Source organism: Bos indicus x Bos taurus, chromosome 10 (assembly GCF_003369695.1).
Source record: "Bos indicus x Bos taurus breed Angus x Brahman F1 hybrid chromosome 10, Bos_hybrid_MaternalHap_v2.0, whole genome shotgun sequence".
Taxonomy (NCBI): domain Eukaryota; kingdom Metazoa; phylum Chordata; class Mammalia; order Artiodactyla; family Bovidae; genus Bos; species Bos indicus x Bos taurus.
This window is the reverse complement of record NC_040085.1, coordinates 26,884,006-26,956,094: the sequence shown is the minus strand read 5'-3', so window position 1 is coordinate 26,956,094 and position 72,089 is coordinate 26,884,006.

The following is a 72,089-nucleotide window of genomic DNA, read 5'->3' as shown; positions in this document are numbered from 1 at the left end:
GGCGTGAGTCTGAGTAAACTCCGGGAGTTGGTGATGGACAGGGAGGCCTGGTGTGCTGCGGTTCATGGGGTCGCAAAGAGTTGGACATGACTGAGTGACTGAACTGAACTGAACTTTTAGTGTGGCTTACATTCATAGATTTTCATGGAAGGCTGCCATTGTGGGGTAATAAGAATAGAAACCTTCAGGCCATAGTTCTGACATTAAGTAGCTATTTTAATTTTTCAACTAAATTTGATGGGTGCTTATTAAACATCAAACACTGAAACAAGTTCTGGAGATATAATGGTGAGAAAAAAATGTTCCTGACTTTGTGTAGCATATAGTCTAATCAGAGCAATAAACATTACACATAGAGTTGAAAAATGAGTATTGTGAAGGATAAGAACACAATGTTTGAAAGAAAAATTAACAAGGGAATCATTCGGGAAAACCAAATTTAGACCAAAGCTTTGGTGAATGCTGCCTGAAAGAAGTAGATGTTAAGCTGAATCCTAAGGGACTAGTAGGAATGGGACAAGTGAGGAGTGGCAGGAAGATTCTTCTGGAAGACACACACAAAGACCCCAAGGATTCAGGAATGGAAAATAGATAGGCATGTATTAGAACAGATATAAGGCCATTGTGACCAGAGTCAAAATGAATGAGTTTGAAAGTTGCGGGGGAGGCAAGTGACACGGCAGAGCTAGACAAAAGCAAATCATGAAGGCTTTGTTGACAGCCTTGGCCGTTGGAAGGCAGTGACATAGAGCAAGTTTTGTGAAGCCTTTCAGTTTCTATCATCAGTAAAGTGAGGAGTGAGGTTGGATGGTATATGAAATACCTTCCAGCCACTACATTCCATAAGGCTATATTATCCAACTAAATTCAACTCTATGGGATCAACCATGATATATCAAGTCCTATGTTGGGGACACAAAGATGCATATTGCAGAGTGATAACCAATGCAGTTTATTTCCAAGGTGCTTGAAATCTAATAAGGAAAAAAAGAGATGAGAACAGGTAGTTATAATGCAGAGTAAAAAAAATGTGGTATTCCAGAGAAATGCATATTTCATGAGAGCTTAGTGAAGGGACTACTCATTATTTAGATCATTTACCTGAAAAAACTTGTGGAAAAGAATTGCATTTTCAGATTTCTTATGATTAGCATAGCTTGACCAAGAAGCACTCTATGAAGTTCTCTTTCAAGAACATCAGTTTTTTCTTTTTTTTTTTTTCCTATGCTGGGTCTTGATTGCCACGAGTGGGCTTTCTCTAATTTCCACAAGCAGGTGAAAATGAGAGTCTCTCAGTCGTGTCTGACTCTTTGCGACCCCATGGACTATACAGTCCATGGAATTCTCCAGGCCAGAATACTGGAGTGGGTAGCCTTTCCCTTCTCCAGGGGATCTTCCCAACCCAAGGATCAAATCCAGCTCTCCTACACTGAAGGCAGACTCTTTACCAGTTGAGCCACCAGGGAAGCCCACAAGCAGGGGCCACTCTCAGTTTGCGGAGTGCGGGCTTCTCCTTCAGCGGCTTCTCGTTGCAGAGCATGGGTTCTAGGGTGTGTGGGCTTTCGTAGTTGTAGCACGCAGGCTCAGTAGTTGTGGCACATGGGTTTAGTCGCCCTGTGGTATATGGAATCTTCCTGCAGCAGGGATTGAACCCATGTCCCCTGCATTGGCAGACAGATTCTTAACCACTGGACAACCAAGGAAGTCCCATCAGTTTGTCTTTATGCTTAGCCTGCTACTACAATCATTTGAGTTTAATCATTGCCATCAGAAGCCCCTTGTTAAAGTGTAAATATAATGCATGGGTTCAATAAACATTAACGTAAAAAAATTGGTTTCAATTTGTGGGTCAAAGCATTTGGAATTATTTTTGAATACTGTTTTAAAAAGGCAACTGAGACCTTATGCAAACTGGACAGAAAGAACGGTAAGAACAATTCTCATGTTTCAATACCTAGGGATGAAGAGCACCATGTATCTGCCGTCTGTGCTTTTACTCACTATTGAGTTTGGCAAGTGGCATTGTAATCCTTGGATACATGAACCTGTAGACTCATGGTTAAATTCTGCAGTTTTTTTTTCTTTTTTTTTTTACTTGCACAGTTAAATTCTGCAAAAGAGTTCTTGAAAGAATAAAATGCTGGGTGGATTTGCACTCTTAGGGTGCCAGTGGAAAACCCAGATCTCCACTAGATGTCATGGTGTCTCAGGCAGCCAGAGTCCTGTGAACTTGGGCTGTGTGAAGTTGAGAAGGATGAGGAAATGGTGTGTAGAAAACTTCAAAATCATGCTTTGCCTTCTGTATCGCCATCTGCCAAAGCTGTACACATAGAATAACAGTCTGTGATGCTTACAATGAAGCTAAAGTAAGGATTCCTGGTAGGACCACCTTTATAGACCGTTTCATTCTGATTCCGTTTCTGCATCCCATGTACAAAGATCCTAAAGCAACCAGTGGGGTAAGCAAGCCTGAGGAAAAAGGGCCAAAGTGAGTGATGCCAGGAAGCCTAGAGCAATGTTTCCGGGATTTCATCACTTCAATGAAAGATGAGCTGTCCTAGGAATAACTGATGTCTTCTGACACTTTTCCCCTGTTGTACATGTTAATTTTGTGTGTGATATTGTTTTGCACAAAATAATTACATTTGATTGATAACTTCCATGCCACATTTTAATTTAATTGGAAACAGCCCAATATTCTGTTTTAAAAAAGGAAAAGCATGCAGAATATGTACAAGAGGAAAATTTTCTCTTTTTCTCTTTGTAGTTTTCAGCTGAATTAGCATGATTATAAAAGAACCTGGTTCTTCTTATAAAAATACTATATCCTTAAATAAATAAATATTTTTTAATCAAATAATAACTTACTACAGACTTTAGGAAGAATGACTTTCTATACAGCTCATATTTAAGATACAATTATATTTTCTAACAAATATTAAACATAATTATGAATTTTTATAAACAAAAGATTCACGGTGAAATAAATCTTCATAATAGGAAATATTAGTAAAGATAGAAAAAAGATTGAAAAAATAAAGTTGCTTGTGCTTTTAGAGCAATTTGAAAGTCTTTTATTTTGAAAAATAATATGTCTTCACTCACACCTAATTACCCTAAACTGCTCAAATAATTTTGGTGAAAAATAATAATACAAGAGCATAAACAGCCTCATGATAATATTCATAAGGTCATATTAAAATAAATTATTTCCTATTTTATTGCAAATACAATTAATAATATTACACATATTATGACAATTTCCCTGAAACATACAGAAGCTTCACTTCCTGAAAAATTGTTATGCAAATAGTTAAAATATTGAAATGAACCTAAGAATTGATACTCTAACAGATAAGTCCTGTTGTAATTCATCGACAATGAGTAATCTATATGAGACAAAGTAAAAGCAGCTGTAGAAGAAAACTTAATACAAAAATTATGCCTACAGAGGATTTAAATGTAGAGGCTGAATAAATTATCTTTACATTTAAAGGTTCATATATTTCAAAGCAATGATGAAAAGTTTGAAAAATCTGAGAAAATTTAACAAAAAGCAATAGTATTCTAAATGTGATCAAAGCTACAGGAGAACTCTACTAAATGTATAACCTTGTTGCACACAAATTACTCTTTTCAGAACCTGTTCTTTTATTGCATCGCTCTGCCATTTTACGGAATACATTTTAATGTTGTACAAAGAAAATGAATTTCACGGATTTGACTTAACAGTTCAGCTTCTCCATGTTACTATCTTGTGCTACGATGGAAGTCGCTCTTTTATTCAGTGATCTATACCACTATGGGTTTGACAAAGTTTCTGTGTGTGTGAGTGTGTGTGTGTGTGTGTGTGTGTGTGTGTGTGGTACAACTTAGGGTACGAACCATGTATTATTCAAAGAGAGTCTATCATTTTATCAGGAATGTTCAGCACAGGCTCCCTAAAACAGCATCTGATCAATAAAACTTAGATTCAGCAAATCATTTCACCTATACCACTCTGACAAATGACTAGATTAGGGAGCATTCCAGGGCTTGTGGAATATTGCAAACTGGACCAGAGAGCTGATTTGTGGAAACCATCTTCTACTTTTTAAATTATCTTCATTGATTTTGATTCTTTTGAAATTTGGTTTATCTTGAAACAAACTTAATTGTGGGGTATAGACTATTTCTGGGAAGGAGCCTCTTAAATAGTAAAAACAAAATGGTGACATAAATACATTGACAGGAACAGACATTATGCCTATATTTTAGAAATTCAATGCTTTATGATTATAGTGGCTATTATTGTTATTGTTTTAGAGGAAGGCATGATAATGTAAGGCCACTGAATTCAGAAGAGAGTACATGATTTGCTGTATCCCTGCAATCTTGGGGCAGGTTTGCATTAGCAGAATATAGTCTACATAAAGTAGATTTCGGTACTGAATAGTCTGTTTTTCTGTAGTCCTCTTTTTCTCTTGGGATTCTGTTGGAAAGAAGACCAAAATCAAGAATTAATTGGAAAAAATAGGGCAAAGGTAACATAAAATTTGTCTATGTCTATTTGCAATTCGACCTCCTCTCTGGAATTCACCTTTTTAAATTATACTGTTTTTCTATCTCAACCATATCCATAATCATGTCTATATTCAGCTGTGTCATCCTCCAGGAACAATTAAATGTACCAAATAAATAGACAAATAAAAGTATCTTACTGAATGCTGAATTTAGTGAACCAGAAGAGATTCTACAGACCATCAAATCTAAAACCTTCATTTCACCCACGAGAAAACCAAGACTAAGAAATTATTAGTGAACTCACACAAAGTCACTGAACTAGCTAATAACAAAATCAAGATCAAATCTAAGCTCCCCAAATTTCCAAAACTTCCACCGTGTTACCTTCCATTTTGGAAAGTTAACAGGAAGACGTATCTGCATGACAATGAAACTAGAGGATTGCTTCAAAGACATAATTTGATTTACAATATAGATCCAACTAGAGTTTGCAAAATGATGTATTGGAGAAGAAAAAAGTTTTTATGAAGTTTTGCATTTTTTTTGGTTTATCCTCACACCATTCTTTCACAAAGATGGGCAAATGATGAGGCTAATTTTCTTTCCGTCATTGAAAATGATTTATAAATTGTCTGACAGAGTATCAATAATAATCTAACAATTTCCCTATATATTTTAAAAATCAGTTTAATTAGTTAATGCAAGAAATATTTTTTAAAAGAAATGCTTTTGTTAGTAGAAAAACTTTGGATAGCAACTACCTTCTGTGTCAACCAGGGATACTTTTGACCATATCAACTTCATCAATGCAGACTAGGCAATTGACAGGGAAAAAAAAAAGATTTTCCTAATTCTACAGAAAATATAAAGCGAAACTGAAACCAAATCACCATAGACTGGTAGAGGGCAAATATGAAAAAATGGTTACCCTAGTTAATTAAACCTGGCTAGAAGTAGAAACTTAATAAAAAGCAATGATTTAAGAAAATCCTACCTGTAGAGTCATGAGTAGCAACCATTTAAAGTATATCAGGAGAAAGGGAGTCCGACTTCCTTTAAGTATAATTATTAGTGATGATAGTAAAGCAGTCTTTAATCATAAGTGGATATCTTTAAACAAAATATATTTGACATGTAAGAAGTTTTCAAAAAGTAGGAAAAATGGAATTTTTTTAAATTAATGTATTCACTCAAGACATCTTTAAGGGTAATCATCTAATTATTTGATGTTCAAATTAATTACACTTGGCTTCTGGGAGAAGTAAGGGTGATTAAAATTCTGGATGTTAGCAGGTTAACAAGTAAGTAGGAGATTAGTTTAAATGTGGTCGTACTTATGTCTGTAGTTACACTAAGTAACATTGATGTTGGTAAACAGAGATTGAGTCAAGTCTTTATCTGACAACAGTCCATACCATAGAATTTTAGTTTGATTATTTTTACTCATGCAACTGTAATGAAACCTGTAATAGGAAAAAATATGGAGGTTATTTCCAATATGAAGGAGGCATTTTTTGAAGATTTTTGAAGATGAAAAAGAAATTGAGAATGTATCTCTAATCCATGCATTTGAAAGCTGCTACTATAGTATTCTGGATTGCCTTATAATTAATTCTCTTCTTTCTTATTATTCTGAGGCTAGTCATTTGGAGAAAATATGTAGAATTCCTTGTCTGGCCTCTCTGAATCTATTTTTCACAGTTGCAAAGTACTGGGCAAACAAATTAAATTACTATAGCAGTATGTAACTAATTTTATGTAAATTAAGGTGTTAATGTTCTGAATCACATTCCTGAAAATGGTCTGTTTTCTCTTGCAGCTTTTCTTCATTAATGATGCTATGAATAGTCAAATCGAAAAATTAATTCCTACAAGAGTAACTGTATAAATTATCACCCTATGACCCCTCATAGAATTAGATCTAAATATAGTTTTATGGTCAGCTCAGTCTATACTTGTCAGTAGCCCAACCAAATAAATCAACATTTTAAACTTAATGCAACTAGGGGTGAGATGATGTGAAATACACTCTCTCTTGTTTATATAGAGAAGGATCTCTTAGAGCTAATGGTCAAATTGTGTGATGCGGAGTAAGTGCCAAGCCTGGACGTCTATGAGCGATTTTTCAACTCCCAATAAAATCTACCACCATACTCCTGTATCCTTTTTCAAACTAAACAATCTCTATCTCAGAATGACCCATATGAAATCATGGGATATCAATTGAATAAAATACTTATAATTAGAAATACCTAAGAGAAGTTGAAGTTAGAAGAGTAAATTTATCATCTATTGAAATACTTTCCGAAGCATATAAAGAAAATCAAGGGGTTTTCTAATTACTTGGCAAGTTCATAGTATTCATTGATTGAATTAAAACTGTTTAGTAGAGGCACACATTTATATTATTTATCTGTTGAGATTTTTATCTAGGATAATAAATATTTCTCCACTTCATGAAGTACAGCACAGAGTTCCAGAAAGGTAACCAGATCATAAGTATTGATTCTGTCATAAATGGCAGTTTGAATTTTATAAGAAAAGGCTTTTCCCAATAAGTTACCGTAGTTGGGTCAAAAGTATTGCCTTCCCGGGTACCAAAAGATATTTTTTAATTTAGAAAAGATAGAATATGTTCTGTCAATTTGCAAAATGTTTCCTAACAACATTTTTGTCATTCTTTTTAGAATTTCCAACAGATAAATGATCTATTGTTAACACAAGCCAACCTAAATATGCATTCAGATAGGATGAAAAACACTGTCTCTTATTTTCCATTCTTATTTTGATCCTTAAACCCATTTCTAAACTTACAGATGTAGTAAGTGGAATAGCAAACAGCATAATACCAAGTTTAAAGAAAATCCTCAAAACAAAATACTGAGACTTCTTTAGTCAGTTATATATGATGAGTTCCAAACTGTGATCCCACTCAGGCATCAACATTGAAAGTATACTTCTTATCACTAGCAAACAGATAGCCATATTTTGTAACCAGATAGATCAAATGTAGCAGAAGAGTTAGGATGAATTGGAGGATAAATAAAGTGATGTCTACAAACCAGGCTGATCTGGTAATTAAATGTTTAATACAGTCTACAGCGTCAGATCCTGCCAGCCTCCTGAGCTCAGGATAGCCCCAACTTGAGGAAATGGGTAAAGGGAACCACCAGCCCAATTTTGCTGAGAATTCATGGAGTAATACCCTTGAGAGTAAAAAGCATGGGCAGTCAGACTTAAAATAGGAACTATGTAAAATCAAGGTTGTATTATTATTTTTCAGCTAAGTAATTCATGCCTCTTTAATAACCTATGAGTATCACTGTGTGTTATTTCAGTCACTTAATAATTTAAAATTAATTAACATCCTCCCAATGAAATAAATCATAATAAATTCTCCAACTTCTTATTGCTTTATTACCAAATTCCTAGAATTTTTTCTAAGCCAGCTGCACTGGGGCTGGAGGGACATCAGAGGAACTACGCATGGAGCTACATAGAGAGGCAGTCAGCTCCTGAACCACAAAGCAGACCTGTGTTCTAACTATAAATCTCCAAGTACTTTTCAGGCATTAAGCATAATACCCTCTGAGATAGGCTGGTTGAGGACTTTTTTTTTCCTTTAAATATATTTAGTTGTTATAAATTCAATGATGCCACTTCAGCACTCAGTATTAATAATACCTTGTATTTCCATCACACCTTTTTGTTCCTACTGTGTTCAAAATATTTTCATTCAACCTCTGACCTCTGGAAAGCGGATATGATTCTATATCTTTACAAACCCCACATCACCTCGCTAGTGCCTGGGTTAGAAACACCTTTTTCTGGTGAAAAAGACACTGAACATCAAGAAGACTGAATCAAATCTCGGCCCCAAGCCATACTGGTGTTAACTCTGGGCAAATCCTTTACCTTCCATGAACCAGTTTACTTGTTTTACTGCTCTGAGAAATTAATATTTTTAAAAAGGAAAGCACTTTGTGTATTCAAAAATTATTATGGCATAAATATGCCAGTCATGTGCTAGGTGCTAGGAATACATCAGAAACAAGTGTTGGCTCCTCCTTCCAAGGAACTCATGATCCACCTGAGCGAATAGATATTATGCAAGTAATAACATGCACAATGATGGTTATGAAAGGAAAGACCAGACCACAGAAACCCCATCTATGTGGTCAGAGAAAAGGCTCACCAAGGTGAAAATAAGCTTATGGAAACTACTCAAATACCTGAGAATAAATACATGATGATGCTGGTTTACTTTTTCTAAAACCAAGCAGAAATGTACTGCAAAACTAAGAAGAAAACACAGAAATTTTAATTATTTGCCTGGTATTTTGTCCAGTAGCTTACAGTTCCTGAACAGTTGATAAACTAGTGGGTACAAATAAAGGGAATGGTATCTGTTCCTAACATAATTTACGGATGACATCTACCTTCAAAGCAGAAGGTTGATCACATTATATCGGTGCATTCTTGTAATATTCAGGATCAGTGCCCTCGGACTGCCTTTGTAGTAAATAAGACTCTCATCTAATAAGGTCTACTTAGTACATGTAAAGTAAGCACTTTTCTTTAAGTGGAGTCCTAACTCATCCTGAAAATTTCATTTTAATACACTTTGTTGTAGCAAAGTCAAAATGTTAATTGAACAAAAAAATTACAGAAGCTTAATACAAGAGTCAAAGCTATGGCTTTTCTAGTAACCATGTATGGATGTGAAAGTTGGAACATAAAGAAGGCTGAGCATTGAAGAACTGATGCTTTTGAACTGTGATGTTGGAGAAGACTCTGAGAGTCCCTTGGACTGCAAGGAGATCCAACCAGTCCATCCTAAAAGAAATCAGTCCTGAGTATTCACTGGAAGGACGGATGCTGAAGCTGAAGCTCCAATACTTTGGCCACCTAATGTGAAGAACTGACTCATTAGAAAAGACCCTGATGCTGGGAAAGATTGAAAGCAGGAGGATAAGGGGACAACAGATGATGAGATAGTTGTATGGCATCACTGACTTGATGGACATATGTTTGAGCAAGCTCCAGGAGTTGGTAATGGACAGGGAAGCCTGTGTGCTGCAGTCCATGGAGTTGCAAAGGATCAGACACGACTACGTAACTGAACTGATCTGAATACAAGAGTTGAGATGGAAAAGAGAAAATCGATGGTCACCGAGCTCCTTCTATGTTCCAGGACTGTGTGGATGTATTTTCACATATATTCCCTGGCTTAATCCTGTTAAAAATGTAATCTTCTCATCCAGGTGATCAAGGTTAACATCAACATTGATAAGTCATGAGGCTAATAAGCACCTTTGATACGATGTGATAAAAATGGCAATTTCCCTCTGTTGCCTTCCTTCTAAAGAACCATAATTATGAGAAAAATATCAGACAAATTTCAGTAGAGGAGCATCCTACAAAAATATCTAACCAGTACACCTCAACCCTGCCAAGGTCAACAAAAACAAAATCAGAGAAACTGTCACAAAAGGAACCCAGGAGACATGATTACTACATGTAATGCGGTATACTGGATGGAATCTTGAAACAGAAAATGGACATTAGATTAAAACTAAAGTAGTCTGAATAAAGCATGGATTTTAGTTAATAATAATATATCAGTACTGGTTCATTAATTGTAACACATGTACCATACTAATGTTAAGATGTTCATAGTAGGGAAAATTAGGTTTAGAATATATGGGAACTCTCTGTACTATCTTTGTAATTTCTCTGTAAATCTGAAACTGTTCAAAAAAATAAATTTATTCTTAAAAAAAAAAACTCCATAGCTTTTATTAAAAGCGTTTTACAAATGAGGAAAATTTAAGTAATTTCTCTATTGAAATATAGCCAGTGAACCTATTAACCCAAACACGTATCTGCCTAAATCCAAATCTCATGCTCTGGGCAAAGGACCATGCTGAAATGGCACACCTCTCCAGGGAATCTCATTCTAGATGAAGGAAGTGCCATTTACAACTCTTTACATTGTGTTTTGCTATTTTCAGTTTCCTAGCACTAAGAAGTATATAGGAATATTAGAAAAATAATCTCTATAGCTGGTTAGTCAAACACCATGTATCTCTATTCAAGAGTTGACTGGCCATTTCCTTGAAATAAAGTCTGATAATAAATCTTGTGTTTTGAGCCAATATTTAAACCATACCCACCCATTGGTTCCCTGGTGGCTCAGTTGATAAATAGTCTGCCTGCGATGCAGGGGGTCTGGGTTCGATCCCTGGGTCAGGAAGATCCCCTGGAGAAGGAAATGGTAACCCGCTCCAGTATTCTTGCCTAGGAAATTCCATGTACAGAGGAGCCTGGTGGGCTACAGTCCATGGGGTAGCAAGAGTCGGACATGACTTGGTGATTAAACCCATCTACCTACCACACATCCCTGCACAGAATGCACATGTACACACTCACACAAAAGAAATACCTAGCTAAACACATAATTTTAGTGAAAGTGATAGTTACTCAGTTGTGTCTGACTCTTTGTTGACCCCATGGACTTAGCCCACCAGCCTCCTCAGTCCCTGGAGTCTCCAGGCAAGAATACTGGAGTGGATAGCCATTCCCTTCTCCAGAGGATCTTCCCCATCCAGGGAATGAACCCCGGTCATCTGCACTGCAGGCAGATTACTGTCTGAGCAACCAGGGAAGCTTAAACATGGGACGTTAAACTATTATTAATCCTAGGAAATATTTTTCCCCAGTTAACAGCAAACCAGGAGTCACTTATTCATCTAGTCCTCCTTACTTTAGAATTTCTGTATCGTCAAATAATAGGTAAATTCCTTATTTTCTCATTGTTTAGATAACAAGTGTTAAAAGTAATCAAATGTCACCATATGCATACACCATTCATTCATTCATTCGTTTCCAAAAGAACCTAAATATCAGGCAACATTTTCAAATAAATTTAGGTGATTCAGATAGTGCTACAAGCCAGGATTATGCTATAGATGATCTAACAAATCAGAAGAAACATTTCAGCAAAGAAGATAGCATGAGAAAAAGCCCAGAAACATAAAAGTGAAGAATGTGTGCCAGAATCAGCAACCGGTTGGTAGAGTATTTAAATTTTCAGATGTTTAGAACTCTTTGAAAACAAAGGTCAGTCCAGAAATTTTTATAACTTAGATATCTCTGCTTCTTTAAAGCAGAAAATATGTCATATATTTTAAACTAATATGTATTTGTTTAGTTAATAGTTCTGAATCTCAGAACAAATTTACCTTCTTCATGAAAATGCCTACTAATTTGGGAAAACCAGTTGTTGCAGAATATATTAGCACTATCTGTGAAACTGAGTTTGGTAAAAATGCGGTTAAGTGTTTATGCCCATGTTTGAGTAAGTCTAGGGAATTGGTAATTTTATCAACATTTTATTTTTTAATTGTGATGATGAATAATGAATTGTCAACTCTGGAAACTTTAATGTAGCTAAAGGGCCATCAATATTGCTGGATGCAAAGTTAAACCAACTTTTACAGATGAGAGATGCCTTTAAAATGGCTGTGATGAAATGTATTCCACAGATGAATTTCTGTGATATGATTGCAAAATGAACCTCTCTTTCTCCCTTTTTTTTTAAACAGGCAAGGGAAGGGGCAGTAAGTCTGAGATTTACACCTGATTTGTGTTATAGTAATCTTTGAAATTAAGAAGTGTATCCTTGCATTTCATTAAATTCTGGCTAATGAGATAACTGTCTTCCCAAGGAGGGAATGATAAAGTACTCAGGCCATAAAGCATAAATTAATACTGCAAGGTTAAACACTGGAACTAACTCATGTTTCAACAAAAGCCCCTACCAGCAGTTAAATTAACTGACATAAATACCATAAAATCTGTCTTTATTTTAGTTTCAGATGATGCTTCTTTTTACACCCCTGCTTTCAGTTTGTATAACTCATTTTTGCACATTATTGCATGCACCATTTGCCATTTAAAGAATCAGCTACAACTGGGAAAAGATTTAAGGAATCAAATACTCAGCGAGGAAAAAGACACTGGTGGGTCTGGGGAATATCATATTGAAGATTGTGAGTGCCATTGAAAAATACCACAATAGACAACAGTGGTTCAAAGAAACAGTTAATTATGAGACAACCAGCCCAAAGAAATCTACTTTTTAAGCTTATGATAGACATTTTGAAAAAATGCTAAAGAAAACCTGTGGTGATAATAGGTTTGATATATATTCTGGCAAAAATTATATCACATTAATGAGGTGGCTTAAAGGGCTCATGCATTTTGTAGGAGGCATTTCAATGTATTAGTATAATTAGCAGTGATGAGAAAACTGTTTGGAACTGAATTACCTCTCACAAGTTCATTTGAGCTATATGAAATTACACCATGCAAGAAGGAAAATTATGGAGCCATCCAGAGAGAGTTCATGCCTGATTTGATCATAGCCACTAATTGGATGATCATTTTCGTAAAGCTTTTCAAATGGTTGACAGTTTCTGCCTCTCATTTTTTTTTAATGGACGAGCTCTTTATTTCTTGTACTAAGCAACCAAACATAGGTTTGTTAGAGATTTGGGTATTTCTACAGGGACCTTACAGGTGTAATTGTCACAATCTGAGCAACCTTTGTCCCTTAATTAGCTGCTTTTGGGGAACCCCTAATGAGAGTTGCTGTTCTTGTTAACAATCTTAGAGAGTACCTGATGAGTGAATCTCTCCAGGCCTGATGTATGTCAGCAGCCACCATATGACAGCAATTTAATGAAGTTAAAATCTGACCCAATGGGGATGAAGAGAGGAGCATTTGTGTTATACTGCTTTTGATTTCTGTGTGTGTGTGTGTTTAGTATAAGTAGGTGCTCTGGCAAAGGACAACAACAACCTGAGGGGTAGAGGGTCAAAAAAGGAAGCTTTATTAATGAATATGCTTTATTAACTCTATTTACAAGGCAGTTGATAATATCAGAGGAAAACTGAAATCATGGGATTAGCTTTCTTTGTATAAATTGCTTTATGTGAAATAGATAATATAGCAAGGTCTTACAATTTGGGAGATAGCTAAATATCATATTTGTTTTCTGCTTAATTTTTTATTCATCTTCTCTATACTTACTACTTGAATCGTTCTTTCCATTTTAGCCATACAAGATGTTCTAATGGGATTCAATCATGTGAGTTAACTTGGTTTTTTGAATTGTACTTTTCTCAAATAACATGTAAATCAAAAAGAAAAATTATTATGAAAACATGCTACTTGATTTATTGTTGAAAAAGGAAGATAATGTTAGGTTAGTGATTTTTCAATCTCACTGGCAAGTTCTAATATTAGAAAGAGTGAGTTGAGATACAAAACATCACTGATGTTTTTTGTCTGCAGATGTGTGTGTGCACATACATGCACATTTTGAAATTCTAAAGTGCTTTTTTAATATTTTTTAAGATCTATTTATTACCTTTTGGCTGTGTCGGATCTTCATTGCTGCACGCGGACTTCATTATTGCTGCTCTGTTGTGGTGTGTGAGCTTCTCACTGTGATGAGCACAGGCCCTAGAGCATGGGCCCAGTAGTTGCGGCACACATGATCAGTTGCTCCAGGGCATGTGGGATCTTCCCGGACCAGGGACCCAACATATGTCTCCTGCATTGGCAGGTGAATTCTCAACCACTAGTCTACCAGGGAAGCCCCAGTGCTAACGTGGTATTCTTTCTCATGGCTGAATATTGCAAGCATTTCTTGCCCTATTTGGAAGTTATACCGTATCTGCAGCTAATATTAGTAGCAAGATGTCATAAACACTTGCTCATAAACACTGGGCTTTCCTCATAGCTCAGTTGGTAAAGACTCTGCCTGCAGTGCAGGAGACCCAGGTTCGATTCCTGGGTCAGGAAGATCCCGTGGAGAAGGAAATGGCACCCCACTCCAGTATTCTTGCCTGGAAAATCCCATGGACAGAGGAGCCTGATGGGTTGCAGTCCATGGGGTCGCAAGAGTCAGACACGACTTAGCGACTAAACCACCACCACCACATAAACACTGCTTTTAGCAATATTTGCTATATACATTACAACCACAGGTTGTACAGTGAAATATTCATAATCTCAAAGTTTTAATGAGTCCTTTGATCTTCCCTGGCCTTTCTGTGATTTACTTACCTTTACAGAGAAGCTTCTAAATTTAGTCACTCAAAAAATTGAAATCAGACATCTTTTTATTAGGAACAGAATATTTTATAAATGTGCTTGCTGTATTCAGGGAACATAATGTTAAGGCATCCAAAATTGAAATTGAAAAAAATCAGAACTCAGCTACATTATTGTTCTTAGATAAAGAAAAGTTAGTTAAATTGTTTCAGAAAGCAAACATGTTCCTTAATAATAAGTGAACCCCATTTTAACTTATTTTCAGTGCTAGAAGGGGCCATAGAGATTGGTGAACAAATTGAGTGATTTAAATATAAGACATATTTACAGTCCACACCCTGTTCTTCCCACTGATGTGTTGTTTCTTCAAGTCACCAAAATATAAAATAACCAACAAGTTTCTGAATGAAAAATCTAGAGAACATTTTTCTTTATTTCATCATTCTAATGGTTCTTCCTCAACCATTTTGTGGTTAGCTTTGTGAAAAGTCTCCTTTCTTTAATGTCTTCTTGTTCCAACTTCCCACGGATATCTAATCTACACTTTGTTTATTTTCATTTTAACTTATTCTTTTTCTTGAACTGGAATTTGGTTACCTCAAGGTTTCTCGTGTTAGTTACTCTCTTTCTTACATTTCTTGTCTTGTTTCTTGTATTCATGTTAATTTTCTGAGTCCTTATTCTCATACTTCATTGTTAGTTCAGCTGAGTATGAAATTCTAGGTCTATTTTCCCTCAGAACTTTGAATGCAATGTTGAATTATCTTCTACAATTCAATGTTGCTGATGAGAAGTCTGATACTAATTTTTTATTCCTTATAATGTACTGCATTTTCCACTAAGAACGTAAGAATATTTTCTTTGCTCTTGTAAATTTGAGATTGTCTTTCTGTTACCACTGTACATGAAAAGAAAGAAAACATGGCTGGGAAATATCCCTCTGATATAACATTTCTCAAACAAATTTATAGCTTTGCTTTGCAGAGTAGAAACATAATACTAGTCAGTTAAACTTGCCTATTTTTTGGAATGGAATTTATTTATTCTGCCTGTACACTCACAGAGCTTTTTTTTTTTATTTAGCATTCAAATATTTTTGAGGTGTATAATTAGATATGAATATTACTATATTAATTGTCTCCAAAATGTATAAGTTGCTTATATATGACTGTATAAGTAATGTGCTTAAATATATTTAACCACAAGAAAGTTTTCTTCAATCATAACTTTAGTGATTATTGCTGTCCTAATTGTTAGACTTCCTCTTCAGGAACACTTGAGCACTAAGTTCCCCTTTGCCCATCTCCCATGTACATTATTTTCTACCTTATTATTTTCATGTCTTTGTTCTTTTCTTTTATATTTAAAGAGATAATCTCAGGGTTTTGTTTTGTTTTTTTCCTTTACATTACTAAATTGAGCTCCTGTAGCAATAATCCTAATCTGTTCTTTATTAATTCCCAAATGGACTTGAATTTTCCATTACTTTTTTCAGTCTATTTAAGTCTTTTCATTCTTCTTTTGTTTTATTAATATCTTGTTGTCTCAGTATATCTGACTCTCCTTATTACTTTATGCTTCTGTTTTGTAGAGGCCAAGTATTCTTTTATCATATTAAGAATGTCAAAAAAAATTTTTAAGGGGGATTTCCGGTTGGTTGATATTTTCGGTCTTCCGTGATTTCATTTCTTCACTGTTCTTTCCACAGTCCTTAAGATGGATTTTTTTTTTTCATCAAATCAGTTGGAAACTACCTCAACTTCCCACTGTTAAATGTAACAACATACCTGTATCTCACTCTTTTTACATCACTATTATTAATTCTAAAGTGTCATTTCTCTTCTACAAGGTGGAACCCTCACCTGGGATCCATATCATATCTCCTCTAATCTTCTCAGAAACTTGCATAACTGATGATGCTTCCTCTCTCTCCTGTATTCAAAAAATTCCCGCTGCCTACAGCCAACATCTCTGACTGTTGATGCTTCTCTTCTTTCACCTTCATAGGCATTTCAGAAGCATTGTCTATCCTCCCAGTCTGCATTTAATCAACTACATATGTAAAATAGATAGCAAGTGAGAATTTGCTGTATAAAACAGGGAACTCAACCCAGTGTTCTGTGACAACCGAGAGGGGTGGGATGGGGTGAGAAATAAACAGCTCCTCAGGAGGGAGGGGCCAAGTATACAGCTGGGGCTGATTTGTGGCAGAGTCCAACACAATATTGTAGAGCAATTGTCCTCCAATAATGGTATTTTGTTCTATACTTCTCAATATTGTAAATTATAATCTTTGATAATTATTAGTTACTCAAGAACAGTTATATTTTATGAGTACTGTTCAGTTGTCATCACCAGTAGAATGATATTCAGATATGTTCTTTCTATAAAACTTTATAAGTAATAAATATACATATATAGAGAGATGTAATTGGGCCCTTGGTATTTATATTATTGATTTCTATAAGCTTTATCTATTAAAATTATTAGCATTTCACCTATGAAAGAAGGCATTTTAGGAAAGAGATATAGATCACATAAGTCAATTTAGTATGGTTAGTTATTTAACACACTCACAAGGAAGATACTGAAGAAAGAAATTTCAAGAAAATAACATTTTCCCATTTCAAAAGTATGTATTTCTCTGAACTTCATAGTTCTGCAAAATAAATCAAGTGATTATATACACAGACATAAATTTTTAATATTTCCTCTTGGGAAACTAAATCATTTTTTGACAGCTTATCATTTTGTCATGCCAAATTTCCTAGGTCAGTTCTTACTTAGCCATGTACCTTATTTGGGGAAAAACAAGTGGAGAAAATATTTGCCCAATGTCATCCATTGATGAGAAATGTTAATATATTTCCTTGTTGTAATGAATATTATGAGTCAGTTGAATGGACAGGAATCAATAATGGAATAAAATCAAGGTTTTTAGGAAGAATGAATAAGAGAGATTAATGTTAGGTAGACCATCAAGTGTTCTCTGCTGTAAGAGCTCTGTCTACATGAAAATTGCTCATTGAGGCTTTTAAACTCCCTCCCTACTCTGTAAAACCAACACATTTTCTGAGACAAGCAATTCTTGGTTGTTATCTACTCTAGATTAAGTCTTTTTTTTTTTTTTTTTTCATTTAATAGAGATCAAAATGTTAACACTTTCCTGGATTCTCTGAACTAAGCATGAACAACCTTAGAGATCATAGGATTATGGAATAAATTTACTGACAGTTTTCTTCCACAGTCCTCTTAGCTAATGCAAATACTTCCAAACTCACACATAAGTCAATAGCAAAATTATAACTGGTATAAAATGAACTATTTTAAGATCACCATCATATATATTATCATTTCTTTCATTATTATCTCATAAAATAAGTAATATTACAATTTTCATATTAAAGATAAGACATTCAGAAACAGTGATATGCCAAAGGTGATGTGCCTTGTAAAGGACAGGCCCAAAGCTTGAAGTAAGATTTGCTGACTCCAAAGGCTGTAATCTTTTCATTATGATACATAGTAAAGGGTCTCAATGGGCAGAAACTTGAAAAGGTAAACGTATTATGGGAGAAATTAATAGCTGCCTATTCTACATCTGTTCTCTTTTTGGGTAACAGAATCCTCATTATTTTCAGAATGTTAATGCACACAACTCAAGACTTCATTCCTCATTCTACCTTGCCACTGAGAAGCAAGTGGAAGTAATGTGTAAAAATGCCATGAGGTAGAGGATGCCAAGAAGTCTAACTCAGGTGGGAGACAGACCTCCACAGACCCGTTTCCCCTTCCTCTTTCTTACTGCCTGAAATAATCCAGTTGGCAGTTATCTTGGTCTGTGAGGTAGACTTCAGTACATAAACCGCATGCTGGGATAAGGGATGAAAACATACTGTCATCACAGCACCTCTGGCCTGTGTATCTCTTGACTTCTTTTATGTGAAGACTAAGTCCTTGGGTGTCAACCTTCATTGCTTGGAGGTTTCTGGTCTATGCAACTGAAAAAAGTCCTAAGTGATATAGATGTATGCTATGCTATGCTAAGTCACTTCAGTCATGTCTGACTCTATGTGACCCCATAGATGGCAGCCCACCAGGTTTCCCTGTCCCTGGGATTCTCCAGGCAAGAATACTGGAGTGGGTTGCCATTTCCTTCTCCAATGCATGAAAGTGAAAAAAGAAAGTGAAGTCGCTCAGTCATGTCCGACTCTTAGCGACCCCATGGACTGCAGCCTACCAGGCTCCTCCATCTGTGGGATTTTCCAGGCAAGAGTACTGGAGTGGGGTGCCATTGCCTTCTCCGGATATAGATGTATAGTACTTCATTAAATCATTAAAAAAAAATTTGTGGATTGTAGATGAGCAGCATCCAAAATAATCTTCCACAAAATATTACCTAAGGCTATGTGTTGTAGAAGCAGGAAACATTTTCAGAAGTAACAAATTAATAGAATTACAAAATTTAAAGTTTATTAGGAAAATAATCGAAAGGTCTGTGTCACTTATCCAGCATGGGGAGAGTTTATGTATGGCAGTCATACTGCTGGCAGAAAGCTGGTGGGTGGATTGACAGACTTAAAATAGTTATTTCAGAGTGAGGCTGCTGTGAATGTAAAAATAGCCTCAGACAGTTTATGCTCCTGAGGACAAATGTCGATTCATTATTATGCTTGAACTATGATGAAATCAGTGAAGGCATCATAGTAAGTAGCAAAACCATGGGGATGCTATTAAGAGTTTAGCAATTCTAGTTTATGTAGGAATATGGATTCCACTTACCAAAAATAATAGCATATAGGGAGAGAAGAAAGAAGTTACTGTCATGGTTTTGAATTGCTCTTGAGCTATTCCATTGTGTCATGAATTTCAAGTCAAATTTCATGTTATTAGTATTCATTTTATTAGTGTGATGTATGTGTAGTGCCACAATATTACTATAATGAAATAATATGGTATTATGAATTGTCTTCTACAGATCTAAAGTAGTGCTTGTAAAACGTGTAGTGGAAATACACATCCCAGTGAGAGGCAGAACAAGAATGAGAGCAAGAGAGAGAGAGACAGAGGAGGAGAGGAAAAGAGAGATGGATTCTTGCCTCTTAGCTCCAGTTCTTAGGTACCCAAGTTACCTTCTTTGATAATAGCACACTTTTATATCATTGCTCCTTTGCTTAGAAGCCATCGTCATTGTGTTCAATTTTAATCTGTAGCGTATCCAGTCAAAAGTAAATCTTTCTAATGTAACATTATACTTGTTTTACTGCTCACCTAACTGGGCACCTGAATCTTAGTTGTAATATTCAGAAAAAATCCACACAATCCAGATACTTATCTATAAAATATACCCAGAAGTGTTCTTAATCAATGGCTTTATGAAGAAAACCAAAGAAGTATCTGAAAATGACTGAATCTGAATCTATACTCTGGAATAAGAACTACATACTTATTTCTAGACAATTAACTTAGGCACAGTTATGTATAACAAATTACAAATGGCATAAAATAGAGTTCTCTTAGGAATTTCTACTTCTTCTTTATCAAGGACCTGGAAAACCATTTTGCCAAAGGAATTGTCTCTGTACTGGCTCAGTGCGGGATTCTTTTCCAAAATTCAGCTGACATTCTTTTGGTCAACTACAGTGAGCTAGGGTATTAGTGTATTTTGTCTGTGTGATACAATGAATGAAATCTAAATTCTTAAAATAGGAAGGAGATAAACTGGAAAAAAAAAAAGGAGAAGGTATTCTGAGCAACATGAGTAACTTAAATTCACACAGTTGAAAATGAAAGTGGCGTTATTGTTACACAGAGTAATAATGGGCTGGACTGGCTAGTCCAGAATACATGCTAATATTTTGTGATTGTGACAGCCAAGTTTGGACAGATAGGGCAAGAATCTTGGGAAATAGATGTTGTAGGTAAGTTGGTTATTCTGAGTACCAGAAGCCTTTGTGGGTGTTACAGAAAATGTCTCATGACAAAAAATAGTATTTTTCAAATGCTGTCTTACTTGTGCAGCGGTTGAAGTAAAATGCAAGAAGACAATTTTAAGGCAAGTTTCAGCCAAGAGGATTTAGTTATAATTCAAGTGTAATTAAGAACTCAAACTATGTAAGAAAATGCAAAAGCACAAATGTACAAAGGAAGAATCAATTCCACTCATTACATTAGATGAGAAAAGGGTATAAAGTGACAGACTCATAGAAACTAAAAGTGGCCATTTAATGAGGTTATTTGATTTGCTTATTATTTTTAATTTAGGGATAATAAAATTAATTTAAAAGGGGGGATAAATTATAGTGTACCTTAGAATTTTCATGTATTTCAAACTCATAGCATATATAAATCCTATAGGTTTGGTTTGTCGTAAAAGCTAGAATTAAAAACATCTATTCAAATAGACTCGAATTTTTCTAAGTGTTGTTTTATATATATATTGTGGGACAATAAGGATTTTTGTTATAGTATGAATAACTACAAATTTCCTATTGTGTCTACATGGAATAATCAAAGTCACGTTGAGACCGAAGCCTTTACCTTCTAAACCACTCTTGCCAAAAACAGAAATACTTTCATTTGAATGACATTATTAGTGCAGTCTAGAAGTAAGGTGGAAATTATAGTTCATACCATTATTAATGACCTCAGAGCACTAATTGCTAAATGAGGAAAAAAAAAAAAACTTGTCTTCTTTTCTATTTCTCCTGAAAGGATAAACAAGTTGGACAAGACCCTTAGCCAACCTCTGCTTCACCATGTTATCTTCCAAGTCTGTCACCGCCAGTAGCTAAAACATACCTTATCAGTAGAATCTCATGGTCATTCATTTGATCTCTCTTCCCACCAGTTGAAAAAATAAACTTTATTTACTGATGTTCTTTGATGTTATTCAAGAAGGAGTTTGTGCTTGGTAAATGGTATTACACATTCATTTCTAAACATGGTGTCTGGGGAATGCTGTCAAGTTTATCAAAATAGAAAACATATTTACATTTGAAACTGAGTCATAAGGAAATTGCTTAGTCCTGAAAATGACTGGGGTAAGAATTACTACTTCTGTTCCTTGATTCACTTTTCTCCAAAAACTCATCCTCCCCTGGTGTACTATGAATTTAATTATTGACTGACTGATGATCTCATGTGAAAGACTGAAACCTCCATGAGGGCAGGGACTTTTGTGGTACTGTGGGTATTTGTTCTGAGAATCTACTCACATCTCAGTTTGCGTATAGCTGCTAAATTGTAACAGTCTGAACAATGTGAGGCTATAATAACTGTGATTTTGAGGGTCACACCGTTCTGTGTCTGCATATTTAGATAGGTAATTTGATTATTCTATTTATAACCTAAATGTAATATTATATACAATTCTGAAAAAAAAAAGAGATCTGGGCTTTTCCATTTTAATATTGTGAGCTCATAATGCCTTTATAATCTGCTATTATAAATGTTCTTACTTAACTTTCCATGTAAATATTCTCCCATGACTTACTTTGTATAGTCTGAGAGAACTTCCTAAATAAGTTTTGCCAACTATAATAAGCAGCAATACAAATTAAAAAAAAAAACTGACTTAAAATGCAGGTGGATTCTCTAATTTTCTTCTTCCTCTCAAAAATGTTTGCAAGTTATTTCTCTAGACTAAAATATTCCAGGAAATTCAGTATTTCCCAGGGTGCAAATCCACCATTAATCTACATGGTGTAAAATACCAGAAAAGTATCATAGGCTATCATAGACTTAAGTGATAAACAGGATGTAAATTAAAGCATTCAAGAGCAAATGAAAAATATTACATTTTGTTTCTAAGAAGAATATGTACAGGAACAGAAAAATACTGATGACAAAAGTCTGGGGTTTCTAAAATGTTGTTTCTTGATTCAGGTGGCTAAATAATGACAATTATTTGAGAGCTTCTTCCATATTCTTCCTTCCCACTGGGGCAATTTAGATATATTAGCACAGTGTTATGTCCTTTTTTGTTTTCTTCCAAAACACTCCTCCCCTTTGAATTTTCTCTAGTCTTATTTTTATTTTCCCAGTGGACCATTAGCAATGCCCTTGAGAAACCCAGTTCAAAGTTATACTCTCAGTTTTTTTCTTTTCTGTTAATATTAATAAGAAACATCTATCTCAGTTTTCCTTTAATTCATAAGACTTTTATATCTTTGAAGGGTCATCATTTTTTTCCATTTAAGAAAAATACCAAAAATATGCTTTAAGTCAAGTCATTTTACAAAGCCTCAACTTAGTTAAAAAGAAATGTTAGTTCTAGTTGTGATTATTTTCCCAGAGCATGGAAGAAATGAACAAGAACTTACAAACACCATTCTATATGAGGAATGAGATTTAGAACTTGTATTTAAACATGGATGAGTCTGAACTTCTGAATAGTCAGAGCCTCATAAAGAAAGAAGTACAAAGCTAACCTGGGTCTAATTTAATAAACAGCAAAGAGGTTAGCTTTGTACTTGCTTTTCTCAATTCTTTTCTGCAACCTATGGATAGCATCACCTTTCTGACTGACATGAAGCAACAATTTAAGATAAATTGCCCTCTCTAAGTGTACTGAATTACTTGGTCCTAGCTGAAGTAAGGATAGAGAACAAAATGGTTAGAAATCTGTTTCAAGGTAGGCATTCAATTTCTTGAATACTAGACATTCCCCATTCTTCTTTATGTTTGTCAATCTGAAAGGGAAGGTAGCTGGTATTTTATAGTTTTAACTTTCACTACTTTTCCTTCATGTAATTTTGAATTAATTTAAGCAAGTTAATTAACAATTCGCTTTTTTTCTTTATTGGATCGATGTTTATGTATTTTACTTATTTTAAGTTTGGCATTTGTGTATTATAAATGATTAGTGGAAGATTGTTAATCATTATAAAACTTTATTATCTACAGTTCTGTCTTTTCCAGAATGTCACATAATGGAATCATGCAGTATTTAGCCTTCTCAGACAGTCTTCTTTCCTTAGCATTTAATATTCATAAATGTGCATGTGAGGCTTGATAGGTCATACCTTTTAATTACTGAGTTGTTCCCATAGTATGAATGTACTACAACTCATTATTAAATTCACTTATTAAAATCTTGGTACCTTCCAGATTTGGATACTTATAAATAAAGCTGGTATAAACATTCATGTGCAGGGTTTTTTGTGGATATAAGTCAGCAAATCCATTGGATAAATACCTAGGAATGTGATTTTGGGGTCATATAGGAAGACTGTGTTTAGCCTTGTAATAAACAGATGAACTGTTCTCCTAAGTGACTATACCATTTTGCGTTCCCACCAGCAATGAATGAGAGTTTCTCTTTTTCCACATCTTTACCAGCAATGGGTGTTGTCAGGTTGTTTTTTTTTTTTTTTTTTGGATTTTAATCATTTTAATAAATGTGTAGTGGTATCACATGGTTGTTTTAATTAGCTTTTCTCTAGTCACAAATTATTTTGAGCATCTCTTCATATGCTTATTTGCCATCTGTGCATATTATTTTTTCAGTTTTATTAAGGTATAATTGACAAGTAAAATTGTAAGATATTTAAAATGTGCAATGTGATGAAAGGATTCTATCAAGTTATTTTAAATTCATACATCACCTCACATATTTACCTCTTTTTATGTATGTGAGAACATTTAGGTTCTCAGCAAATTTTCCAGAAGAATGTGCCTTCAATGCAGGGGACCCAGTTTCAATCCCTGGGTCAGGAAGATCCCCTGGAGAAGAGAATGGCAGCCCACTCCAGTATTCTTGCCTGGAGAATTCCTTGGACAGAGGAACCTGGAGGGCTGTAGTCCATGGGGTCACAAAGAGTTGGACAGCCTTAGAAAATTTCAATTATGTAATATAGTCACTGTGTTATATTAGATTTTCAGAGCCTATCGATCTTGTGATTGAAAGTTTGCAACTTTTAACCAGTCCCTATCACTATTCCTGCAAACTCCAGCCCCTGGTCACCTTTTTCGATTGTTTCTATAAATTCAACTTTTTAAATATATATTCCAAATATAAGTGATACCATTGCCTTCCTCTGTCTGACTTATTTCACTTAACATAATGCCCTCCAAGTTCATACATGTTGTCACAAATGACAGACTCTCCTTCTTTTTTCATTGTGTACTTATGCCACATTCTCTATATCCATTCATCTACCAGCTGACACTACTTTATTTCCATACCTTGGCTATTATGTTATTTTCATACCAATTAACATGCGAGTACAGACAGCTCTTTAAGATAATGATTTTGTTTTCTTTGGATATGTACCCAGAAGAGGGATTGATGGAATATGGTAGTTCTATTTTTCATTTTTTGAGGAAACTTCATATTGGTTTCTGCTATTACCATACCACTTTACATTCCCACCAAGAGTGTGCAAGTGTTCCCTTTCTCTGTATTCTCATGAGCACATGTTGTCTCTTGTCTTTTTGATACGAGACACACTACAATTAGTGATGTACTTGTCATCCATTTATATGTTTTCTTTGGAGAAATGTCTATTCAGGTCCTTTTCCCATTTTTTGATTGGGTTATTTGGGGATTTTGTTGGTGAGTTATATGAGTTTCTCGTTTATCATATTAATCTTTACTGGCCATATGGTTTGCAAATACTTTCTCCCTTTCTATAGGTTGCCTTAGCACTTGTCAATCCTTTACTTCACAGTGCTAAGGCTTTATAGTTTGATGTAGGCCTGCTTGCTTATTTTTGTACTTGTTGCCTGTGTTTTGGGTGACAAGTCCAAAAAATCATTGCCAAGACCAACATCAAGGAGTTTACCCTTTATATTTTCTCTGAGGAGTTTTATTTTCAATTCTTTAATTCATTTTGAGTTGATTTTTTGGTAAGGTGTAAGATAGGGATCCAGTGTTAGTCTTTTGCATGAGGTTATTCTTTATTGAAGAGATTGTCCTATACCCGTTATACATTCATGAACCCTTTGCCATGAAATAATTAACAATATACTTATGGATTTATTCTGGACCCTCTATTCTGTTCCACTCATCTATGTGTTTGTCTTTTTGTTTTTATGCCAGTAACATGTTTGATTATGGCAGCTTTGTAGTATAGTTTTAAATCAGAGAGTATGATATCTTCAGCTTTGTTCTTCTTTCTGAAGATTTCTTTGACTAATTGTGGTCTTTTATGGTTTAATACAAATTTGGAGACTGTTTCTTCTATATCTTTGAAAATTGTTCTGGAATTTTGATAGGTATTTCACTGATTTGTAGATCACTTTGGATAGTATGGAGATTTTAACAATGTTAATTCTTTCAATCCATGAGCACAGAACATCTTTCTATTTATTTGTAGCTTCAGTTTCTTTCATCAGTGTCATCTCATCTGTACAGTTTTCAGTGTACAGATCTTTCATTTTTAAATTTATTCCTACATATTTCATTCTTTTGATGCTATTGTAAATGGTATTTTTCTAAATTTCTCTTTGTAATAGTTCACTTTTGGCATGTAGAAATGCAACTTATTTTTACATATCGAGTTTGTATCCTATAGCATTACTAAATTTATTGACTATTATGACAGTTTTTTGACAGTCATCAGGGTTTTCTCTATATAGTATCATGTTATCTGCAAAAATAGATAATTTTACTTATTTCTTTCCCATTTGGATGCCTTTTTAATCTTTTTATTGCCAATTGCTCTGGTTAGGACATCTAGTACTATATTATTTTTCACATTAAATTTAAAACTCAATTTTAAAATTCCAAAATTAATTTTAACTAATTAGGGAAACATTAAATTTATATGTTAATTTTGGAGAAATTGATATCTATAAAATTTTCAATGTCACTATGCCTTTATTCGATTCTTTTCTTATGCTCTTCAGTGAAATTTGGAAATCTTATTCATATAGTTCCTGAATATTATTATTTACTTTATTCTAGGTTGCTTAAATTTTGGGTGCTGTTGTGAACATGATTTTTTCCTATTATTTTTGAGTTGGCTGTTTATTAAATTGTTTCTATTTATTTTATAATTATGCAGTTTACTGAACTCTCATTACTTCTAATAGTTACTCAGTTCACTTGTTTTCTAGGAAGTTATAGAATTGTGTATTATATTTTGGTAATGACGGTGATTACAATGATTATGATGCAGTAAAAGCTGTTGATTTCTCACCACATCAGTGGTTAAGAACAGTGTTTATGAGCATACACTTTAGAATTAGGAAGATGTGAGCTTATGTAATAGTTACACTTTTTCCCTTCTTTCTTGCCTTTATTAATTTTCCAAAATGTGTATTTTATAAGTGATGTTCGTGGGCATTCTTGTCTCAGTCCTGTCATTAGTGGTAATGCCTCTAGTGCAGCACTTCTGAAATTGATATTCCATGGATCGTTGGTCCCACAGAGTATTCATCCAAAAAAAAAAAAATTCAATGCTTACTCCAATTGTGGGCTTTTAAAGTGAAAAATTCATATTAATAAATTTCTAAGAAGTTGAAACACTGCTTGTGTTTTGTTATTTTGTTAATCTCTATTCTAATAAAATTATTAATTAGACTTTTTCTAATGTAAAGTTTTATAAAGTCACTTAACTGAGAGATTTTGAAATTTTGATAAAGCTTTTGATAAAATTCAATGTTTATTTACAATAAAAACTCTCCAGGAAGTGGACTTAGAGGGAACATACTTCAACTTGCAAGGGCCGTATATGACAAACCCACAGCTAACATCATATATTCAATATTGAAAAGCTGGAGCATTCCTTCTAAGATCAGAAACAAGAAAAGGATGCCCACTTTCGTCACTTTTATTCAACATAATTTTAGAAGTCCTAGTCACAGCAATCAGAAAAGAAAAAGTAAAAGAAATCTAAATTGAAAGGGAAGAAGTGAAATTGTCACTGTTTGCAGATGGAATGATGCTATACATAGAAAATCCTAAAAAACACTACCAGAAGACTACGAGAGCTCATCAATGAATTTAGTCAAGTTGCAGGACACAAAATTAATTACAGAAATCTGTTTCATTTCTATATTTTAACAACAAAATATCAGAAAGAGAAATTAAGGAAACAGTCCCATTTACCATCAAATCAAAAAGAATAAAATATCAAGGTATAAATCTACGTAAGAAGGCAAAAGATCTGTTCTCCAAATCTAAAAGACAGTGATGAAAGAAATCAAAGATGGTACAAACAAATGAAAAGATATACCATGTTCTTGGAGTGAAAGAATTGTTAGAATGACCCTACTACCCGAGGCAATATACAGATTCAGTGCAATCCCTATCAAACTACCAATGATATTTTTCTCAGAACTAGAACAAGTAATTCTAACATTTATATTGAAACACAAATTACCCCTAATAGCCAAAACAATCTCTAGAATAAAGAATGGAGCTGGAGGAATCAAGGTCCCTGACTTTATACTACAAAGTTGCAGTTATCAAAACTGTATGCTAGTGGCACGAAGACAGACCCATAGATGAGTGTAATAGGATAGAGAGCCCAGAAATAAACCCACACGCTTGCGGTCAATTACTGTGTAACAAAGGATGCAAAGATACTCAATGGAGAAAAGATAGTCTCGTCAATAAATGGTACTGGGAAAATTGGACAGCTACATGTAAAAGAACGAAATGAACATTCTCTAGCACCATATAAAAAAGTATACTCATATTGGATTAAAGACCTAATTAAAAGGCCAGATACTATAAAACTCCTAGAGGGAAACATAGGTAGAACACTCTTTGACATAAATTACAGCAATATTTTGTTGGATTCATTTCCTAAAGTAAAGGAAATAAAAGAAAAAGTAAACAAAGGGGACCTAATTAAGTTGAAAAGCTTTTGCGTAGCAAAGGAAACCATCAACAAAATGAACAAACAATCTACTGAATGGGAGAAATATTTGCAAATAGAATTAGCACAGTTTTTCTCAAACAAAATGTATTCATGGCCCTAGTTTTTACACATTTCTGGGAAGTTTTTCCTGTCTTGTAAATTTAATAACTTAAGCAATTGAATTATTTTCTGCTAGTTAAAATTCACTTGTTTAAGGTCCTATTTTATCTACACTTTAAACAATTACATGTAACCACCAGAAATATTTTGCCATTAAAATTAATTATCACTTGAACAGAAAGTCTCCCAAATATGTAAACTTGAAAAATAATACAATACCATATAATGAGTAAAAGGAAAATGAAGTGCAAGATGGCAACAAACTGAGCCAATAACTATCATGGGACGGCCTCCCTTGTGCCTGAGTGGTAAAGAATCTACCTGCCAATTCTGGAGACGTGAATTCAATCTCTGGATCAGGAAGATCGCGTGGAGAAGGAAATGGCAACCCAGTCCAGTATTTTTGCCTGGGAAATCCCATGGACAGAGGAGTCTCGTGTGGTACAGTCCATGGGGTCGCAAAAGAGTTGGACATGATGTAGTGACTAAATGGCAGCAATCATCATGGGAGAGGTGGTCTATAGATCTTGAGCGTGATATAGCACACAGTTCATTCAGTAGGACCAGCATTTTATATTTCTACATAAAAAGTCTGTTTTCAATATAAATCATTTTTGAATGTCAGTTCTGTTCAATCACTCAGTCGTGGGCAACTCTTTGTGACCCCATGAACTGCAGCACAGCAGGCCTCCCTGTCCATCACCAACTTCTGGAGTTTATCCAAACTCATGTCCATTGAATCGGTGATGCCATCCAACCATCTCACCCTGTGTCATCCCCTTCTCCTGCCTTCAGTCTTTCCCAGCATCAGAATCTTTTCATATGAGTCAGCTCTTCACATCAGGTGGCCAAACTATTGGAGTTTCAGCTTCAACATCAGTCCTTCCAATGAACACCCAGTAAGTTGTAAGTATCTCATTAATTGCTCTAATTAAATCTATATTCTTTTCCTCAAGAAACTTCAATCTAAAGAACAGGATAGTCCTAAAGGATAAAGATTTAGGAGCTACAACATGTGAAATAGTTCAGATACTAGATTTATTAAATCTTGATCTCACACTATCCTTTGACTAGAAGATAAATAAGAATAGCTATAAAAACCCCAGGAGCTATATACCATACTGAAATAATAAAACACAGATTAATTATCTATTTAATGAGAGTAAAGTTATAAACACAGGAAGTAAAATTGAAAATATTAGCCTCATTTGAATTTTGTACAAATCAGCTTTTATTTAAGTTTGAATAAATATGATCAAGAAAGGGAAAAAATAGTTATCGTTTAAAAGTACTTTATATTGCTAAATTTTAAGGAATTCGAAGTTTCATTTTTAATATGGTTTTTTAAGGATTGTCAAAAAATGTCCAGAGATTAAACCAGATCTAAAATAACATCGACTGGACCATAATATATTACATAAAATATTTAAATTACTTAATAAGACAGAATATAATGGCTCCAAAGTATACATTAAAGATACATGGGTACACTTTAAGTTCCCTCCTTGGATTATATTACCTTTCTGGATGAGTGGCATGACATCAGTGTGGCTTGTCTGGTACATAACAAGGAAAACCTTTGGGGAAAAAAAACCATAAGGGCAAAACCTAAGACTATTATATCCTCCTGTAAGGGCCTTGAACCATGTACTTTGAGGGTACCTTCAATAATACTGGGTGAGTTATTACTTCAATCATTACAGTATTGCTTGGTAATTCAGGAAAAGAAACACCCATGCAAAAATACCTTTGATCTAAATTTCTCTTAGCAAAATTCCCTTTACAGGAAATCTTTCTCAGTGACACACCACTGTAAAAGTTTGCTCATCTACCTTGTCCTTAAAATCTATGTGCTCTATTATTCTATCTTGACACAACTTTATAAATTTCTCCAGCTTTTGATTAGAAATTTGAAGAGCGGTCAGACCTCCCAGTGATGAAAGGATAGATTGTTTCATAACTGCCTTGCCATCTGAAGAAAATAATGTTGAAGGTATTTATATCACATATAAAGACATGTTGCAGGTAGATTAAAGATCTAAATATGTAAAGTAAAAGTATAGATCTAATATACAAAGGGGCTTCCCTTGTGGCTCAGCTGGTAAAGAATCCATCTGCAATGCAGGAGACCTGGCTTCAATCCCTGCATTGGGAAGATCCCTTACAGAAGGGAAGTTTCCCACTCCAGTATTCTGGCCTGGAGAATTCCAACGACTGTATAGTCCATGGGGTCGCAACGAGGCAGACACAACTGAGAGGTTTTCACTTTAACTTTCAATAGAAAAAATTATAGAAAAGTATTTTTTGTAACCTTGAAAATGAAAAAAAAAAAAAAAAAAACTCTTCAATAAGCCAAGAACTAAAGGGCCTCTTGAATAAAGTGAAAGAGGAGAGTGAAAAAGCTGGCTTAAAACTCGACGTTCAAAAAACAAAGATCATGGCATATGGTCCCATCACTTCATGGCAGATAGATGGGGAAACAGTGGAAATAGTGACAGACTTTATTTTCTTGGGCTCCAAAATCATTGTAGATGGTGACTGCAGTTGTAAAATTAAAAGACGCTTGCTCCTTGGAAGAAAAGCTATGAGAAAACTAGACAGTATATTATAAAGCAGAGACATTACTTTGCCAACAAAAATCCCTCTAGTCAAAGCTATGGTTCTTCCAGTAATCATGTATGGATGTGAGAGTTGGACTATAAAGAAAGCTGAGCACCAAAGAATTTATGCTTTTGAACTGTGGTGTTGGAGAAGACACTTGAGAGTCCCTTGGACTGCAAGGAGATCCAACCAGGCCATCCTAAAGGAAATCAGTCCTAAATATTCATTGGATGGACTGATGCTGAAGCTGAAACTCCAGTACTTTGGCTACTTGATGTGAATAACTGACTCTTTGGGAAAGACCCTGATGCTGGGAAAGATTGAGGGCAGGAGGAGAAGGGAAAAGAGAGGATGAGTTGGCTGGATGGCATCACTGACTGGATGGACATGAGTTCGAGCAAGCTCCAGGAGTTGGTGATGAACAAGAAAGCCTGGCGTGCTGCAGTCCACGGGATCTCAAAGAGTCGGACACAACTGAGTGACTGATCTGAACTGAACTAAGCCAATATTATAAGGTAGGACATTGACGTTTTTAATTGCATAAATAATATGTATTCTATTTAGAAATGACATCATAAAGAAAATTAACAACAAAATAGATTGGAAAAGCAATACTTAGACTGTCAAAAACTAATTAGAAACTAAGACAGTTCAATGGGGAAAGAACAGTCTTTTCAATAAATAGTGCTGGGACAACTGAATATCCACAGGCAGAAGAGTAAAGTTAGACTGCTTATGCATAATATACATAAAACTGTATTTAAAGTGGATTATAAATCTAGATGTAAGAGTTAAAACTATAAAACCTTTACAAAAAAACAATGGAGTCAATCTTCATAACTTTGAGATAGGCAACACTTTCTTAGATATGAAAACAAAAATGCAAGTGAAAAAAAGAAAAATAGACAAAATGGACTCCATACAATTAAAACTTTTTATTTTTCAAAGGATACCAGCAATAAAGTGAATACATAGCCCACAGAATGGGAGAAAATATTTGCAAATCATATAACTGATAAGGGATTTGTACCCAGAATATGTAAAGAACACTTATAACTCAACAGTAAAAAGGAAAATAATTCAATTTAAAATTGCATACAGATTTTAAGAGACATTTCTCTAAAGGGAAAAATAACCATCAAAACCACAACAAGATGCTACTTCATAGCCACTAAGATAGTTATAACTTAAAATATAGGTAATAGTGTGTTGGCAAGGATATGGCCAAATTGGAACCCTCAAACCTTGCTGGTGGAAATGTAAATTGTTCAGCTGCTTTGAAAAACTATTTGATAATACTTCAGAATGCTAGACACTGAGTTATTATATTATCCAGCAATTCTACTTCTATGTATATACCCAAAGAATGAAAACATACAAGTCACATAAAAGCTCATATATGGATACATGACTGTTCATAGTAGTGCTGCTCATAATAGGCTAAAAGCAGAAAGAATCCGAATTTGTCCAACAACTGATGATTGGATAAAGAAAATTCCATACAATGGAATATTATTTGGTACTAAAAAAAAGAATGAATAGTGATACAGATTACAACATGGGTGAACTTCAATAATAGTGTGCTAAGTGAAAGGACCTAGTGACAAAAATAATTTTATGGTTTCATTTATATGAAGCATACATAATAAGCAGATCTATAGAGATTTGTGTAGCATGTAAGTTATATCCCAATAAGGCTTTTTAAACACAAACTAGGAAATTTTTAGTTTTCATTAATGTAAGATGCTAACACTAGGGAAAATGAGGCGATATGTATATTGGAACTGTCTGTATTATATTGCAACTTTTCTGTAAATAAAAGAGTATTCCAAAATAAAAGTTAAAAATAAAAACCAGCTAGAGTTTATCTAGTACATTAAAGAAGTCTTCAAAGAAACAAGAAAAAGATTGAAAATCTGGTAGAAAAAAAAGGAAATTAATAGATAAATAAGAGAAAATGAAACATGAATGACTAAAAATTTATGAAAAATTTCTCATGAGTTGAATGAATAATGTAAAATAAAATAGAACAATGACATACCTCTTTATGTCTATGAAATGATGAATATCACATAGTCAGACATGTCAAGTTTTATTGAAGATGTGGACAAACACTGTCATGCTGGGAATGTAAACTGATGCAGCCATTCTGAAGAACGATAAGGAAATGGCTAACAAGATTAAGTACGCAAATACCTAATGATCCAGCAACCCCATTCCCAGGCATGTACCCCAAAGTCACTCACGTGTAATTCCACAAGGGGAAAGATGTTGAAATCTTCATTGCCAGGGTCTTTGTAATGGCGAGATGGTGGAACCAACCGATATCTCCATCATGGAAAGAGTAGACATGTGAAATGTGGGAGACGTATAATACGAAATATTCTGGAGAAGTTATAAGAAATTAGCAAGAGGTTTTTCTTTCCCCTATCAAGGACAGATCCTAAAATTTTGAAAAGAAAATGAGTGATGAAAATAAGATAAAGCAATATTGGCAACATGATATTATTTTTACATAAATTAAAGCTATGTATACAAAAATAAGCATCTTTTAAAACATATACATATTCAGAGACATTTTTGAAGTGTTTTGTGGGAGGGCCACTCATATACTGTTAGGGCATAATGAAAGGTGCACATGTTAAGGTCAGGAATAATGGGAACAAAATAAAATAAAATAATACTGTGAAAAAAGAGAAGTGTGTTAAGTACCATTGTTATTACTCAATTTTTTGCCCTCAAAGTTCAAAAGAAAGGAAAAGACATAAACAAATGTAATTATAGAGCACTATGCACCGACTCAATGGACCTGAGTTTGAGTGAACTCCAGGAGTTGGTGATGGACAGGGAGGCCTGGGGTACTGCGATTCATGGGGTCGCAAAGAGTCAGACACGACTGAGCGACTAAACTGAACTGATGCACAGAAAAACATTGATTAAAAAATAATATTCATTTCCTTCAAATGATCAAATGTGTTGATTGTAGAGATAAAAATTACTTTTGTTCTTTTTCCTTTACTGCTAAACTTTTGAAAGTTTTTTCCTGCTACTGTATTGATCTCTAGCAATTTGAACTCTGCTTTAAACTCAGTCTCTTTGAATACCATTCTCAGGAGATTGCAATGACATTCTATATTGTCACTTTACAAGATCTCAGCAGCTTTTTTTATATGGCTTCTTCTCTTATCTTGGATTCACAAAACATTCACCTTCAGTGGATAAAGAAAATTTTATACACATGCACACCTATACCCACACACTGGTATATTATTCTGCCTTTAAAAATAAGGAACATTTTTCACTTGTAGCAACATGGATGAACCTAGAGGACATTGTGCTAAATGCAATAAGTCAGGTAAAGAAAGACAAATATTGTGCGATCTCATTTATATGTGGAATCTAAAGCAGTCCAACTTATAGGAGGAGAGTACAGAGTGGTGACTGCCAGGACCTGGGCAGAGGGAGCCATAGGGAGATGTTGGTTAACAGGTACAAAATTTCAATTATGCGAGATAATTATATAAATTCTGGAGATCTAATGTACAGCATTGTGACTATAGTTTAAAATACTCTACTGTACACTTGAAATTTGTTGAGAATATACCTTAAATGTTCTTGACAGAGAAGAAGAAAGAGAGAGGGAAGGAAGGAGGAGGAAGGGAGGAAGAAAGGAAAAAGGGAGAAAGAAAGAAAGCAGTAATTATGAGTAATGGATATGCTAATTAGTGTGATTACAGTGATCGTTTCAAAATGTACACATATTAAAATGACAAGGTTTACAACTTTTGATTGTCAGTAATATTCCAATAAAGCTGAAGAAAGAAAGAACTCATCTTCCCATTCCCCTGGGATTCTCATTACCTGACAATCTTTCTTACATAGCCCAGGTCTGCTCCCTCTGCCTACCCATTAATGGGAGATACTTCTAAATTTTTTCTCCTTGGCTCTCTTTGCTTCCTCTTAATGTCCATGCCCAGGTAAATAACTTAAGGTATTACTTCAGTATGACTGATTTCCTAAAAATGCAGACCGAAATTTCCAAAATATCACATAGGAGATACCCCAGCACCAGGAGCACCTCAAAGTGAGCATGCCTCAAATTGAATTAACTTCCTCCACAGACTTCCTTCTCCTATTGTATTCTCAACCTCAGCAAGACTGTTCTAGTCACTTAGGCCAGTAACCAAGACAGCTTTTGTTTTCACCATCTACACTCAATAGCCAACCAGTCATTTTTATCATATATTCTCAGAAACCTATAGTATACAACCTCCCTCTTCTTTCCTACTGCTAACACTCTAACTCAGATCTGCATTGTCTTTCAAATGGTAAGGAATTCTATTTTGGTGTAATTTTGGCACAAAAGATATAAAGGATACTCCTGGAGAAAAAGTACAGTTGGTAAAAGTTGGAATCAGAATAGGGAAAAAAAAAAAAAAACCCCCTAAGGGAAAGGACAAAATTAGAGGAAAGACCTACGAATCTCTTTTTCAGTGAGAATAATTTTTAAGAGTGCTTTTCTGATCAAACACTGGCAAATTTTGCACTTCATTTTCATGGGCATGTCATTCTCTAACACACCTGTTCCTAACCCATTTTAATTCTATTTACTGGTATGACTGCTCTGCTTCGAAATAGCCTGTCTCCTCACTCTCATAATTAATTTTGTCATATTAGAATAATAGTTTCCTAAAGGAATTTTCCTGGCTTCAGCTTCTTACCTGTCATTCAAATGTTAAAAATCTCAGTTTTGAAAGAGGAGGTATCCTTTTTCACTGACTAGATTGGTAAAAATAAAAAAGACTGATTTTATGCAGGTGTAGGGGGAAGTGCTCTGTCTCCAAAGAGCTATAAACTGGGGTAACTTTTCAAAGACTAACTTGTAAATCCAGTAATGCTTTTTAAATATGGGTATCATTTGAACCAGGAGTTCCACTTTAGAACCATATCCTACAGAATTGCTTGCATAGAAAAATAAGAATGTTCTTTGTAATAGTCTTCATAGGAGAAGAAATCTGAAACCCACTTAAACTGAAAATCAATGGTGAATATTTAAATTATGGCACATTCATATCGTGTGATTCACATTTTTAACTTTCACATTTTTATTTGTATTTTTAAGTAATGAAAATGATCTATGTACACCATATTAGCAGTATACCCATGGAAAAATTTAAAGAATAATCTACCTTTTGTAAAACAAACAACAAATATATATATACAAATTTGAGTACATGAGTGTTGTATGTGAGGATGAGAGATATAAATATCATATCATTGTGTGTATATTGCTTAAATTTTTTGAACAGATGTATCCAAGCAACTCTACCTCTCACAGTGTTTCCAGCTTACTTTTGCTCTCCTTTTTCTTCTTGTTAAATAATTCTATTTCTTTATTTATTAATGTTTTTGACTGTGCTGGATCTTCATTGCTGCACTGGCTTTTCTCTAGTTGTGGTGAAAGGGGGCTGCTCTAGCTGTGGAGGGGCTTCTCACTGTGGTGTCTTCTCTTGTTGCAGGGCACGGGCTCTAGGCCACGTGAGCTTCGGAAGTTGTGGTCCCCGGTCTCTAGAGCACAGGCTTAATAGTTGTGGCCCAAAGGTTTAGTTGTACCACAGCATTTGGGATCTTCCTAGATCAGAGATCTAACCCGTGTCTCCCGCATTACCAGGCAGATTCTACACCTTTGAGCCACCAGGGAAGCCCCTTGCTCCCCCTTTTCTGAATTCCGCTGGCATGTTCCAAGTCTATCACATATATCTTGTCTACTCTAGCAATTGTAAGTTTGTTGAGTAGCTAAATCAGATCTTATATATGTCTTATATTTCCTGCATTGCCTATGTAGATATTCAAAATACTTGCTGAGTTGGGTTAAATACCTAACCTATGTGAGATTAGAAATAGATACCTTAAAAATACGTTCCACAATATATATGTTTATGCTTGACTCAGCTTAGAACTGAGTATCTAATGGGATTCTCTGAATAGATTTCATAAGCCACTAAAATACGAAAAAATTAATGGCTAAGGAAGGGAACTAATTATCAATCAGTCAAACATAGGACATGTATTGGATATTCAGCAAGTCAGCATAAATGTTTCTAATCATTGAGTCATCACTTGATTCTGTTCAAGAGCCTAATAATTAGGAACGAAAAGTGAGAAAGTGTGTCTTGTGGGCCATTGGAGGGGGTGGTGAGGAGGAGTTCAGTATCTGATAAAGTATTCAGTTCAGTTCAGTTCAGTCGCTCAGTCGTGTCCGACTCTTTGCGACCCCATGAATTGCAGCACGCCAGGCCTCCCTGTCCATCACCAATTCCTAGAGTTCACCCAGACTCACGTCCATTGAGTCAGTGATGCCATCCAGCCATCTCATCCTCTGTCGTCCCCTTCTCCTCCTGCCCCCAATCCCTCCCAGTCAACTTTTCGCATGAGGTGGCCAAAGTACTGGAGTTTCAGCTTCAGCATCATTCCCTCCAAAGAAATCCCAGGGCTGATCTCCTTCAGAATGGACTGGTTGGATCTCCTTGCAGTCCAAGGGACTCTCAAGAGTCTTCTCCAACACCACAGTTCAAAAGCATCAATTCTTCAGCACTCAACCTTCTTCACAGTCCAACTCTCACATCCATACATGACCACAGGAAAAACCATAGCCTTGACTAGATGAACCCTTGTTGGCACAGTAATGTCTCTGCTTTTGAATATGCTATCTAGGTTGGTCATTAACTTTCCTTCCAAGGAGTAAGTGTCTTTTAATTTCATGGCTGCAGTCACCATCTGCAGTGATTTTGGAGCCCCCCAAAATAAAGTCTGACACTGTTTCCCCTGTTTCCCCATCTATTTCCCATGAAGTGATGGGACCAGATGCCATGATCTTAGTTTTCTGAATGTTGAGCTTTAAACCAACTTTTTCACTCTCCACTTTCACTTTCATCAACAGGCTTTTAGTTCCTCTTCACTTTCTGCCATAAGGGTGGTGTCATCTGCATATCTGAGGTGACTGATATTTCTCCTGGCAATCTTGATTCCAGCTTGTGCTTCTTCCAGTCCAGCGTTTCTCATGATGTACTCTGCATATAAATTAAATAAGCAGGGTGACAATATACAGCCTTGACGTACTCCTTTTCTTATTTGAAACCAGTCTATTGTTCCATGTCCAATTCTAACTGTTGCTTCCTGACCTGCATACAAATTTCTCAAGAGGCAGATCAAGTGGTCTGGTATTCCCATCTCTTTCAGAATTTTCCACAGTTTATTGTGATCCACACAGTCAAAGGCTTTGGCATAGTCAATAAAACAGAAATAGATGTTTTTCTGGAACTCTCTTGGTTTTTCCATGATCCAGCAGATGTTGGCAATTTGATCTCTGGTTCCTCTGCCTTTTCTAAATCCAGCTTGAAGGAAGTTCACGGTTCACATATTGCTGAAGCCTGGCTTGGAGAATTTTGAGCTGAGTGAGATGAGTGCAATTGTGCGGTAGTTTGAGCATTCTTTGGCGTTGCCTTTCTTTGGGATTGGAATGAAAACTGACCTTTTCCAGTCCTGTGGCCACTGCTGAGTTTTCCAAATATGCTGGCATATTGAGTGCAGCACTTTCACAGCATCATCTTCCAGGATTTGAAATAGCTCAACTGGAATTCCATCACCTCCACTAGCTTTGTTCTAAGTGATGCTTTCTAAGGCCCACTTAACTTCACATTCCAGGATGTCTGGCTCTAAGTCAGTGATCATACCATCGTGATTATCTAGGTCATGAAGATCTTTTTTGTACAGTTCTTCTGTGTATTCTTGCCATCTCTTCTTAATATCTTCTGCTTCTGTTAGGTCCATACCATTTCTGTCCTTTATTGAGCCCATCTTTGCATGAAATGTTCCGTTGGTATCTCTAATTTTCTTGACAAGATCTCTAGTCTTTCCCATTCTGTGGTTTTCCTCTATTTCTTTGCATTGATCGCTGAAGAAGGCTTTCTTATCTCTTCTTGCTAGTCTTTGGAACTCTGCATTCAGATGTGTATATCTTTCCTTTTCTCCTTTGCTTTTCACTTCTCTTCTTTTCACAGCTATTTGTAAGGCCTCCCCAGAGAGCCATTTTGCTTTTTTGCATTTGTTTTCCATGGGGATGGTCTTGATCCCTGTCTCCTGTACAATGTCACGAACCTCAGTCCATAGTTCATCAGGCACTCTATCTATCAGATCTAGGCCCTTAAATCTATTTCTCACTTCCACTGTATAATCATAAGGGATTTGATTTAGGTCATACCTGAATGGTCTAGTGGTTTTCCCTACTTTCTTCTATTTAAGTCTGAATTTGGCAATAAGGAGTTCATGATCTGAGCCACAGTCAGCTCCAGGTCTTGTTTTTGCTGACTGTATAGAGCTTCTCCATCTTTGGCTGCAAAGAATATAATCAATCTGATTTCGGTGTTGACCATCTGGTGATGTCCATGTATAGAGTCTTCTCTTGTGTTGTTGGAAGAGGGTGTTAGTTATGACCAGTGCATTTTCTTGGCAAAACTCTATTAGTCTTTGCCCTGCTTCATTCCGTATTCCAAGGCCAAATGTGCCTGTTACTCCAGGTGTTTCTTGACTTCCTACTTGTGCATTCCAGTCCCCTATAATGAAAAGGACATCCTTTTTGGGTTTTAGCTCTAAAAGGTCTTGTAGGTCTTCATAGAACCGTTCAACTTCAGCTTCTTCAGCGTTACTGGTTGGGCATAGACTTGGATTACTGTGATATTAAATGGTTTGCCTTGGAAATGAACAGAGATCATTCTGTCATTTTTGAGATTGCATCCAAGTACTACATTTCAGACTCTTTTGTTGACCATGATGGCCACTCCATTTCTTCTGAGGGATTCCTGCCCACAGTAGTAGATATAATGGTCATCTGAGTTAAATTCACCCATTCCAGTCCATTTTAGTTCACTGATTCCTAGAATGTCAACATTCACTCTTGCCATCTCTTGTTTGACCACTTCCAGTTTGCCTTGATTCATGGACCTGACATTCCAGGTTCCTATGCAATATTGCTCTTTACAGCATCAGACCTTGCTTCTATCACCAGTCACATCCACAGCTGGGTATTGTTTTTGCTTTGGCTCCATCCCTTCATTCTTTCTGGAGTTATTTCTCCACTGATCTCCAGTAGCATATTGGGCACCTATGGACCTGGGGAGTTCCTCTTTCAGTATCCTATCATTTTGCCTTTTCATACTGTTCATGGGGTTCTCAAGGCAAGAATACTGAAGTGGTTTGCCATTCCCTTTTCCAGTGGACCGCATTCTGTCAGATCTCTCCACCATGACCCACCCCTCTTGGGTTGCCCCACGGGCATGGCTTAGTTTCATTGAGTTAGACAAGGCTGTGGTCCTAGTGTGATTAGATTGACTAGTTTTCTGTGAGTATGGTTTCAGTGTGTTTGCCCTCTGATGCCCTCTTGCAACACCTACCGTCTTACTTGGGTTTCTCTTACCTTGGGCGTGGGGTATCTCTTCTACCAAGGATGAAATTAATAAGTCAACAAAACCTAAAAACTTATTTCTACCTGAGGAAATATAGCATTGGATAGTATATGTTTTCCCAGAAAAAAAAAAAAGGCCCTGGAAATCACCAGTATTACCACTACTTCTTTTTTTTATACTAAGTTACACAAATTTCTCAGAGCAAATATAGCAAATAACACATAAAAAAGAGTGTTAGTACTATATAGGCATTTTCACAATTTAGTGTTTTAAGAAATACCTTTTATTACCTAAGCCTGTAATTCTTATAAGATTCCTACAAATAAATACATTATACACTTACTTTTATATATTATATTTCATTTTGTTGTTGTTTAGTTGCTAAGTCATGTCAGACTCTTTTGAGACCCCGTGGACTGTAGCCTGCCAGGCTCCTCTGTTCATGGGACTCACCAGGCAAGAATACTGGAGTGGGCTGCCATTTCCTTCTCCAGGGGGTCTTCCTGACCCAGGGATCAAATCTTTCATGTCTCCTGTTAGGCAGATGGAGTCTTTATCACTGAACCACCTGGGAGGCTCATTTTATATATATATGTGTGTGTGTGTGTATGTGTGTATATATATGTATACTCAGTTCAGTTCAGTTGCTCAGTCGTGTCCGACTCTTTGCGACCTCATGAACCGCAGCACACCAGGCCTCCCTGTCCATCACCAACTCCCGGAGTCCACCCAAACCTATGTCCATTGAATTGGTGATGCCATCCAACCATCTCATCCTCTGATGTCCCCTCCACCTCCTCCCCTCAATCTTTCCCAGCATCAGGATCTTTTCAAATGAGTCAGCTCTTCACATCAAGTGGCCAAAGTATTGGAGTTTCAGCTTCAGCATCAGCCCTTCCAATGAATATTCAGGACTGATTTCCTTTAGGATGAACTGGTTGTATCTCCTTGCAGTCCAAGGGACTCTCAAGAGTCTTCTCCAACACCACAGTTCAAAAGCATCAATTCTTCGGCGCTCAGCTTTCTTCACAGTCCAACTCTCATATCCATACATGACTATGGGAAAAACCATAGCCTTGACGAGATGGACTTTTGTTGACAAAGTAATGTCTCTGCTTTTTAATATGCCATCTAGGTTGGTCATAACTTTCCTTTCAAGGAGTAAGCATCTTTTAATTTCATAGCTGCAATCACCATCTGCAGTGATTTTGGAGCCCCCAAAAATAAAGTCAGCCACTGTTTCCCCATCTATCTGCCATGAAGTGATGGGACCAGATGCCATGATCTTAGTTTTCTGAATGTTGAGCTTTAAACCAACTTTTTCAGTCTCCTCTTTCATTTTCATCAAGAGGCTCTTTAGTTCTTCTTCACTTTCTGCCGTAAGGGTGGTGTCATTTGCATATCTGAGGTTATTGATATTTCTCCTGGCAGTCTTGATTCCAGCCTGTGCTTCCTCCAGCCCAGCATTTCTCATGATGTACTCTGCATAGAAGTTAAATAAGCAGGGTGATAATATACAGCCTTGATGTACTCCTTTTCGTATTGGAACCAGTCTGTTGTTCCATGTCCAGTTATATATATATGTGTGTGTGTGTCTGTGTGTTTGTCTGTATGTGTGTGTGTGTGTGTGATACTCATATACCCATTTTCAGATGAGAGGTCAAATCGTTGTTCAGTTACACAGCTGCAGTTTTTTGTACCAGATAGATATAATTCCAAGGTCTTTTCCAGATTCCTTCTCTCTCTACAGTGTGATACAACATATTATTAAAATCTCTGAAAGAAAGAAAGTGCCAAGATACTTCAAATAAAAAGTCTCATCACTTGCAGGTTTTGACAATTAGATAAAGGCATCACATGAAGTCTAGGGCAGCTCCCTCACTGTTACTCCAACTCAGTGTCATCAGCAATTATCACCAATATACACTATGGACAGCTATCACTCAGCCACTTCTGAAGATAGTGGATACTGCAGATAGCTTCTGGAGGAGCTGATCATTGCTCTTCCTAGTTTGTGCTTTATATTTCTGTTCTCTACTTTTACAGAAGAGTTGACAAAAATCAGCAGTATTATATTACTTCACCTTTCCATAAGACTGTCGTTGGTAACTTTGAGTGGTGGCTTTCTGCTCAAATTGCTTGTGTTTGAATCCTAACTCTGCAACTTACAGTATGACCTTGAGTAAATTGCTTAATTTTGGTGACCCTCAATTTATTTATCTATAAAGATGTCAATACTACCCATCTCATAGGTCATGGGTATACAATGCCAATTTTAGCAGCTGGCTTAGTCTCAAGAAATATTAGCCAGTGTTATTGAGGACACTATAGATCAAATCACTCATGGTTTATTGAAATTTACTCTAGAAATTAGTGTCAGAAAATAATTGTATTGTTCTCTTATATCCCAACCCCCATAGAACTGGGTTGTGCTCTCTCCATCCTTATAAAGAGGATTAGATCACCTAAGTTAGTGATTCTCAAATTGAGGGCCATTTCTGGAGACATTTTTTAGTTGTCTCAACACAGGGGGAGGGAAGGGGGTACTACAGGCATCTAGTGGTTGTCTGCTGAACAGACAACAATGCACAGCACTGCAATACAGAATTATTCAGTTCAAAATGTCAAGTTGAGGTTGGCCTAGTCTTCTTGCCAGGACTGTAGAGAAATTCACAGCCAAACCTTCACTTTCTCATCCTTCTGCACATTTCTTACTTTTGTGCTGATATTTTTATAACTTTATCACTTTTTGCTATAAAATGTTTCAAATTATTAGAAGTGAGTTGTATATATATCCAATAAACTTTAAATGTATGGGTGAATCCTCTAACCCGTGCCATCTTTCCCGATTAGTGGGTCAGTGAATATGCTTTCAGTTATTCTTGTACTTTTAGAACTCACTGCTGCATTTTATGGAGCACCCAGAACAATGTCATGAACAGATAAATGAGGTTTACGATGATTATGATAATGACATTTCAGCATCTGAGATATTAAAAGGAGTCACAAAGCAGAATGCTGACAATCAATCAATACATGCACAGTATTTATTGAGCTCCTGTAATGAACTCTATGCTAGATGCTATGGGGAAGAAGTACATCTTATACTTCTTTTATATCCCTTGAGAACTGCCTAGTCAAGTTCAGAAGAGATAAACTTTAAATACTTTAGATACTTTAAAATAAGAAAAAATATAAAACTTTGCATCCCTAAATGCTATCATAGAACAGTTAATTTACAATGGACTTCTCATAAGGTGATTAGATACAATTAAAACTAATTATATTTTTTCTACAATTAAGTAATGTGATCATATGTTAGTCATTGAAAATATAGGCACCTGTTTTTATCAAAAATTAAATTATTTTAATTTCTAAAAATATTCATAGTTTACAAAGAAATTAAGAGAGTTATACTTTCTGAAAATAATAGATGAGCCTTTAGCCTGTGGTCTCAGCCTGATCTAAAAATAGCTGAGGTGCTGACATTGCTTTTAATATATCCCTATCTTTATCTGAAGTCTGCACTTTTATCTTTAAGCTGGTTTAATTTTCAGATTTTAAACATCTATGGGGTCTGAATAAAATTTATAAATTTGAGACGGAAGAGAACTGTTTCTTGGTTTATCATATTAAATCAATGATACTATTCAGGCCAGAAATTGAACTGATTATTCACAACAAACTAGTTTATGAAAACCAACAAACCTTATCAAGGAAAGATCAGGTGTTCTCCAGAAAGGCTGCATACAAAACAAGAAGATGCACACAAGTTCCGTGGACTTTTTCTTTGCATGCCTAATGTGAATGTCTGGCTCTGAGATTGTTCAGAATGTAGCTGTGTGTTACAGGAGGGACACTTGGCATTCTTTACCTTCAGGGTGGCAATTACCTTCACAATTGCATGCACATGGAGAAGAAAATATACTCCAAATTACATTGTGAACTCTGGAGATTAGTGCATCATTTCATGGACAGTTGAACCTGTGTCCCATATAAATGTTTCCATAGCAAAACAAAGAACATCATTATGCCGTCTTCTAGATTTCCAAGGAGTTTGCATTAGGGTTTTGCCACCTGATTTCCATTATAGGGAATGGGAGTCAGGGGGCTGAGACCGCAAGCCATGCTTTGAAAATTTAGGGGGATGTGTCAGTGTCTGGACTTAAACATTCATCTTTGTGCTCTTTGGTGGCAATTGAGTATAAGATGCATTGCCTCTTCCATGCCTTTTGGGAATGGAATTATATACAAATTGTATCTATGTAGTCAAGTATATATGCCAAAACATATGTAGGTATAGAACACTTTAAGCCTGCAAAAGGAGTTTAAAATGCTTTATAGTTTGAAGTCAACCTCTGAGTTCTTGACCCTATAGGAAAATTTGAATAATGACTTCCTGCATTGTTGAAATTGTGAATTAAGGCAATGTTTCCCATTCTAAGAGTTGTATTGTCAAGAGTTGAGAAAATCTCTGAACCTGGAGCTGTTTGATTGACTTGGGAAGATTTCCTCTCTTAACCATCACCACCAACCCCTCCTCAATTTGTCTTACCTTTACCCATACTCACTGGGTCCTGCCCTTCATTTATATAACAGAGGCTCAGTTTCATGGTTTCTGTCCCATTGTGCCCAAAATGTTTGTAATTATCGTTTTCAGAGTTTCAGTTATTGGGCAGTCTTTCCCTCGAAATCTTCTTCCTACCTTACTTTCATTCCTTAGCTAAGTTCGACCTATTCACTTTGCATAGAAATTTAAATATATTATGGCTCAGCAGGTAAAGAATCCACATGCAATGCAGGAGACACAGGAGACTCAGATTCTATCCCTGGATTGGGAAGATTCCCTGCAGAAGGAAAATGTCAACACACTCCAGTATTCTTGCATAAGAAATCCCATGGACAGAGGAGTTTGGCAGGCTACAGTCCAAAGGGTCACAAAGAGCTGGACATGACTGAGTGACTAAGCACAACCACACAACACATAAAGACATAAAAAATGTTCATTAATGCTTATAAACTGACCAATTTTTAGAGAGTGCACAATCATAAAACAGCCGTGAGGAAAGTGAAATACAAAGATTGAAGTACCAAAAGCAGAAGTGCACACACAAGCAAAGCCGGGACACCCAGCTCCAAAAGTCTCCACCCACCAGGATTTCCCAGGCCTCTCCCAGATTTATTTCCCCATTAGGCCCTGGTTATTGGTAGAAGCTCAGACAAGGTCTCAGTTCCTGAGGCTACTAGATACTTGCCACTGAAATGATCTCAATCACATCATTAATGGACTTGTTCCCTTTAGTCCAATTCCACTGCTTGGAATTCAAAATGGGATATTGCAATTAGGCCTTAATATGATAGGTTAGTATTCAATGGGTTTAGTCTAAAGGGTCTGGGGAGAGGGTCCATTATTCTGGGAACTGTGTTATTGGAAACGCTCAAATAGATGTCTAAATCATAGAATATTAATAACTAATATGAAATATCAGGGGAATTCTGTGAAGACAGCTACACTTCTGGTAATTGATCATCAGTCAGGACAACAACCCTAGAACCTCAGCCAGCTTTGGAAGACCCAAAATTACAATCATCAAGTATTGTTTCTCAAAACGTTGTCTGGAAACTCTGAAAGACCCATGTATTATTTAAGGCTGTAGGAGCATGGGTTGGTCTCATAGCAATGATATTTATAGTATAATAATGCCTATAGTTATGGTACTGTGAGAAGCAATCATTTCTATTATAAACTTATTTTTAAAGCCAACGTAGCCTTTTAAAATTAGAATTATTTTTCAGCAGTAGCAAATAGAGCGTATGAGTTAGGTCCATATTCTGCAAGATTAATCTGTTTTAAAACTATTTCTCTGTTCTAAAGTAATGGAATCACAAGTCAGATGTGTATTCAAATACAGAGAGAAAATGGGCTTCATCACTTCGTCTTTTTCAGAGATGATTAATTTTCCTCATGATTGCCCTCCTCCAACATAAGAAAAAAAAGTAGGCTTAGTAGAACACAGTAACTATGGACCTGTACAATAATTTAAACTATATTAAGGTAAAATACTCTGTGGTAGGCAGAATAATGATCCCTAAAGATGTTGATGCCCTAATTCCTGGAAACTGTGAATATTTTATATTACATGGCAAAAGGATCTTTCCATGGAATTAAGATTATAAACATTAAAATAGGAAGATTAAACTCTTTTATTCAGATGGGCCAAAGGTAATAACATGGGCCCTTAAAAGTAGGCCCACATAAGTAAGAAGAGGAAGACAGAAAATTTTGTCAGACAGATATGATGGAAGAAGAGGCAGGACAGATTTAAAATACAAGATTTATCCTACAGTTGAAGCTTTGGGATTCCCTGGTGGCTCAGACGGTAAAAGCATCTGCCTACAACGTGGGAGACCAGGGTTTGATCCCTGTGTCGGGAAGGTCCCCTGGAAAAGGAAATGGCAACCCGCTCCAGTGCTCTTGCCTGGAAAATCCCATGGACAGAAGAGCCTGGTAGGCTGCAGTGCATGGGGTTGTAAAGAGTTGGACACGACTGAACGACTTCACTTTCTTTCTTGAAGCTTTGAAAGTGGAGAAACGGAGCCAAGGATTTCTGGCTGCATCTAGAAGTCCTGAATAACTTAGTTTTCAGCCAGAAAGGGAATGGAGACCTCAGTCCTACAAATGCAAAGAACTGAATTCTGACTGCAACCTGAATGAGAAAAAAAAAAACAAATATTCCTCTAGAGCGTCCAGCAAGGAATACAGTCCTGCTGACACTGATGTTAGCCTAGAGAGGTCCTGTCTGACATCTGGCCTCAGAACTGGATTAGACAATGCGTTACTTTAAGTTGCTAAACTTATGGTAATATGTTATGGAAGCAATAGAAAATGAATTCATACTCTGTCCTTTTTTTTTCCCCTCTCTTCCTCTCTCTTGTTTTTTAGTCTCTCAGTCATGTCTAACTCTTTTGCAACCCTGTGGATGGCAGCCCGCCAGGCTCCTCTGTCCATGGAATTCTCCAAGCAAGAATACTGGAGTGGGTTTCATTTCCTTCTCCAGGGGATCTTCCCAACCCAGGGACTGAACCCACGTCCCATACATCTCCTGCATTGACAGGCAGATTCTTTACCACTGAACCAGCTAGGAAACCTCTTCCTCTCTCTAAAAGCCTCCAAAATGGTGGGGCATATGGAAAGGAAAGGGCTTTTCTGAACTCAAGGTGGTGCAGAGAAAAGCCTAGCAGCCTTATGTTGGCGCTAAATATGGGAGCTGGTGTAACTTATGACTTCACGGCCAGGCTGTCCTGTGCTTCGCGTGCTCTTGACTTGTTGGACTTTAGAGGCTTCAGTAGGCCTGGAAGCCCCTCTGAACCTAGACTTCCACAGAGACCTCTGAGACAAGGAAGTGAAGAGACTAGATTTATCTGCCTGTTGATGGAGAAAGTAGAAGAGCTTGCTCAGGGAGAAAAACAACACAAATGAGTATCTTCATAAATCATCTTGCTACATAAGGCCTTCACTATACCAGTTCCCCAAATATCTAAACTTAAGTACTAAGTGTGGGAAGGAAGAAGACTTAATAGTGTAGGACCAAAATATGGGGTTCAAATCCAACCTCAGCCCCTTGGGAGGTATATAATCATGATCAAATAATATATCTCTGATTTGTCGGTAGCTTCCCAATCACAACATGTCTGTTGTGAAGCGTAAATTAATAATGTAGGTTAAGCATTTAAAAAAATCTAAGATCATGGCATCCTATCTCATCACTTTATGGCAAACAGAAGGAGGAAAAGTGGAAATTGAAGAGTTGATGCTTTCAAGTTGTGGTGCTGGGGAAGACTCTCAAGAGTCTCTTGGACAGGAAGGAGACCAACCAGTGAATCCTAAAGGAAATCAACCCTGAATATTCACTGGAAGGACTGATACTGAGGCTAATGTGCCAATACTCTGGCCACCTGATGTGAAGAGCCAACTCATTGGAGAAGACCTTGTTGTTGGGAAAGATTGAAGGCAAAGGAGAAAGGGGTGGCAGAGGATGAGATGGTCAGACAGCATCACTGACTCAGTGGACATGAATTTGAGCAAACTTGGGGAGATAGTGAAGGATAGAGGAGCCTGGTATGCTGCAATCCATGGGGTTGCAAAGCATGGAGCATGATTTAGAGACTGAACAACAACAAAAAAGCATTTAACACTCTTGTTTGTTCCCCTTAACAAAATCCTTTTAGGCCCAGAAGTTCATATTTTTATCTGCCTCATTTCCTTCAGGCTTTCAGTAGAAAAAGAACTCTTCTCAGATACTTTCAAATTTGATTTCAGTTTATCTCTAAAATAATTTACTAATTCCCTACTCTACAGATTATTTTATTGGACTACTGATTACTTGCTTGTATATATACTTCCTAGAATATTATTTATGAGGCTTCCCATACAGCTCAGTGATAAAGAATACACCTGCAGTGCAGGAGATGAGAGTTCAACCCTGGGTTGGGAAGATCCTCTGGAGAAGGAAATGGCAACCCACTCCAGTATTCTTGCCATCCCATGGACTGAGGAGCCTAGTGGGCTATAGCCCATGGGGTTGCAAAAGAGTTGGATACAACTTAAACAACAATAACAACTATATCATTTATGAGAAAATATTTTAAATGTATTATTCTAACATCTAAATTTACCTATGTAGTTATGTTAAATGAAAGAAAAATGGATTCTGTGATAATTTTTTACTTGTTCTTTTTATCAGCTTTTCAATCATTGGAAATACCTGATACTTTCTATTCTAAAAGAAAAATGAAGACACAACCTCCTTAGATTTATGTATTGAAAGCAAATTTTAAAATTACTGTGCAACAAACAGGTACATTCATAAGTCTTTTCAAAATACACCTGCACAAATACAATGTCAGTGATTTTAGAAAAAAATTTAATGAAATTTTTAAAAGCTGTGAATAAGTTTTCACAAGAAATAGGAGAGAAATCCAATTATTACTCACCAGCAGACTTGTAAAATTAAGTAATCTTATGAAAATTGTCTATATAAAGTGAAAAACAATATACATAGGAAGATAGAGTTGGGTTCTCCTTTTTAATGTAATGTTTTTATAAGTATAAAATAATTCAATGACAAATAAATTTAACTGAAATATTATAAATCCTTTCAGTTCATGGTCACCCATAAATATACATAAATCATTTTTTTATGATTTAAGGACAACACTGGCAGGAATTTTGATGAAAATTGCAGCAAGGTCCTCATGTCTTAGCCCTTGCTTTTAGAAATAGTCTTGATCCACTTTTCTCTGTGTTTCTTAGTTAATATAGAAGAAGTACTGTACTTATTTCTATCTGAGGTGATGCTATATTTTTTGGTCATGAGTCTTTAGTTTTCTTTCATAAAATTATTTGATAATAGAACTTCATAGAACTATCAGGACTTGACCAAGTAAAGCAGCACAAATAATTTATATCAGTATTTAAGTTATTCACTTTTCTATTTTTTATTTTTGCTGAAATCTCTGTTGATGTCAAATTGGATGCTTGTTAGAATGAGAAAGAAATAAGTAGGTGAGGAGGAAGGGATAGCTTGGGTTAGTGCAAGTATGAACAATGAAAGTTCAGTAGGATAGCCACAGAGAAGTTTTGAAGTCTAATCATTTTTGAAAGGTACTCCTAAAGCTGCTCTGGTCTAATCTCCAGCACTGCAACAAAATGGCAATTAATCAGCCCGTGCTAATATCTTTCATAATCTTAGAAAGAGATACTATTATACAGTTAAATAACTCATTCCAACATCTTGCATGTGTGCTCAGTCATTCAGTCATTTTTGACTCTTTGCGACCCCGTCACTGTAGCCTGCCAGGCTCCTCTGTCATGGAGTTCTCCCAGCAAGAATACTGGAGTAGTTGCCATTTCCTCCTCCAGGGTATCTTCCTGACCCAAGGATCAAACCCACATCTCCCACATCTCCTTGCATTGGCAGGTGGATTCTTTACCACTGAGCCACCTGAGAAACCCTCCAATAACTTAAGGTGCTACTCAATCAAAAGTTTCCTCATCAGTCTCTTTTCGATGTGGTTGGTAGTTCTTCCCTGTTTTTCTTTTCTTTTTTACCTGCATACAAAAAATGCAGAATAACTACAGTCCACTCCTAAAATCATACTCCTTCAAATTTTTGAGAACAAAATTACAGCAACATTCTTGAAATTTGCATTGTTGCATAGAGAACTCTCTGCTGCTTTATAACTCTCTTATGAATGATTGTGAAAGATAGTAAAAGGGCTGTATGATCAGTTTTAAAGAAAGTTTGATGTACATAGCCTTTGTTAGCATAACTTAGATATGTTTGATTATCTGATGGGCTCCTTTAAGAATAAGGTACATTTTGAGCCAGAGTTGAATTAAAGATACATGGGACATCCGTGTTAAATTAGTCAGCAAAACAGCCAGTAACATGCTTATAGTTATTTTTTATGATCTATCAAATTGAATCACCAATCCATTAAATTTAAACTTCTAGCATGTAGCAAATCTGTAATTAAGCTAAACTAATTAACATTTTATCCTCATATGAAGAATGCATTTACTCTGTTTATATGGGATTATATTTATAAGATTTTTCTATAGACCATCTGCGTGGTATCTTCTAAAGCACCATCTATCTTGCAGCATATTTCCTTAGAAAAAAAAGTCTGTTGGTACAGGAAATTTATTCACCACTAAAAAAGCATTTTTCAATTTAGAAACAAAAAGAGGTACAGTATATTGTCAACTAACTCTGACTGCTTAGAGAAAGATTGATTGTGTTTGCAAACCATATGTTTGATATCTAAATCATGTTCAGAGTCTTTCATTCATGGTTGCAGATTGATACAGTCCTCCTTGAAAAATGTATTTATCTTTTCCAGCACTCATCAAACACTAAATACCTACCTAGGTTGCAAGAAGAATCTTTAATTCCATCATTTTACTCTGGTAATTGCTTTTCCTTCCTTATGCTTAACCAGAGTAAATGAGCTATAATTTTAAATTTCTCTTGACACTCTCTATCAGATGCTGCATAAAACACGAGCAAGGTGAGGAATGATGAAAAAGGCAACAGAAATAAAAATCTTTGCTGCAGCAAAAAGGTGTTGCTTATGTGGGTCAGAATGATTACTACAAAGACATTCAGATGACTTAAATCTTATTAATTCCAAATCAGGATCCCCAACACCTGCAGGGATCATATGTAAACTGAAAGGCATGTACCCCCGCAGAAGGGGGAGCCCCCTCTGTGAAGCCACTGAGTTGTTGCCAGGTGGAGGTGCCAGCCTTGTGTGCCTCCTTTCTTATTTTTTCCAGAAAGACCAAAATTCTGATAACTTATATGAAAATCTCTTTACTTTAAAATGTTGGCCACCTTGCCTATTTGATGCCATTGTAATGCTGTCCAAGCCAAAAAAAAGTATAAATGAGAAGAATTTGATCAACCTTGACCCCAGTTTCCTATCTTGTCCTCAGATATTGTTCCCAGGCAATAGCCTCAGCTGCAAACTAACATCGCAAAATACTTTCTAACATTAAGGACTGAGATTTTCTTCTGTCCATATATATATGTATGTATGTATATAGATATAGATATAGATGATATATATATGTATTGATAGCATTGCCAAAATATACAGTGAGGAACTAGGAAAACTTAGTTGCAGTCGCATTTCTGCCACTGTCTAGATTTTAGGCTTATAGTGATAGCAACAATCATAAGAACCCACGTTTATTAAGTACTTGCCCTTTTGAGTTCACAGGCTGGCAGTCTCTACCTTGTAACATATTCACTTGCATTCTCTCATCTAATCCACTTAAGAACCCTGTTAAGGGTTGTGATTATAATAATGGGCTTCCCTGGTGGCTCAGACAGTAAAGAATCAGCCGGCAATGAGGAGACTCGGGTTCGATCCCTGGGTTGGGAAGGTCCCCTGGAGAAGGGAATGGCTACCCACTCCAGTATTCTTGCCTGGGGAATTCCATGGACAGTGGAGCCTGGTAACCTACTAGTTCATGGAATTGCAAAGAGTCGGACATAACTGAGTGACTAACACACACACACAGATTTATAATAAAAAGCATTCTTGAGCACCTAAAACATGATGGATACCACATAATTCATTAATTATTATTAAACAGTGCCTTAAGTATTAATAGACTTCATATCTAGTCCCTGTAATCCTGGATTTATATATCCAGTGGAGAAGATAGACAATAAACAACTGTACAATGCAAATCGTGACAAATGTCATAGACCACTTGGAGTAAGTTGCCTAAGGGCACACAACTAATCATTTGTAGAAGTAGAATTTAAAATAAGTAGACCTGGACCATAAGAAGGCTGAGAGCTGAAGAACTGATGTTTTTGAACTGTGGTACTGTAGAGGACTCTTCAGAGTCTCTTGGACAGCAAGAAGATCAAACTAATCAATCCTTAAGCAAATCAATCCTTAAGCAAATCAATCCTGAATATTCATTGGAAGGACTGATGCTGAAGTTGAAGCTCCAATATGTTGGTCACTTGATGCAAAGAGCTGACTCATTGGAAAAGACCCTGATGCTGGGAAAGATTGAGGGCAAGAAGAGAAAGGGGCAGCAGGGGATGAGCTGGTTGGATAACATCACCAACTCAATGGACATGAGTTTGAGCAAACTCCTGGAGATAGTGAAGGAGAGGGAAGCCTGCAGTCCATGGGATCACAAAGAGTCAACTATGACTTAGCAACTGAACACCAACAGTACTCACTGAGCACTTACTATATGCCAGGCACTGTGCTAAACAGATTAGACAGGTTAGCTCCTCTGAACCTCAGAACAGTTCTATGAATTATGTGCTACTACTGTTCCCATTTTTCAGGTGAGCCACCTGAGGCACGGAAAAGGTTAAGTAACATGTGGCAGATTATACAGATAGTAAGTGATAAAGCTGGAATTTGAATGCAGTCAGCCATTTGCCACAAATCATTGTCTTTGTTAAGCAAGTCACTTAGACTTAGTCTCTGCAGACTCACCTTAGCTGCTGCTAAGTCGCTCCAGATGTGTCCGACTCTGTGCGACCCCATAGACAGCAGCCCACCAGGCTCCCCCGTCCCTGGGATTCTCCAGGCAAGAACACTGGAGTGGGCTGCCATTTCCTTCTCCAGTGCGTGAAAGTGAAATCGCCCGGTTGTGTCCAACTCTTAGCGACCCCATGGACTGGCAGCCCACCAGGCTCCTCCATCCATGGGATTTTCAAGGCAAGAGTGCTGGAGTGGGGTGCCATTGAAGTGTAAATTGTATTTGGATATATGGGTGGGGAAGCTCAATAGAAGAAAGGGAATATTGGACTAAATAATTTACGTTATCTTTCTGATCTATGATTTAAAATTTGAATTTTTGGTAAAGTATGTTGACTAAGATTGTCTCTTTTGCATTGAGAAAATTTTTTAGTTAGTATTGGTATTCAAAACATTCTGGGAGTAAATTTACCAAGTAGACTTTTCTTGTAAAACCATTCTTAAACCAGATATCAGATCAGATCAGATCAGATCAGTCGCTCAGTCGTGTCGGACTCTTTGCAACCCCATGAATCGCAGCACACCAGGCCTCCCTGTCCATCACCAACTCCCGGAGTTCACCCAGACTCACGTCCATCGAGTCAGTGATGCCATCCAGCCGTCTCATCCTTTGTCGTCCCCTTCTCCTCCTGCCCCCAATCCCTCCTGGCATCAGAGTCTTTTCCAATGAGTCAACTCTTCTCATGAGGTGGCCAAAGCACTGGAGTTTCAGCTTCAGCATCATTCCCTCCAAAGAAATCCCAGGGCTGATCTCCTTCAGAATGGGCTGGTTGGATCTCCTTGCAGTCCAAGGGACTCTCAAGAGTCTTCTCCAACACCACAGTTCAAAAGCATCAATTCTTCGGCACTCAGCCTTCTTTGCAGTCCAACTCTCACATCCATACATGACCACAGGAAAAACCATAGCCTTGACTAGATGAACCTCTGTTGGCAAAGTAATGTCTCTGCTTTTGAATATGCTATCTAGGTTGGTCATAACTTTCCTTCCAAGGAGTAAGCGTCTTTTAATTTCATGGCTGCAGTCACCATCTGCAGTGATTTTGGAGCCCAGAAAAATAAGTCTGACACTGTTTCCACTGTTTCCCCATCTATTTCCCATGAAGTGGTAGGACTGGATGCCATGATCTTCATTTTCTGAATGTTGAGCTTTAAGCCAACTTTTTTACTCTCCACTCCTCACATTAATTTGCAGTAACATTTAGTTTTGTATATTGTCAATGACAAATCCAACTCACTGTTCTCAGATTACTAGCCAGAAGATCTCCTTATCGACAATTGTTGGTTATCTTTCAGGCTCTAGGTACCTAAGTAATCCCTTATCTCTCCTTTCTCTCAGGCTTCTGGAATACAAACTTATGATATCATTAAGCTCAAGCCCCTTAAGTCTTTAAAAAGTAGTTGTTTATATTTAGATTTAAAATATCACAAAGGATGCAAAATATACAAAAATGGCCATTTCCCTATGCCCCAGCATCTGTACTCTTTTGGGGATAGAAATATCCAGAACAGAGTATTATGAAAGTTTAGATACTGTGTGAGAAAGAGTTCTATAATGTGTATACTTGAAGAATAGTATTAAAATATAGTTTTGAAATGATTCAGTCCTATGTAATGTCAATTACATAGAATGGGCATTTGTCATTTGGCTACTGGGATTTTACTTTACCATAATCAACACTTTCCAAAATGCATTTTTTGTGTCATAGCAAAATAGAATAATATCAAATATAGTCTTTGTCAACATCACTGTATCTTGTCCAGAATGAAAAACACTTCTGAATAAAATTATATATATTTAAATTATATATATATAATTTTTATTTAGTTCAGTTCAGTCACTCAGTCGTATCCAACTCTTTGCAACCCCACGGACTACAGCACACCAGGCCCCCCTGTCCATCACCAATTCCTGGAGTTTACTCATATTCATGTCAATTGAATCAGTGATGCCATCCAACCATCTCATCCTCTGATGTCCCCTCCACCTCCTCCCCTCAATCTTTCCCAGCATCAGGGTCTTTTCAAATGAGTCAGCTCTTTGAATCAGGTGGCCAAAGTATTGGAGTTTCAGCTGCAACATCAGTCCTTCCAATGAATATTCAGGACTGATTTCCTTTCAGATTAACTGGTTGTATCTCCTTGCAGTCCAAGGGACACTCAAGAGTCTTCTCCAACACCACAGTTCAAAAGCATCAATTCTTTGGTGCTCAGCTTTCTTTATAGTCCAACTCTCACATCCATACATGACTACTGGAAAAACCATAACCTTGACTAGATGGATCTTTGTTGGCAAAGTAATGTCTCTGCTTTTTTATATACTGTCTAAGTTGGTCATAACTTTCCTTCCAAGGAGTTCAGTTCTGTTCAGTCTCTCAGTCATGTCTGACTCTTGGCGACCCCATGGACTGCAGCACGCCAGACCTCCCTGTCCATCACCAACTCCCGGAGTTTACTCAAACTCATGTCCATTGAGACAGTGATGCCATCCAACCATCTCATCCTCTGTCGTCCCCTTCTCCTCCTGTCTTCAATCTTTCCCAGCATCAGGGTCTTTTCAAATGACTCAATTCTTCGCATTAGGTGGCCAAAGTATTGGAGTTTCAGCTTCAACATCAGTCCTTCCAATGAACACTCAGGACTGATCTCCTTTAGGATGGACTGGTTTGATCTCCTTGCAGTCCAAGGGACTCTCAATTTTCTCAAAAGCTTACTCCAAGGAGTAAATGACTTTTGATACCATGGCTGCAATCACCATCCGCAGTGATTTTGGAGCCCTCCGCCAAAAAAAATAAAGTCTGCCACTGTTTCCACTGTTTCCCCATCTATTTGCCATGAAGTGATGGGACAGGATGCCATGATCTTAGTTTTCTGAATGTTGAGCTTTAAGCCAACTTTTTCACTCTCCTCTTTCACTTTCATCAAGAGGCTCTTTAGTTCTTCACTTTCTGCCATAAGGGTGGTGTCATCTGCATATCTGAGGTTATTGATATTTCTCCCGGCAATCTTGATTCCAGCTTGTGCTTATTCCAGCCCAGCATTTCTCATGATGTATTCTGCATATAAGTTAAATAAGCAGGGTGACAATATATTGCCTTGACATACTCCTTTACCTATTTGGGACCAGTCTGCTGTTCCATGTCTAGTTCTAACTGTTGCTTCTTGACCTGTATACAGGTTTCTCAAGAGGCAGGACAGGTGGTCTGGTATTCCCATTTCTTTAAGAATTTTCCATAGTTTATTGTGATCCACATAATCAATGACTTTGGTGTAGTCAGTAAAGCAGAAACATGTTTTTCTGGAATTCTTGCTTTTTTGATAATCCAGCAGATGTTGGCAATTTGACCTCTGGTTCCTCTGCCTTTTCTAAAACCAGCTTGAACATCTGAAAGTTCACGGTTCATGTATTGTTGAAGCCTGGCTTGGAGAATTTTGAACATGACTTTGCTAGTGTGTGAGATGAGTGCAACTTGCGGTAGTTTGAACATTCTTTGGCATTGCCTTTCTTTGGTATTGGAATGAAAACTGACCTTTTCCAGTTCTGTGGCCACTGCTGAGTTTTCCAAATTTGCTGGCATATTGACTGCAGCACTTTCACAGCATCATCTTCCAGGATTTGAAATAGCTCCACTGGAAATCCATCACCTCCACTAGCTTTGTTCGAAGTGATGCTCCTTCCTAAGGCTCACTTGACTTCACACTCTCAGGATGTCTGGCTCTTGGTGAGTGATCACACCATCATGATTATCTGGGTCATGAAGATCTTTTTTGTACAGTTCTTCTGTGTATTCTTGCCACCTCTTCTTAATATCTTCTGCTTCTGTTAGGTCCATATAATTTCTGTCCTTTATTGTGCTCATCTTTGCATGAAATGTTTCCTTGGTAACTCTGATTTTCTTGAAGAGATCTCTAGTTTTTCCCATTCTATTGTTTTCTTGTATTTCTTTGCATAGATCACTGAGGAAGGCTTTCTTATCTCTCCTTGCTATTCTTTGGAACTCTCCATTCAAATAAGTATATTTTTCCTTTTCTCCTTTGCTTTTCACTTCTTTTCTTTCCACAGTTGTTTGTAAGGCCTCCTCAGACAGCCATTTTGCTTTTTTGCATTTCTTTTTCTTGGGGATGGTCTTGATCCCTGTCTCCTATACAATGTCTCGAACCTCTGTCCTTAGTTCATCAGGCACTCTGTCTATCAGATCTAGTTCCTTAAATCTATTTCTCACTTCCACTGTATAATCGTAAGGGATTTGATTTAGGTCATATCTGAATGGTCTAGTGGTTTTCCCTAATTTCATCAATTTAAGTCTGGATTTGGCAATAAGGCGTTCATGATCTGAGCCACAGTCAGCTCCTGGTCTTGTTTTCGTTGACTGTATAGAGCTTCTCCATCTTTGGCTGCAAAGAATATAATCAATCTGATTTCAGTGTTGACCATCTGGTGATGTCCATGTGAAGAGTCTTCTCTTATGTTGTTGGAAGAGGGTGTTTGCTATGACCAGTGAGTTCTCTTGGCAAAACTCTATTAGCCTTTGCCCTGCTTCATTCTGTACTCCATTCTATAATTTATATTCAGTTCAATTCAGTTCAGTCATGTCCGACTCTTTGTGACCCCATGAATCGCAGCATGACAGGGCTCCCTGTCCATCACCAACTCCCAGAGTTCACAAAAACTCATGTCCATCGAGTCGATGATGCTATCCAGCCATCTTATCCTCTGTCATCCCCTTCTCCTCCTGCCCCCAATCCCTCATTAATATAAATAATAAAAGTATTATTTTACATATATGAATTGGCTTAGAATAAATTTCCATATAAGCAATAGCTACATAATTATAGAGGAATCAAATATGATATACCTTTATGGTGGAACAAAAGGTTTCCTAGTTGTCATGTGACACTGCCATACATTTCCAAATGACTTGTATTTGTCATAGACTAGTGAGGAAATCCAGGGCATGACATTTTATATTGATGGCTCTGTATCTTCCCCAGAGAATTTACACTCAGGAGCACAGTCATATAGGATTCAAGTGCCAAAGCACAGGTGAAAAGGAGAACATCTGGTTCTTTACAGGGCCTCAGAGGAAGTGACCTGATATGATGGAAGTCATTATAATCACAAGGTCCTAATGCACTTTAGAAAAAAAATTACATACTAACCTATGAACTACTGTAGCTAATTAAAATACCTCCAGAGAAAACTATTAAACTATCATAGATAAACATTCATTATTAACATTTGACGTTTTGTGTCTCCACAGCATACTCTGGTGAAATCTGTTATCCTTTAATCAAATCTCTCTTTAGGAAAATATGAATGTTTTAATATGTTGCAAACACTGGTCTCTGGATACCATAATTAAATTTTGGTGGAATGAAATTATTCACCTGGTAGTTATCTGCAGATTTTAAATAGCATCTTACATGTTATATCCCAGCATGTTGTAGCTAGTAAACACCTAAGAATTCATTCAGCATATTTTGAAAAAAATCCCACCCAACAACCTACTAATTCATTTCATAGCACTCTCCACATTATTTTGATTATGGCAAGGAAGTATCTGTTTAATTCCAAATGTGTCATTCTGTGTTCTAACCTCAAACCCCTCAGTGGGCCTGTGTCAATCTTTTCATTTCCTCCAAAGAGAATGTGGAACATTTGGAAGCTTTAGAGGATAGTGTGAACCTCCATATATATTGAGGGTGACAGATGAAATGTTAAAAGGTTATGAAACCTTCGGCAGAAAGTTAAGGGGAACACTGACTTATTTTCTATGTAATGATCTATACTCTGTTTTTGGTGTTGTGGAGATTTCTTTTCCTGCTCTTTGATTGTGCTAAATGGAGGCCAAGGACCAGCCATCTACTTAAGATAGAAAAGCATATGCAGAACTTACTGCAACAAACACTGAACTTAGAACAACTTTAGATGATTCTCATGTTACATATAAGAATCAAATATCTAATTATGTCGTTATTGTGAAACTAATCTTAAAAAAAAATTTTTTAAAAAAAGAAACTAATCTTAAATCCTTATTTAGAGGATTTCACAAGATAAGATTGCTTCTTATCAGTCCCTGATAGGCCCTCGCAACATGGGCCACTGCAGTCATGTTTTGAATCCTCACTTCCTGCCACTTTCCTGTGCATATTTCTCAATGTAACTGTTAAATTTTTTGTGTCAGCTTGACAGGGCTAAGGGATATTCAGATAACAGGTAAAATATAATTTCTGGGTGTGTCTGTGAAGTTGTTTCTGGAAGAGATTGGCATTTGAATCAGTAGACTGAAGATCATCCCCCACCAATGCAAATAGGCATCATCCAATCCAGCGGGGGTTTGAATAGAAAAAAAAAAAAAAGTAGAGAATGAGCAAACTTGATCTCTGCTTGGAGCTGGGAAATCTTTCTCTTGCTTTCAGACATCAAAATTCCTAGTTCTTGAGCCTTAGGACATAGATTTGTACCATTGACTCCCTGGTTCTCAGCCCTTCAGGTTTCGTGGGTCTCCAACTTGCAGATGTCAGATTGTAGGACTCTCTGCCTCCATAATCATGTAAGTGAGTTCTTCCTAATAAATCTCCTTCTGTATACATACGTATTAGAGAGAGAGAGAGAGAGAGATTGATGGATCGATAGATCCTGTTGGTCCTGTTCCTCTGGTGAACCCTAAGTAAAACCAATAGCTGTGTAAATTTCCCAGTTCAGTTCAGTCACTCAATCATGTCCAGCTCTTTGCAACCCCATGGACTGCAGCTTGCCAGGCTTCTCTGTCCATCACCAAACTCCCAGAGCTTACTCAAACTCATGTCCATTAAGTCAGTGATGCCATCCAACCATCTCATCCTGTCATCCCCTTCTCCTGCCTTCAATCTTCCCCAGCATCAGGGTCTTTTCAAATAAGTCAGTTCTTTGCATCAGGTGGCCAAAGTACTGGAGTTTCAGCACAAGCATCAGTCCTTCCAATGAATATTCAGGATTTATTTCCTTTTCGATGGACTGCTTTGATCTCCTTGCAGTCCAAGGGACTCTCAAGAGTCTTCTCCAACACCATAGTTCAAAAGCATCAATTCTTTGGCACTCAGCTTTCTTTATAGTCCAACTGTCACATCCATACATGACTACTGGAAAAACCATAGCCTTGACTAGATGGACCTTTGTTGGCAAAGTAATGTCTCTGCTTTTTAATATGTTCTCTGGGTTTGGCATAGCCTTTTTTTCCAAGGAGTAAGCGTCTTTTAATTTCATGGCTGCAGTCACCATCTGCAGTGATTTTGAAGCCCAAGAAAATAAAGTCTGCCATTGTTGCCATTGTTTCCCCATCTATTGGCCATGAAGTGATGGGGCCAGATGCTATGATCTTAGTTTTCTGAATGTTGAGCTTTAAGCCAACTTTTTCACTCTCCTCTTTCACTTTCATCAAGAGGCTCTTTAGTTCTTCACTTTCTGTCATAAGGGTGGTGTCATCTGCATATCTGAGGTTATTGATATTTATCTTGGCAATTTGATTCCAGCTTGTGCTTCTTCCAGCCCAGAATTTCTCATGATGTACTCTGCATATAAGTTAAATAAGCAGGGTGACAATATACAGCCTTGATGTACTCCTTTCCTGATTTGGAACCAGTCTGTTGTTCCATGTCCAGTTCTGACTGTTGCTTCTTGACCTGCATACAGATTTCGCAGGAGGCAGGTCAGGTGGTCTGGTATTCCTATCTCCTGAAGAATTTTCCACAGTTTGTTGTGATTGATCCACACAGTCAAAGCCTTTGGCATAGTCAACAAAGCAGAAATAGATGTTTTTCTTAACACTCTTCTTTTTTTGGTTCTCCAACAGATGTTCGCAATTTGATCTCTGGTTTCTCTGCCTTTTCTAAAACCAGCTTGAATATCTGGAAGTTCACAGTTCACATATTGTTGAAACCTGGCTTGGAGAATTTTGAGCATGACTTTGCTAGCGTGTAAGATGAGTGCAACTGTGTGGCAGTTTGAACATTCTTTGGCATTGCCTTTCTTTGGGACTGGAATGAAAACTGACCATTTCCAGTTCTGTGGCCACTGCTGAGTTTTCCAAATTTGCTGGCATATTGAGTGCAGCACTTTCACAGCATCATCTTCCAGGATTTGAAATAGCTCCACTGGAATTCCATCACCTCCACTAGCTTTGTTTGTAGTGATGCTTCCTAAGGCCCACTTGACTTTGCATTCCAGGATGTCTGGCTCTAGATGAGTGATCATACCATTGTGGTTATCTGGGTCATGAAGGATTTTTTTGTACAGTTCTGTGTATTCTTGCCACCTCTTCTTAATATCTTCTGCTTCTCTTAGGTCCATACAATTTCTGTCCTTTATTGAACCCATCTTTGCATGAAAAGTTCCCTGGTATCTCTAAATTTCTTGAAAAGATGTCTAGTCTTTCCCATTCTATTGTTTTCTTCTATTTCTTTGCATTGATCACTGAGGAAGGCTTTCTTATCTCTCCAGCTATTATGCGTAATTTTTTATCCCTCTGAGTTTTTCCGTAAACTTTAGCCTAGTTCCTCACTTTACCCATGAAAACTTCTGCTCATCTTTTAAGGTATAGACCAAATATGACCAGCTTTCTTAGACTCTCTCTGACTCCAGATGGTTCCTTTTTCTTTTGTGCATAATTTCCTTACCTAAATTGTATTCTATTAGAATCTAAGTAACATGTAGTATGGTATTATCATATAATATATTAAGACTTAAAATATAATAACTATTATAATTAATAAAAAGCATGTCTTTGTTATGTATTTACTTCTTTACCTTAATGTGATATATTTGAGAATAAAGTACATTTTTTATTCTTTATATTCAAAATCCTGACTATTAACAAAGTATTTAGCAGATGGCAAGTGCTGAATAGCTATGGACTCTTTCATATGCTATTATTATTAGATGCTCAATAACAATTTGGTAATTGAATAATAAATGATCTAGAAAGATAATTTTGCATATTTGCATAAAACTTTGCATAAAGTTAATACTAAAATATTTTATTCACTTTTTATGATATTCAAATAACCCTATGTTACCACAAGGCTGACAGTATATTCATTTTATAGATAGCTCTATAAGAGAGGGAAATACAGATGCTAACTAGGTAATAGTTAATATGTTACCAACTTGGAAAATCTATAAAGTGATAGCAGAGTTGATAAATACTGCAATTTATATACTTATTCATCTCTATTTTCTCATGAAGTCTTATTAAAGTAATAATAAAATCATTTTAAAGTGAGTTTAAAATGAAGAAAAAGAGGAATTATGGTAGTGGAGAGAGTATATTGAAGACTGGATAGTAGTCCTGCTGGCTTGGAAAACTAAATCTACAAGTCAGGGATTGGGATATGGAGGGGAACTAAAAAAAAAATCAGTTCCCTCACTAAACCTTGGGAAATACATTTGATCCTCAAGTACCTCTGAAAATGATGCATGGTGAGGCTGAAAACAGGAAAATCTGAATGGAAGATTGTATAGAGAACATTCCGATTCCCTCAGATTACCTTCCTGATCCTCTATGGACTCCAGCAGAAGAGCAAAGATTCTAGAGCAAGAGCTGAAGTGGACTTGGTGATAGCAGGCTTGTCTAAGGACTGAGTGGGGTACTATTCTTAAAACAGGGAATTATAGGAAACTCCGCATGCTGAAACTGGTCTCCTAAAAGAGAAGACTCTGGAAGTTAATTGAATAAGTAAACTGGAAGCAGAGAAAATGTAATCAGAGAAAACAACATACTTGAATTAATAATTTTAGAGTAAAAGGAGATATGGGTAATGCTAAGATCCAGGTGTGCCAATGGAAGTACTTTGCTGAGGTAGAGTGGAGATGAAGGTCCTTGGAGGTCATAGAGGTCAGGGGTCAGACAGTGTATTAGTTGCACCTTCCATTTGGGCAAGAAGTCACTCAGAATAATCATGGGTCTTTAACATTTAGGGCTCTTCAGTTGCAAGCAACAAGCTGGTAATTAACTGACTCAATTGATGTGTGTGCTATGTCACTTCAGTTGTGTCTAATTTTTTCGACCTCATGGACTGTAGCCCACCAGGCTCCTCTCTCCAAGGATTTCTACAGGCAAGAATACTGGAATGGGTTGCCATCCCCTTCTCTAAGGGATCTTCCCAATCCAGGGATCAAACCTGTGTCTGTTACATCTCCTGCATTGGCAGCCGAGTTCTTTACCACTACTGCCACCTGGGGAGCCCCAGCTGATCCTGGTAACTTAAGTAAAACGGAGGAATTTAATATAAGGATGTGTAGAATAGCTTAGAGGTCCACAGCAAAAGCTGAAGATACTTTCTTCTGAAATAATAGAAACCAGAATGGCTCCAGAGTTCTAAGTAGCTGGAATTGATAGTCTTTTCTGAACACCAGTTTAGAAGGAACTCTGCCCCATTTTTAATCCTTTCTGAAAACTCAAAATTCTCAGAGAAGAGAGAATCAGTTTGGCCTACTTTCAGTCCTGCACCTCTTGGCTAGTAAAGTGAGGAGACCTTGATTGACATTAAGAATGCACTCAGTGGGGAGGAAGGAGTTCCCCAAAGTAAATGAGGATACAACTACCAAAAAAAAAGGAGGAGATCATTGCTGGACAGACAGAATTAACAAATGTCTGCTATAGAATCCTGTTGGTAGAACATACATGATTTATTCTAACTTTGTATAGTAAATACTTAACTTTGTATATAGTTATCATATAGTGATGAGTAAACACCTTAACAGAAAGTTAATTTAAGTTATTCTTTAACTTCAGTTGATGAAAATAGTCTTAAACCTAGAATTATCATATTACAGTCTGAAAATGCAAGCCTTAGTCTTTTTTTATTTTTTTTTTATTTTTAAACTTTACAATATTGTATTAGTTTTGCCAAATATCGAAATGAATCCGCCACAGGTATACCCGCGTTCCCCATCCTGAACCCTCCACCCTCCTCCCTCCCCTCTCCTCTCTCTGGGTCGTCCCAGTGCACCAGCCCCAAGCATCCAGTACCGTGCATCAAACCTGGACTGGCGACTCGTTTCATACATGATATTATACATGTTTCAATGCTATTTTCCCAAATCTCCCCACCCTCTCCCTCTCCCACAGAGTCCATAAGACTGATCTATACATCGGTATCTCTTTTGCTGTCTCGTACACAGGGTTATTGTTTCCATCTTTCTAAATTCCATATATATGCGTTAGTATACTGTATTGGTGTTTTTCTTTCTGGCTTACTTCACTCTGTATAATAGGTTCCAGTTTCATCCATCTCATTAGAACTGATTCAAATGTATTCTTTTTAATGGCTGAGTAATACTCCATTGTGTATATGTACCACAGCTTTCTTATCCATTCATCTGCTGATGGGCATCTAGGTTGCTTCCATGTCCTGGCTATTATAAACAGTGCTGCGATGAACATTGGGGCACATGTGTCTCTTTCCCTTCTGGTTTCCTCAGTGTGTATGCCCAGCAGTGGGATTGCTGGGTCATAAGGCAGTTCTATTTCCAGTTCTTTAAGGAATCTCCACACTGTTCTCCATAGTGGCTGTACTAGTTTGCATTCCCACCAACAGTGCAAGAGAGTTCCCTTCTCTCCACACCCTCTCCAGCATTTATTATTTGTAGACTTATGGATTGCAACCATTCTGACTGGCGTGAAATGGTACCTCATAGTGGTTTTGATTTGCATTTCTCTGATAATGAGTGATGTTGAGCATCTTTTCATGTGTTTGTTAGCCATCTGTATGTCTTCTTTGGAGAAATCTCTATTTAGTTCTTTGGCCCATTTTTTGATTGGGTCATTTATTTTTCTGGAGTTGAGCTGTAGGAGTTGCTTGTATATTTTTGAGATTAGTTGTTTGTCAGTTGCTTCATTTGCTATTATTTTCTCCCATTCTGAAGGCTGCCTTTTCACCTTGCTAATAGTTTCCTTTGTTGTGCAGAAGCCTTTAAGTTTAATTAGGTCCCATTTGTTTATTTTTGCTTTTATTTCCAATATTCTGGGAGGTGGGTCAAAGAAGTTCCTGCTGTGATGTATGTCGGAGAGTGTTTTGCCTATGTTCTCCTCTAGGAGTTTTATAGTTTCTGGTCTTACGTTTAGATCTTTAATCCATTTTGAGTTTATTTTTGTGTATGGTGTTAGAAAGTGTTCTAGTTTCATTCTTTTACAAGTGGTTGACCAGTTTTCCCAGCACCACTTGTTAAAGAGGTTGTCTTTAATCCATTGTATATTCTTGCCTCCTTTGTCAAAGATAAGGTGTCCATATGTGCGTGGATTTATCTCTGGGCTTTCTATTTTGTTCCATTGATCAATATTTCTGTCTTTGTGCCAGTACCATACTGTCTTGATAACTGTGGCTTTGTAATAGAGCCTGAAGTCAGGCAGGTTGATTCCTCCAGTTCCATTCTTCTTTCTCAAGATAGCTTTGGCTATTCGAGGTTTTTTGTATTTCCATACAAATTGTGAAATTATTTGTTCTAGCTCTGTGAAGAATACCGTTGGTAGCTTGATAGGGATTGCATTGAATCTATAAATTGCTTTGGGTAGTATACTCATTTTCACTATACTGATTCTTCCAATCCATGAACATGGTATATTTCTCCATCTATTAGTGTCCTCTTTGATTTCTTTCACCAGTGTTTTATAGTTTTCTATATATAGGTCTTTGGTTTCCTTAGGTAGATATATTCCTAAGTATTTTATTTTTTCCGTTGCAATGGTGAATGGAATTGTTTCCTTAATTTCTCTTTCAGTTTTCTCGTTATTAGTGTATAGGAATGCAAGGGATTTCTGTGTGTTGATTTTATATCCTGCAACTTTACTATAGTCATTGATTAGTTCTAGTAATTTTCTGGTGGAGTCTTTAGGGTTTTCTATGTAAAGATTCATGTCATCTGCAAACAGTGAGAGTTTTATTTCTTCTTTTCCAATTTGGATTCCTTTTATTTCTTTTTCTGCTCTGATTGCTGTGGCCAAAACTTCCAAAACTATGTTGAATAGTAATGGTGAAAGTGGGCACCCTTGTCTTGTTCCTGACTTTAGAGGAAATGCTTTCAATTTTTCACCATTGAGGATAATGTTTGCTGTGGGTTTGTCATATATAGCTTTTATTATGTTGAGGTATGTTCCTTCTATTCCTGCTTTCTGGAGAGTTCTTATCATAAATGGATGTTGAATTTTGTCAAAGGCTTTCTCTGCATCTATTGAGATAATCATATGGTTTTTGTTTTTCAATTTGTTAATGTGGTGTATAACATTGATTGATTTGCGGATATTGAAGAATCCTTGCATCCCTGGGATAAAGCCCACTTGGTCATGGTAATGATCAAAGGATCAATCCAAGAAGAAGATATAACAATTATAAATATATATGCACCCAACACGGGAGCACCACAGTACGTAAGACAAATGCTAACAAGTATGAAAGGAGAAATTAACAATAAAACAATAATAGTGGGAGACTTTAATACCCCACTCACATCTATGGATAGATCAACTAAACAGAAAATTAACAAGGAAACACAAACGTTAAACGATACAATAGACCAGTTAGACCTAATTGATATCTATAGGACATTTCATCCCAAAACAGTGAATTTCACCTTTTTCTCAAGCACACATGGAACCTTCTCCAGGATAGATCACATCCTGGGCCATAAATCTAGCCTTGGTAAATTCAAAAAAATAGAAATCATTCCAAGCATCTTTTCTGACCACAGTGCAGTAAGATTAGATCTCAATTACAGGAGAAAAACTATTAAAAATTCCAACATATGGAGGATGAACAACACCCTGCTGAATAACCAACAAATCACAGAAGAAATCAAAAAAGAAATCAAAATTTACATAGAAACTAATGAAAATGAAAACACAACAACTCAAAACCTGTGGGACACTTTAAAAGCAGTCCTAAGGGGAAAGTTCATAGCAATACAGGCATACCTAAAGAAACAAGAAAAAACTCAAATAAATAACCTAACCCTACACCTAAAGCAACTAGAAAAGGAAGAAATGAAGAACCCCAGGGTTAGTAGAAGGAAAGAAATCTTAAAAATTAGGGCAGAAATAAATGCAAAAGAAACAAAAGAGACCATAGCAAAAATCAACAAAGCCAAAAGCTGGTTCTTTGAAAGGATAAATAAAATTGACAAACCATTAGCCAGACTCATCAAGAAACAAAGGGAGAAAAATCAAATCAACAAAATTAGAAACAAAAATGGAGAGATCACAACAGACAACACAGAAATACAAAGGATCATAAGAGACTACTATCAACAATTATATGCCAATAAAATGGACAACGTGGAAGAAATGGACAAATTCTTAGAAAAGTACAACTTTCCAAAACTCGACCAGGAAGAAATAGAAAATCTTAACAGACCCATCACAAGCAAGGAAATTGAAACTGTAATCAAAAATCTTCCAGCAAACAAAAGCCCAGGTCCAGACGGCTTCACAGCTGAATTCTACCAAAAATTTAGAGAAGAGCTAACACCTATCCTGCTCAAACTCTTCCAGAAAATTGCAGAGGAAGGTAAACTTCCAAACTCATTCTATGAGGCCACCATCACCCTAATACCAAAACCTGACAAAGATCCCACAAAAAAAGAAAACTACAGGCCAATATCACTGATGAACATAGATGCAAAAATCCTTAACAAAGCCTTAGTCTTAAAAAGAAAATTTTGATTATAAAAATAAGAATTCTATTTTATGAACTGCTTAGAATTAGAAGTTTAGAAATTCTCTGAAGACACCCTTTCTGATACTTCACTTGATTTGTACTACATAATAAGGAAAAGAGGTGGGCTTTTCTGGTGGCTCAGATGGTAAAGAATCTGACTGCAATTTGGGAGACCTGGGTTTGAACTCTAGGTCAGGAAGATCCCCTGGAGAAGGAATTGGCAACCCACTCTAGTATTCTTGCCTGGAGAATTCCATGGAGAGAGGAGCTTGGTGGGCTACATGCCATGGGGTTGCAAAGAGTCGGACACAACTGAGCAACTAACACATACACACATACAAGAAAAGGAGATATATATTACCGAAAGTTAGTAGTAAAAAAAAACCCAAACACCTCGATAACAAAATAGGTTTCAGAATCCAGATTTCTTCATGAACTTTCAATTTATCCACACTATGCTGTCAAAAACAATAGACTGGGAATTCCAGTAAGATTGAACATGTGCCAAAACTTGAGACAGAATCAGGATAACACCTACCCATTTGTCTTGCTGGCCCATGATGACTAACTTAAATGATTGTTTGTATAAACTAAACTGGTAGCAGGAATGAATGATTATGATTGGTTTATTTGCTGACACAAAAAACCTAAACCACCAGGAGGATGGAAGAGCTAAGAGTGAATCGATTGAGATGTCAACAGTCTCTTCCGTTTTTGAATTTTCACTCAAGAATGAAGGTAATTTCTCAAATGGATCTGTGGTTCCTTACTTTTCTACCTATGGGTGCTTGCTAAGTCATTTCAGTCGTGTCTGGCTCTTTGTGACCCTGTGGACTATAGTCCACCAGGCTCCTCTGTCCATGGGATTCTCCAGGCAAGAATACTAGAGTGGGATGCACGTGCCTTCCCCAAGGGGATCTTCCTGACCCAGGGATCGATTCCAGGTCTCCTGCATTGCAGGGGGATTCTTTACCATCTGAGCCACCAGGGAAGGTAAAGATGATCATACCATCTATAAATAAACATTTTTATTTTATTTTTTCCTTCCCAATCTGTAAGCATTTTATTTTCATTTCCTTATAACACTGGCTTGGAATTCCAATAAACTGAATAAAATTGTGAGAGTAGACATCCTTTCTTTGTTCCCTAATTTAGGGGGAAAGAATTTAATAATTCACCATTAAAGATAGCTATATATTTTTCCACAGTTACCTTTAACTAGATTGAGAATGTTCTCTCCTCTTCTAAATAGGCTTGAGAGTCTTTATTACAAATGGATTTTTAATCTTGTCAAATATTTCTTCTGCATCTATGAAGATGCTCATATGAGTTCCTTTTTTCATTTATTAATATGGAGAATTACATTGATTCATTGTTAGACATTAAGCCAACTTTGCATTCCTGGGATTTAAAATATATTTTATGTACTTGATTTGCTAACATTTTATTGAAGCGTCTTTCATCTATGTTCATGCAGAATTCTGATCTCTGGTTTTCTTTTCTTATAATGTTTTCATTTGGTAACAAGATAATACTAGCCTTATAAAATTAGTTGAAAAGGGTTTTTTTCCCTTTTGTATTTTGGAGGAGTCTTTGTACAATTTCTTTTTAAAATGCTAGCTAGACCCTGTCAGTAAAGCCACTTGGACCTAGGGTTTCCTTTGGGGGAAGATTTTTAACTTCATATCCAGTTTCTTTAAGAGATCTAGGATGGTTTAGGTAATTGTGTTCTTGAATGAGCTTTGAAAGCTCTTATCTTTTAAGACTTTGCCCATTGTACATATAAGTTGTTCAATTTATTGACATGAAGTTGTTCATGATATATTTGTATTATACTTAGGCTTGAAGGATCTGTAATAATGTCCCTTTTCCTCATTCCTGACATTGACAATTTGTATCTTTTCTCTTTTTTTCTGCTCAGTCCACTAGAGGTTTATCGATTTTATTGATGTTTTCAAAGAAACAGATTTTGTTTTCCTTGGGGTTTTGTTAATTCTGTATTATTTTTCTGTTTTCTAGTTCATTGATTTTAGCTTCTATATTTATTTATTTAGTTAGTTGCTTAAAGTGAATGGTAAGTCATTAAGTTAAGACTTCTCTTCCTTCTTAATAGGAGCATTCAAGGCTTTAAATTTTTGTAAACATTGATTTAGCTCCACCCCACCAATTTTGATATGCTATGATTTATTTTCATTAGGTTCAAAATATATTCTAATTTTCTTAATGATTTTGACTGAAATGGTGAGAAATTATAGGATAAATATATATGTGTACATATATATTTTAAATAGAGATGAGTTGATAAAGAATGAGAAAATGAAAGTCAAGCTTGACCTTCTTCACAGTTTTGTTAGGGCAAGCAAGATGGGGTTGTATTTCATGTGACTTTGGCAGCATATATTGAGGTTACTTTCAGTTTGAAGGGGCACATTATGGAGAATATGCATGGTCTAAGACCCCCAGAAAACATGCAAAAATTGCACCTAGATATACTGAATAATGTATATAAACTACCATAACTAAGAATGAAAATATTTTGATAGTTTGATGGCTCTGACAAATGGTAATATATAGACTTACCCCTTACAATATATGCTGTCACTGAACTGCTTGACTAGCTTAAATCGCTTCTCAACATTATTTCATCTGGTTGGATCTGAGCGCTGAGCTATTTCACTGTATATATAACTTGTCCCCAACTTACCTTTGCAGCATCTTCCCTATCGTGTCCCCAATCCAAAACTCCCACTAGGAACACAAGGAATAGTGTTCCTTGCTATTCCCTGGTTCCCCAAGTACTTTCCATATTTTCTCAATATTTCCCCTGCCTCCAAAGCTCTTTCCCTTTTACTCACAGACAAAATACTTTTTATTCTTTAAGAATTTTCTCAAAGGGCATTTGATCTGAGAAGCATTTCTAAATCACCTTCTTCTGCTCACCTTCTCATCCCAGAGAGATTTTTTCACTCCCACGTCTCCATACAGGGAGCATCATGAGCTTGGTCACTTCTCCAGCACTATTGTCTCCCTAAATGTGAGGCCTAGCATCCATGACATTGCTTGGCATATGGCATAAAATTCAGTTCTAATAGTAGTAGTCAACACTGAGTCTTTTACAATGCATCAGACACTATGCAATTCATTATGTAATTATTCCCTACAAGACCAGAGGTTCAGTTCAGTTCAGTTCAGTAGCTCAGTCATGTTCGACTCTTTGTGACCCCATGGACTGCAGCATGCCAAGCTTCCCTGTCCATCACCAGCTCCCGAGTTTCCTCAAACTTATGTCCATAGAGTCAGTGATGCCATCCAACCATCTCATCCTCTGTTTTCATCCCCTTCTCCTCTTTCCTTCTGTCTTGCCCAGCATCAGGCTCTTTTCCAATGAGTCAGTTCTTCACATCAGGTGGCCAAAGTATTGGAGTTTCAGCTTCAACATCAGTCCTTCCAATGAACACTCAGGACTAATCTCCTTTAGGATAGACTGGTTGTATCTCCTTGCAGTCCAAGGGACTCTCAGAGTCTTCTCCAACATCACAGTTCAAAAGCATTAAATCTTGGTTTTTCTTACATGAGAGAGCCATGGAGAGGTTGAGCAATTTTGCCACAGTTACAGCTGGTACAGGCAGATCTGAGATTCAGATCCAGGCTATCTGACTTTCTAGTCAGCTCTCTAGTAAGCGCAGTGTCTCTCCC